The following is a 71,785-nucleotide window of genomic DNA, read 5'->3' as shown; positions in this document are numbered from 1 at the left end:
ATACGCCACGCCCATCACGGGGGAAGAGCTCCGTTCATTTCCACACACCAGCGTAATTTTCCTTGAATTAAACATAGCTAAAATCTGTTGTGTGGTGGGCTGCGCAGACAACAAATGTAAAAAATCGGCAGTTAAGGTTTTTTTGTACTCCTGAGCAAAACAAGGAAGCCATTGAGAATTGGCGAGAAGAAAAATGTGGATCTAGCTGTCAAGAAGTAAGTTGGAGTGTTCATCTTCCGTATATACGATATTTTGGTGCAACACGCAACCATGCACGTGACATAGGAGAACGCCAGGATTGGACAGGAGTTTGTGTTTTCCCCCGTCTTGGGCGTGGTTTCTGAATGATGACGCGTTACGCAGTGTCTCTATCCCCTGCAAACCATCCAACATTCTTGTCTGAATAAATGGTTAAATGGCCCTTGGATCCTCCTTGTGTTTAAATGTGCACACCGGTCAGAGGCTCTATGATCCATACATTTCCATAACCCATAACATACTTTGAGACAGTCAATTATTCTATTCAACATAGGGCCCTATCGTCATACAGGTGATATCGTTTGCGCAGCAGTTTGATAGAAACAATAACAATAAATTAGATAAAGTAAGATAGATATAACATCCGTCATCCATTATATGGGTTATATTGGACTCCCAAATATAATTTCATGTTCTTGAGTTTCATGTTCTCAAGGTAATATTGAAATGCATTTATCTATTATTTAAAAAAAAAAATATATATATATATATATATATATATATATATAAGAGGAGTTGGGGGGGAAAAATCATACTAGGTTCACAAGGACACCTATGCAAAAGTTTTCTGTGTTTGTTTTATTTCATCTTCTGTTGAAGATGGTCTGAAGAGTAGAACCTCTGATTTTGTAAATAGTATAAATAGAAACAACTTTGACACTGTGACTAACAGGAACGGGAGGGAGCTATTACAACTCTGCAGAAGCCTCAGTCTGTACATTGTCAACAGTTGGGTAAGAGGGGACTTTTTGGGAAAATGCACTTCAGCTCTTGGCAACAGCACTGTAGATTATATGATCACAGACATGGATCCCTTCTCTTTCAGTGTATTCACAGTCAAGCCCCAAACCCCCTTATCAGACCACAACCAAATCACCCTCTTAGAGAGAAATATTGTCCATTTTGCAATTCCAGGCAAGAAACCTAACAGTGTGTAGGCTGTTTCAGCAACAGACAGATGCAAAGGTAAAGTTAAGTAGGTAAGCAAAGGTAAAGTTAGGTAAGGTAAAGTTAAACGCACCTTGTCCTCCAGTCCGATGTCCCTTGCTAATGGTATGGATCCCAGAGAGATACAGAGAGCGCAAGACAGGAGAGAGCACCACACACAGAGCGAGAGACACAGACCTCGGCCGTGCTTGGGATGTCTGATGACACAGAAAAAGTTGTGGATTCTCTCTGATGACACACTCACCAAAGTTTCCTCTCAGAAAAAAGTTTTTTTTTCCCTCTCTCTCTCTCTCTCTCTCGCTAAGTGTTGTCCGACAATGCCTCCTAGGATATGCCAAGAGCCTAGGACTCTATTAAAAGGCTACACAGGTTCGTTCACCAGGGTTGAGCAGAATTAAAATACTAAAACCAAGGAAGAAAAAGTGACAATGTTTATTAATAGAACTGTGCCCCAAACCCAGCCCAAAATCCATCCACGTCCTTGTGTCAAGTCAAGTCAAGTCAAGTCAAATTTTATTTATATAGCACCTTTCATACACAAGGCAATTCAAGGTGCTTTACAAAAAATAATCGAAAAAACAAGCAGCAAAGCAATGCACATATAAAAAACACATAAAAAACACAGCCGACAGTTTTAGTTAAAATATATACTCAAATTAACAAACATGAAACATTATTTCTGTTTTAAATAAGTTACAAGGCACTCTTCAGTATTATTATTACATGTACAGTCCATTTGTTGGAAATGTACAGGAATCTTTTTTTTTAATTACAGGCCGCGAGAGGCAGTAGTTTAGTAGCAGTTAAAAGCAAGAGTAAACATAAAGGTCTTTAGCTTGGATTTAAAAATAGGCAGAGTAGGGGCAGATCTAATGTGTTCAGGGAGTTTGTTCCAGTTATGAGAGGCATAGTGGGAGAACGCGGCTTCACCATGTTTTGATTTGGTCCTCGGGACAATTAGTAGACCAGTGCCTGAAGATCTCAGGGATCTGGATGGTTCATAGTGTAGAAGCATTTCAGAGATGTAGTGTGGACCTGACCCGTTGAGAGATTTGTAAACTATTAGCAGAATTTTAAAGTCTATTCTAAGATTTACTGGCAGCCACCGTGTCCACCGGTCTGAGGTAGTCCCGTTTGCCACTCGGTCCACCGCTTTCCTTAGGGGGACCAGAACACAAGAGTCAACCACCAATGCCCAGAGCACTCAGGCCCGGAGTCAAAAGTCAAAACTGCCAGGGCCCGTAGGCCTACAACTTGAAAGTAATGTCTTCACTACGCCACAGCACACTGTCACTGCACTCAGGAACCCGTAGGTATTAAGCTTTCATGCAATTCACTGCACTCGGTTTAGGTTAGGGAGTATACTAGGGCACATAGCACTAAGGGACACACAGTGGCCTGAGTGGTTGGCAGGTAATCAAAAATAGGACTAAAACTAGATGGTAAAAAGTAGCTGGACTAATAGAATAAAAATGGGCTTAATAGTAGAAGGGATTAATGTCTGGGGCAATTAATTAAAAGCCAAGTTAAAAGCAGACAATGGCAGCCCCCATAAAAACAAACGGAGCAAGGGGTGAGCGGGTACTTAACTGAAAGAGGGGTGAGTCGTGACGTCACCCCTCTGCCGCGGTTGAATAGCTCTGTGGTGTTGGCCTCGGCTGGAATCAGCCCCACACTGCTGGGCCGTCAGCGTCCGCCTCGCCTCGTCTGGTGGGACACGGAAACAAGCACCAGTCCTCTGTACAAAAAGCACCAGTCCCCCCTCACACTCGCCTGGCCCCGCAGCCGACCTCGTTATGTGCCCGCCGCAATGCTGGAAGTACTCACGCTTTTCCTGGGCGATAACGGCGTCCCGTTATCCACCCAGGCTGGAGTTGCAGAGCAGAACGGACACAGGCAGCTGCACTTCAGGTTTAGGTGCCGACTGGCCCAGTCTCGGGGTGTGCTGTGCTGGCTGGCTCCTTGCTGTCTCCGGATGGTTGTCTGTTGGCCTCACGTTGGGTCCGTTCGCTCTTCCTCTCGTCTGGAGGAGGAACGGCATCTGTAAGAGCCTGGGGAGCCCCACCCCACCTGCGGCTCCCAGTTCCAGGTGGAGCGGCTTCCGGGCCTCCCCCCTCTCTTTCTCCCCTGTGACTCCGCCATGCCGCGCCCATAAGTACGCGCAGGAGAGAGGGGTAGGGGAGAGTGGGGGGAGTTGTGCCAGTTTTTACTTGAGGTGTCTTTAAAGTGAGGGCATGACAGTAATACCTCCAACTAGAATATGTAAATATATTTCAGGATGTTGTGCACCACTGGGAACACTCCCTTTGGATCTTAAATAAACCGTTTAAAAAATATGGCTTTTCAAAAAAAAAAAAAAAATAGTCTCTTGGCACAACTTGCCCCCGATGCGGGGTAAGTTGTGCCTTTGGAGAGAATACATTGGGGTAAATTGTGCCATTGATTACTTAAGTAAAACAGAACATTTTCATCTCCTATTTAACATTTATTTAAATAAATGCCAGACTTTCCTCCTTCCTAGACAAAAGTACTCTAAAAATTCTGGCGGGTGCTTTGATACAATGTCACTTTGATTACGAACCCTAACCCTAACCCTAACCCTAACCCTAAAACCTAACCCTAACCCTAACCCTAACACAAAACAAACTGGTACAGCTGTTACACTCTCTCCATCCCAGAACCCACCTCCTGCCTGGCCACTTTTCCAGCCTCAGGTGGCTTAGAGTGGAGGAAAGAGTGAATCATATTAAGCTGTGCCTGGTCCATAAGATCTTGCATAACATGGTCCCTAAATATCTCCAAAATTATTTCATCAAGGTAAGCAATGTTCATAACTACTCCACCAGAGGGAGCTCCCACAACGTTGTCCCCATTAAATTTAAGAGCTGTATGAGCAAAAACTCTTTCAAATACTCAGCCGGGCTGTTGTGGAACAGCCTTCCGGACAGCCTGAAGCTGATTGACACCTTGGGCAGTTTTAAATCTTCTCTCAAAAACTGGTTCATGACTGGTTCTGGTACGTCAATGTAAATATTTTGAGTATTGTTAATTTATAGCCAGTTTAAAGTTATTTTATTTATTTTAGACAGATTGGTTTTTAGCCTTTTTAATGTGTTCTTTATTTTCGGGATTGGGTCTTGTTACAAATGTCTTTTATATTGTTTTTGGTAAAACTGTTTTTAACATCTTAAATGGGTTTTTTTTTTAATAGTCTATATGTTTGAAGTAGTTTTATGTTTCTTTGTTGTTATGCCTGTTTTTATGTTGGTCTGAGTTGCCTGTCCGAGACCAAGGACCACAATGGAAACAAGTCCTCGGACTTTATTGTGTTTTTATCGTTGATGGTGATGTATGAGTGGCATTTATATTTCCGTGTATGATGTACTCTACTTGTTTCATTCATCGAATAAATCAATAAAAAAAAAAAAAAAAATTTAAGATAACATTAAAGTCCCTGGAAACCAGAAATATTTTATTATTATTTAGCATTTTGAGTTCATCACATCACAGGAGCCTATGTTAATAAGCCACCAGCCAAATTTGAACGATGATGAACGTCGCAAAGTATATAAATTTAGGTTTGACAGTCTGGCAAAAGTAATGAGAATCGATTATTTTTTAGAGTGTATTTTCTCCCGCGGACTGTGTGGGCGTGTCCCGTCTACAGCAGGGAAATTTCTGTCTCTCGGAGAGCGCGAGAGAGAGGGGGGGAGGGAAACGGAGAAAGAGAGAAAGAGAGATCGACACACACACACACACACACACACACCGTGTGTGTGTGTGTGTGTGTGTGTGTTCGTTGCTCGGAGAGGGAGAGACTCTTGCTGCAACTGCACAGCGTGTGTGTGTGTATGTGTGAGTAACCTCGCGTCACCAGGCTGTGTCTCTCTCTGTGCTCTCTCTCACACGAGAGGAGAGAGAGAGAGAGAGAGGAGAGAGAGGAGAGGAGAGAGAGAGGAGAGAGAGAGAGAGAGAGAAGCATAGCGCTCGGCACAGAGTGGGAGGCAGACATACTGAGCGAGCGCTGTCACTGGGGGCAAAGAACGGACAAAAGGAGGGTGGGTGCGGATTGCGCACGTGTACAAAGGTTATATAGAGCTTATGACGTCATAAGCTCCTGCATTTTAGCACCTCGCGCACTGCTCTCTTCAATGAGGAAGTATCTTGTAGAATCTTGTAGAAAAGTGTCGATTTTAAGGCTTTGGGTTGAAAGTAATGTATAATAATTTCGGAGGCACAAAATTACTAACATAAGACCCTAAATAACATAGTTAGAACGTTTTGTGGATTTTGGTTTCCAGGGACTTTAAAGTCCAGTGTACTATAACAGGGTTAAACAAGGCTAAACCGTAGCAGCAGTTGATCTTAAGTAGACCTACTAACATTTTCAGAAAAAAAAATTAAAATGAACAAAATCAACTAAAAATCACAGAGCCAGGCTACACTTGCCAATACTGCAATATTCTTCAACAAGGTCTATTTAAACATTTAAGAACAAAATGAAATTAAAATTCACTAAATCAACTGCAACTGCACTGGCACAACTTAACCCAGGCCTTTTGGCACAAATCACCCCATCCCCACCATTTTAACAAACTTGTATCATATAGCTGGTTTGTAGCTAACATCATGCTAACAGTATAGCCTCATATTGTAGCTTACTAAATCACTAACACATGTGTGAAATGTTTTCAAGCTTGTCTATAATTGTTCAGACACAACAATCAATAAACATTGATCATAGAAAATTTACTTTGAGAGGCAAAAAACAGTTTTTTGAACTTAAATGTGCTTATCTCTTGTGCCATCTGCCTCCCTTCTTTGCAGAGTGAGTAAAATGGATGCCTTTTCAAAAATGTGTGGTCACATGACCAATTTCTTCTATGGTTTTCTAGATACAAGGGGTGGCACAACTTCCCCCCTGGCACAACTCACCCCACTCTCCCCTACTCAGCGGCCATGCCAGCCGAAGCCGCTCACACCTGCATCTCACCCAAGCCGCAGGCAGGGCTAAACCCTGCTCCTCCTCTGGCTGGACCCCTGCTGTCAGCCAGCCATCTCCATTCTCCTCTGGTCCAAAGAACTTTTATGGAAAGAACTGAAAGCTCCATATTGCCCCATTGCAACATCAGCGCCCAGCACCCTCCGCCATTTTTTATTTTTGGAAGCGTGACAGCGCCAAAAGAACCTCGCACAGGCTCGCAGTGGTCAGCTGCGGTAGCGCGGGCCCCTATAATCAGCCTCTCTAAACAGTAACTCAACGGGAGAACACTCTAAATTTCGTGGATTCACATCTTTTCTGGGCGTACTGCAAATCTTGACTGAAGTGGTGTAGTGCAGGGATGTAAAACAACAACCATATTGTGGAAACTAAGCAAAATGTTTCGTTTTCTTTGTTTAGTTTTTTCAAGATAAATAGCTAATGCGGCTGTCGTCCACTCCGTCAGAAGTGTGTTGCCGTGGTTTTAACCTCGGGTCCTTTGCATTTACTATTTATCTTGAAAAAACTAAAAGAAAAAAAAGAAAAATTTTGCTTAGTTTCCACAATATGGTTGTTGTTTTACATCCCTGCACTACACCACTTCAATCAAGATTTACAGTACGCCCAGAAAAGATGTGAATCCACGAAATTTAGAGTGTTCTCCCGTTGAGTTACTGTTTAGAGAGGCCGATTATAGGGGCCCGCGCTACCGCAGCTGACCACTGCGAGGCGCATTCTGTTTCCAAAAATGGCCGGAGTTTCGTCTCTTTCCTTCCATGCTCTTTGTCTGGTCTCTCCCATTGTCTTCTTCTTCTATCCGATTTCCGGCAGTGTAAACGCTTCTAGGCGTATTACTGCCCTCCGCAGGTCAAGTACGATTTCTTCCTCTTCTTCTTCTTCTTCTTCTTCCCAAAATGCTCCCATTCATAAATATTGAATCGGACGTAATTGTCTGAGTTTGCGCAAATGCGTCCCTCAGTATTTTATCGATATCTGTTCCCGATACGTCCACCACATCCAGGAACCTCTTTGCAGCATCCACCACCATTTCAGTCCTCTCAGTCTTCCCAGTTATACTAGCAGCACAGTTCAACACCATAGCAATAAAGGCCAGGAATCTCTCCCATTGTCTGTGGCTCCTTCTCCTTATATTAAAGTAGGAAAACTGTGCGCACATCCAAAACCACATTGGGCATCAGGTGCAGGACAAATAGGTGAAATCAAAAAATAAAGGAATTGTCCGCACACTGATTAGCGGCTCCCGTTTTTATTTGCGCTCAAGGTTGGCAAGCTTTCGACCCTATTGGGTCTTCTCCTTATATACCAGCACCTGTGCTGCCTGCACAGGTGAGGGTACTTGCTGTGATTAGGCCACAGCTGTGGCCTTCAGGGACAGTCAGACAGCAGTTCCCAGTACAACTGAACAGATAAAATAAATATAAAACTGGCCCCATCACACAAACAATCAGACTGCAATCTGTAGACGGTCTCTTCAAAGCCAGCCATCTGTACCAAGCCCCAAGGACCATGTCCATGGGTGGACCACAGACGATGAGGGGCAGCTTGAAATCCAGTAGATGCACAGTTCCTCTGGAACTGGATGCCGTTTTGCAGTTGCTCTCCTGCAAATGTGCGAGGTTGTGCAAACCACCAGAGTCAAATAACTTTTATGGAAAGAAATGACAGCTCCATATTGCCCCATTGCAACATCAGCGGCCAGCAGCCTCCGCCATTTTTTATTTTTGGAAGCGTGACAGCGCCAAAAGAACCTCGCACAGGCTCGCAGTGGTCAGCTGCGGTAGCGCGGGCCCCTATAATCAGCCTCTCTAAACAGTAACTCAACGGGAGAACACTCTAAATTTCGTGGATTCACATCTTTTCTGGGCGTACTGCAAATCTTGATTGAAGTGGTGTAGTGCAGGGATGTAAAACAACAACCATATTGTGGAAACTAAGCAAAATTTTTCGTTTTCTTTGTTTAGTTTTTTCAAGATAAATAGCTAATGCGGCTGTCGTCCACTCCGTCAGAAGTGCGTTGCCATGGTTTTAACCTCGGGTGCTTTGCATTTACTATTTATCTTGAAAAAACTAAAAGAAAAAAACGAAAAATTTTGCTTAGTTTCCACAATATGGTTGTTGTTTTACATCCCTGCACTACACCACTTCAATCAAGATTTACAGTACGCCCAGAAAAGATGTGAATCCACGAAATTTAGAGTGTTCTCCCGTTGAGTTACTGTTTAGAGAGGCTGATTATAGGGGCCCGCGCTACCGCAGCTGACCACTGCGAGGCGCATTCTGTTTCCAAAAATGGCCGGAGTGTCGTCTCTTTCCTTCCATGCTCTTTGCCAGAGTGCACAGGTCTCTCATGGTGTCTCAGGACGGGTAGTTTGTCCTAATATTGTCCTGAAAGACTGGAAACATTTTGAATGTAGCTGTTCATATAATGTAACACAAATAAAACTATTTTTGACAGAAACGTGACAATTTACTCTGTTTTGACTGAGAAATGTGCCAATTTAGTAGACAAGTATAGTATATCTAGTATAGTATAGTATAGTATAGTATAGTATAGTATAGTATAGTATATGGTATAGTATAGTGTAATGAATCGTCAATTCGCCCAAGGAACCGGAGACTTGGAGTTGGTACAAGGCTTTTTATTCACAGGCTCATTCAGCTCCTAGCAGCTAGCTTCTCTGCTAGCTCTACACACGACAACCGCTCTAGCTCCCTCGCATAGCTAGACTGACTTCCGCCCCGGCCGCTGGTCACATATACCCCCTTCCCCCTAGGAACACACCCACACATATCAGTTCCTAGCTACACACGGAAACACCACAATACCTGCAATTACCTGGATCGCTACATTTCCCCCACCCAACTTTAATGTCGCTCCCACGCGACACCCACAACCCACACATCCCCCTGTACCAAAACACACCAACCCCCTAACATTTTTTGCATTCCCCCAATATTCTCTTATTATTTCACCACTTCTTAATTTTCGTTCCACCACCACCATTTGCATTTCTTTTCATTCCTTCCCTCTTTTCCCATTCCTTTAAATTCAACCCACATTTCAGTTCTCTTTTTACACACATTTCAACCCACCAATAACCCTAACATTTACATCATTTCCTTTCTTCTTTTTTACCTCCCATTCTCCCTCTGTGCCCCACAGTCCTCGCACGCACCGCAGTATCTCCGCACATCCTCCTTGTGTTTGCCCCAGTAGAAATGTCTACGGATGCGGCTGAGTGTCTCTTCAGGCCCAAAATGACTGGATCCAGGGCCCACGTGCCCTTCACTAACGGGATTCTGGGCCAAAATATTTGACTGGTACTCTAAGGCCTACAAAATAACCCTTCAGCCGGAGGCAGAACTCGCCATCTTCGGCTGCTCGGAGTCTTCTCTGAACTTCCCTACAGCTGTGCAACAGTCTCTGACACAAGGGACAACCGTTGCCAAGAAACTAATTTTCAGTATTTTTCAGTATTTCCCTGTTTGGCATAGGGATGAAGTTTATGCAGTTTACACAGAAATGTATCTCTATGCCAAACATGAAGCCTTACCCCCCAAGATCAATGCCTAACATCAGGTAATTCCAGGGATTTTAGCAAACTAGAACGGATATATGCCTCCGCCAACAAGTGAGCAGTCGACATGCATGTCTGCTCAAACTTTGATGTTTGAGCCAAATGTGAAGAAATTTCGTCAAGGCGTTGCTGAGATATCACATCAACGAGCATGAAAGAGCGGTCGTGATGTGACAGTAAGCTTGAACTTTGACCACCAAAATCTATTCAGTTCATCCTTGAGTCCAAGTCGACGTTTGAGCCAAATTGGAAGAAATTACGTCAAGGCGTTCCTGAGATGTCGCGTTAAAGAGCTTGGAAATGGGGTTCGTGAGGTCACAGTGACCTTGAACTTTGACGACCAAAATCTAATCAGTTCATCCTTGCATCCAAGACAACGTTCGAGCCAAATTGGAAGAAATTCTCTGAAGCTGTTCCTGAGATATCGCATTAAAGAACTTGGGAATGGTGTTTGTGAGGTCACAGTGTATAAAAAGAATAGAAACCGCACACTCTGGCTCCGATGCAATGAATTTAATAAACGGACAACGTTTCGGCCTGGTGGCCTTTGTCAAGTCATGACTTGACAAAGGCCACAAAGGCTTTCGCCGGCGGAGGCATAAAAATAACTGGAAGTCCAAAAATGACACTTTTTCTCTTCTTCCAGAGAACAACAACTTTATTGGTTATATCGAAATATCCAATAAGCGGCTATACATGGAAACCAGAAAGTCGTATGAAGAAAGACAAGCAAAGGTATAACAAAGTGTGCAAATTGTATAAAGGCACTTGTACAAGTTGATTATAAAAATGGGAGAATGGAAAGTCCCTGTGCAACAACGGTGTGTAAGACAAGAAAAGCAAGTTTAATATCAAAAGAATATGAATATAATCTATGTTGAGGAAAAAGACCAAAAATGACAGAAACTCCCCACAGAGATCATTAAAGTCGATTTTGACCTTCTTGATATCTTGTCGCTCTAATAATTCTTTAAAAAAAAATGATGTGAGGTGAAAATGGAGTTAAAGCTTCTTCAACAGAACAATCCTATGTCTCTGCAAAAGCCATAAAATCAACATTGTCTTCTGTGTACCCTGAGGCAAAGAGCACTACCAACAACAACATATCACCAATTCCATTTCTAATTTACAAAATAGAGTTATAATCCAATCTAAAAAGAACCAACGGCCTACCAACACGAGGGTCGCAGGTTCGCTCCCTCATGTTCCGGCTTGGTCGGGCGTCCATACAGGCACGATTGGCTATGTCTGCGGGTGGGAAGCAGGATTAGGGGTATCTGTCCTCAGCGTCCTGGTCGCTGCACTAGCGCCTCCTCTGGTCGTCGGGGCGCCTGTTTGGGGCGGAAAGGGAACTGGTGGGAATAGCGTGATCCTTTAACGTGCTACTGTACATCCTGCCGGTGCAGCTCCCCGCTCTCAGGTGAAAAGAAGCGGCTGGCAACTGTGCATGTGTACTTTACTTTATTTGAGAGGGACAGCATAGCCTATATGAACGAACAAAAGCTCAGGATGAAGTGTAAATATATCAGAGTTAGCAAGAATGCAAATTTTCATCTGGAGTCCCCGACATGCAACAATAAAACAAATACCACAGTAAAACCAATACGCTGACATGTGCAAGTAAAATAAGGAACCACAGCAAATACAAAACAAATACAATACAGTATAAAAGTGCAAAAGTAGGAAAAAATCTGAGCTCAGCGTCTGTTTTAAGACAGACTAAAATAAGACCAACTAAAATAACAGTTTTAAGACAGACTAAAATAACAGGGGCATTTAAATAAATGAACTAAAATAAATTAGTAAGTGCTAAAAATGTGTCGGAGGAAGCATGGTGCTACGTTACCCTGCTAGCCGGGCGCTTCTCGCTCATACTGAGCTTTAGCCCCAGGGACCCACTTAACATTTCCCATGAGACTAGCTTTTCCGCTCTCGTGGTGGGAAGTGTGGGGGGGCAGTACGGACAGTGACGCACTGTGTTTACACTACTGCCCCCCACACTTCCTGAATGGTATTGCATCAAGGACTTTTTGATATAAAAGACGTAAAAGTGGATTTTATGCAACAAGTTGGAAGCTATCTAGAAGAGGATGTTGCACATCGGATAGGGTCTTCTTCACTTCAAGTTTCTGGCTCAGGTAAATAATCTTTTAAGACCTAGCTGGTCTGATGGGAAATGCTAAGTGGGTCCCCGGGCGCTAATGCTCAGTATGAGCGAGAAGCGCCCGGCTAGCAGGGTAAGGTGCTACGGCTCTCCCCAGATCGGCAGAGGGTGGAGCAGGGGGGAATTGGCCAAGTACAATTGGGGAGAAAATGGGGGGTGGGGGGGACGGAGCAGATTTGAAAAAGCTAGAACTGTCTGCTCTTTGAGTGCAAATAAACAGGAGGCTCTTAGCTGCGCTGAGGTGTTCTAGCTGCAGTCTCGCCCCGGCGTCACGAGGGGGCATTGCCCCCTCACCCAGACTATCCCGCCCCCTCAGTCAGGACATGGCCATTTACTCTTTTTAGTTTATTTGTTTTCCCAGGATGGCGAAGGTCACCGCAGGATGCCCAAGCATGTCACACCCTACCCTGCCTGTGATTAGTTGTGTGTAGGCATGATGCAGAGCCTTTTGTAAAGCAGGCACTTGGTGGCTGTTTGTCTAATAACTTATAATAAATCTAATAAATCTCAAAGAGGAGAGGCTCTTTGGAAGAGCGTTATATTGGCATAGCAGGCACAATGAATTGCTTGATGACTGCGTCTAATCATGGTAAAACTGCTGATGTGGTGCCTAGATAAGGCAACTGGTCTGCTCATGTTTTTCTAGCTGGGAATAGTGCGTTACGTTGTCGCCCCCTCTTGGAATTTCAACGCCCCCTCTCCTTTAGACAGGACTGTCTAGCTGAAGTTACAGTCAGGCAGGAACACGGACAGGTGATATAGAGAAAATTTAAGTTATTTAAGTTGATTATGAAATAAAATCAATAGCTATAAAGCAGATACAGTTATTAGTTATTAAGTATAATTGCATACACATAGATCAATGCTGCTGCGTAACACAGACAGGCACATCATTCAGATAACATTTGCTGACACAATACAGTTGTGGCATTGGTCCTCTGCAAATGTGCCCCCCTCTGCTCCTAATCATTTTTTTTTAAATATTTGTTTTAAATTGAAACTGTGATCCCACAGTTTGGGAACAAATGGAGCAGTTGCCGGACCCCTTCAAAGGGGTCCACTTTTTCACAGCCTAATGTTGGCAGGTGTGTGTGTGTGTGTGTGTGTGTGTGTGTGTGTGTGTGTGTGTGTGTCCATTTTGAACCAGCTAGCCTTATATTGTTATTTATCCTTTCTGCTGTTATCGCATTGTTAAATCAGCATTTTATTTTTGAGCCGAGCGCAGCTGTGGTTTTCACATTTCCTCTTTCAAAGAGGAAAGAGCGCCCCCCCAGCTACAGCGGCTCTCCCCCCCCACCTACAGCGGCCACCCCACCTCACCTAGAGCGGCCCCCCCACCTACAGCGCCGCCCCCCCCCCACCTACAGCGCCCCCCCCCCCCCCCCAACTACAGCGGCCCCCCCTACAGTAGTAGTAGTCGGCATGCCAATTGGAGTAGGAATGGGAATTGGAGTAGGAATGGGGATGCAACAGTATCTTGTTTTCTTGCATGTCTTGGATGTGGTGTCACCTACAGCGGCCCCCCCACCTACAGCGGCCTCCCCACCTACCCCCACCTACAGCGGCCTCCCCACCTACAGCGACCCCCCACCTACAGTGGCCTCCCCACCTACAGCGGCCCCCCCACCTACAGTGGCCCCCCCACCTACAGCGGCCCCCCCACCTAGTGCCGTTGCTTCCAACACAAAAGGGTCCGTCTGACATCCATCTTCGCTGGTGGCTTCCTGCATGTGACAGTGACACTGGCACTTCTTGTCACATTGGCTCGCCATCTCTCTTGTGGTACTAGGGACTCACCCCTCTCTGTCCTGGCAAACGAAAATAAAACATGGCTGTTTACCAATTTACAGTAATACTGTATAGCCCAATAATTCTACACATTTGATCTTGCATTTACAGACTGACATGGTCATGGGTGACATTTGAAATTTGATTTGTTTATTTAGACGGGACAGTGCAAAATTAATGGACACAAAGAACATAATCAGAGTGTAAAAATTGCCGGATTTAGCACGAGACTCGAGCACGAGGCTCGAACACGTTGCACATGGCACGAGGCTAATTTCCATCCGTAGTCCCCAGTGATGTAGACAACAGGACAACAGGATATACAATGACCAAGGGTAACTGGTTTGCAACAAACACAGGAGAGCTGTTAATGACCACACACACACACTCTCTCCCAAGCTTACCAAGTACGCAATGACGTCGTAGCCCTGTTCCTTGAGCCACACCAGGATACAGGAGGTGTCCAGTCCCCCACTGTAGGCCAGAACCACTGTGCCTTTGGACATGATGAGAGGCGCTCAGTCTGTCAGTCCAGGTATGGCCGCTGTGCTGTGGAGAAGAGAGCAGGAGCCAGCAGTCAGTCATCATAATCACAGTCAGTCACTACCCTGAGGAGGACGAACCACTTCTGACATGAAAACAAGATCGAGAGCCCTGCGGTTGGGGAGTAGTCACACTAACCGTCTTTATCAAACAAATTATATTTGTCACGGAAACTGTGGGGAAATCTATGCCCACGTTGTAAGCCATAAACGGTTGTATTGTTCATTTTAAAAGTAGCGTGAGTGTCAGATGCTGTTGTGGCTGTGATTCCAGACTAGAGGATGTTGCTGGCATTGCGAGAGCAGGATGATGACATCTTGATACCACGTGTCATACAGAGCAATCTACTGCTTTACTCTTGCTTATTTACCTCCACTAGGGATGTTCATTTTGAAAATTTAAAAATCGATAATCGATGAGAATTAACGATCAATTATCGATTATCGATTTTATTAATACTTAGAAAATTTTCAATATATTTTTTTTTTTTTTTTACAAAATGAATGCCTATGGCAGAAAATACGAAAGACGACGTGTTCTCCTCAATGAACTCTTTATTTCAATGTGTCTCCTCTCCAACACTCCTCTTAAACAAGGCTGTTAATGACATTTGGTGTTTACTTTGCAGACTGCAAGTTTGCATGTTTAACTGTTAAACAAAAAATATGTGCGTGCTCAACGCAGCTGAGCCACACCTCTCTTACTGTAGTCTTAATTCAAATTATATAACCGCATCTTTTAGACACTTGACTTACACACATACATACAGTAGCCTACATTCACTTCTTACTGTACTGTAGTCTTAATTCAAATTATATAACCGCATCTCTTTTAGACACTTGACACACATGCATACAGTAGCCTACATTAACTTAACTTAAATAAACAATCAAAATGTACAATCCAAAACGAGAGAGAATGAGAGAGAGAGAGAGAGAGAACCAGAACGAGAGAGAGATGATGCTATAGTGTTACTTACTTCACATGCCTATTATTTAACTTGGAGCCTCATCAGGGCCGTAGCTAGCTATGAGGACGGGGAGGTCCGGACCTCCCCTAATATTTCAGAGAGAATTTTTTTTTTTTTTTTTTTTTTTTTTTATAAAACAATCTGCATGGAAAAGCATGAAAAACACGGGATCGCTTTTATTTTGAAACGAAAGGCAGGTCAGGCAGGAAGTCATCTGATGCCGCGTCCGCGGTAACTTGATTCCGAGAGAGCAGCAGCATGGTGGTGAGTGATGACTGTCTGTCTGCCTGGCGAGATAATTGAAGGTGAGCGACCTGCGAGACAGTGAGCGAGTGAACGACAGACAGTGAGTGACACTGACAGATTTATTAGCAACAACCAAGAAAGTAAGTGTCTAGTCTGTCTCTTAAGTAATGTTACCTGTGTGACACGTTGGGATGCTACTGGCTAATCATGCATGATGCCAATTGCCAAGCTCCCGAAGTCAGGTATGCAGGTGGCTATATGCATGGTTTCAGTTTCATGACCCAATAAGTAACAAAAAGAGGTGGTGTAAAGTTAAAAACAACATAATATATTTTATTTTATTTTTCAATCGTTCCTATCAGGAATAAATAAATGTCCCTCTGTATGTTTTTTTTATTATCGATGATGACTTTGTGTGTTGTGTACGGCTTGGGTTGTGTACCTGTGTTTGTAGGTGTCATTTTGATATGAATTTGGCTAAAACAGTTTGTGTTTGTTAGTTACAATTATGTTGACAGGAGAGCTGAGCAGGTGGTGACATGAAAGAGAATATACTGAATAATGACATCACAACAGTATAATCCTAATGTTGATTTAAAATTATATATTACTCTAAATATGGCTTAAAAAGGGGAAAAAAAATTGAGTTGAGCAGGTGGTGACATGAAAGAGAATATACTGAATAATGACATCACAACAGTATAATCCTAATGTTGATTTAAAATGATATATTACTCTAAATATGGCTTAAAAAGGGGAAAAAAAATTGAGTTGAGCAGGTGGTGACATGAAAGAGAATATACTGAATAATGACATCACAACAGTATAATCCTAATGTTGATTTAAAATGATATATTACTCTAAATATGGCTTAAAAAGGGGAAAAAAAATTGAGTTGAGCAGGTGGTGACATGAAAGAGAATATACTGAATAATGACATCACAACAGTATAATCCTAATGTTGATTTAAAATGATATATTACTCTAAATATGGCTTAAAAAGGGGAAAAAAAATTGAGTTGAGCAGGTGGTGACATGAAAGAGAATATACTGAATAATGACATCACAACAGTATAATCCTAATGTTGATTTAAAATGATATATTACTCTAAATATGGCTTAAAAAGGGGAGAAAAAAAATCAATTTTTTTTCGGCGGCGCCCCCTTGCTGGACCTCCCCTATTTCGGAACTCTGGCTACGGCCCTGAGCCTCATAACACAAATGAGTGACTCATGAAGGCGTGGTGACTAGTGTCCCATGAAACAACAAAGTGAAGTTTAACTCCAGCAGCGTCCATCGGCCTACTGATTCTTGTTTAGGAAGATAAGCATGTTAACATGCTGTGGGGTGAGACGCGAACGCAGCTTATTGACGGTCAGTCCAGCAGCAGAGAAGACGCGCTCTGAAGGGACCGAAGTTGCAGGAATGCACAGGTATCGTCCCGCTAACTTCGCCAGCCTGGGGAACCTGCCTTCATTCACTTTCCACCACTCTGCAGCGCTGCACTCCAGGGACAGGGGAGTCTCCCTCATGAAGTGGGTAACTTCGTCTTGCATCCCAGCGTCGTTGCGACAAGTGGAGTATTCCTTCCCAAGCAGCATGGCCATAGCAGAGGCTGGCGTGGCTGGGCCGACCGCCTCCTCTGTGTCGGACTCGGAGTCATCAGACAACGCCACCGCATCATCTCCCCCAGCCTGTGGGAGAGCCGCCTCGCCCGCATCCAGTGCCTCTCCAAGTTGAACCAGCCTCGCATTTGCAGCCACTCTCTGTTTTGGTGTCAGAAAGCTCAGGTGTTTGTGCCGGGCATCTAGCATCGATGCAATCACGGGGGCAGATGACACCACATCATCAGTCTGAAGCTGTACAAAAAATAAAGTGAAAAAGAAAAATCAATAATCAGAAGAAATGCTGCATATATATATATATATATATATATATATATATATATATATATATATATATATATATATATATATATATATATATATATATATTATATAATGTAAATATAATTACTTCTTATTCTTAATTATGGATGGACAACATCACGTCACCTAAATGGTTTCTCTCAGACTCTTACCTTCATGCGCTTGATGAGGGAGTTCCGCACTTTTGTCTTGAATTCGACGACTCTGGGCACGTCTCCTTCTTCCTCCCCGAGATGATTGTTGATGAGCCCGAAGGTCACTGGATATGTGTTTGAAACCGATACTTCCTTCTCTGAAGACATGAGAGTTGTGGCACACTTCAGTGCTGCTAACACAGGCTGTGTGTCTTCCATCAGCTGCCAGTACTCTTCTTTCAGCTCCAGCACCCTGGCATCTTGCAGCTTGGTCACCGTCCGATCCGACAAGACAGCGACAACCGCCCACCGCTCGATCACCAGCCGGTTGAACATGGCGCAGACGGAGTTCCACCTGGTTTTACATGATTGAACAAGCTTGTGATGCTCCTTTTTATTCGGGTTCATCTGTTGCTGTTTGGCCAGCAGCGCGTTGCTTGCCACAGCGCTGTGATTGAAGTGGCTAACGAGTTTGCCAGCAGCAGAGATGACACGGTGCAGGTATATCGCAAATCCATCGTTAATGGCCAACTGCAGCGTATGCGCAAAGCACGGAACAGATAGCCAGTTGACTCTGGTGGGGTCGTTGGCAGCGGTGATATTGGCGGCGTTGTCGTGGACGCATGCTTGAACCTTGCCTTCAATTCCCCACTCCTCCACAGCTTGGTTCAGCTTTTCAGCAATGTGGTCGGCTGTATGGCGGCCTGGCAGGCTTTCAGTGAGCAGGACCGCTGACTTCATTTTCCAGCCGTCATCAAAGTAGTGACATGTGATGGTGATGTAGCTTTGCGTGGTCAAGGCGGTCCAGCAGTCAGTGGTTAGCGCAACACACTGGGCTGTGGCTAGCTGGACAAACAGCTCTTGCTTTCGCTTTAGAAAGCGCTTTTCAATCCGCCTGGTAATGGTGCTTCGCGAGGGAAGCTCATACGCTGGCTCAATCACGTTCATCAGGTGTTGAAAACCGTTGCCCTCAACGATATTTATGGGCAGCAAATCTGTCTCGATGAGGTTGCATACGGCCTGGGTGATTTTTTCTGTACGCCGGCCATCACATCTCCTCCCCGCTAACGCCGCAGCGATGGTGGGCTGAGACGACAACGAGGCGGCGGCATCATCTTCCTGGTTAACCAGCCTCGGATGTACGCTGTTCAAGTGGTGAATCATTGGCGTCGTAGCCGTGTTGTACTTATAAACTACATCACAGTTCTTGCAATATACGAGGTCGTCTTTTAACTCGAAATGGTCCCACACAAAACTTCGCTTTGCACGCTTCATTTCCTCTGTCTGCTGTGTTCGTTTCACTTCAGTTCTTCTCGCTCAATTAGACCACACCCATACCCCCACCCACAGAGGTGTTCTGTTCATTGTTCTCTGTCTGTCCAATTGCGCCCTCTCCTGGTTGCAAACACTAGTGAACATCAAATTTGATAGTTATAGCAGTTTGATTTGACCAATTTTTTTTTTTTAATCGATCCAAATGCCACAGGATCGATTCCAATCCTTAACGATCGATTATCGATTTTCGATAATTGATGAACATCCCTAACCTCCACCATAACACACTGCGAGCTAGAACACGTTTTATAGGGGAAACTATTAAGGACGAACCATTTCTTTATGATGTGAAAATAAGTGCCCTGGTATAACCCTGGTCGGGGAGTAGTAGTACCGATCCTCTTTAAAATAACGACATTTGACATGGAAACTGTGCGGAAATAATATGCCCATGTTATAAGCGAGAATCGGCTATAAAGCAGGGGGACTGCTGTGATGGTGGTCCTTGCTGGTCCTCCAGATGAGGATGTGCGTACGCAGCGTGCGTGGCAGGCAGCAAACCGGCTAGAGAGGGCTGATGACATCCTGATCTGAAATGTCATCCAGACCAGAGTCTGTTCCTTTAACGTTTAACGTGCTCAGTTTACCCGCAACACAACACACACCGCGAGGGGAACACGTTTGCTTTTACACAGGAAACAAATGTTGTGGAACAGCTGAGAAGTGAACAGTTCCCACCTGTTCAGCAAAGATCCTGGCTAAAAATTGACATCATTGACAGCAGCATGCTCGATCAGATCAACGGCTTTTTAGCCAATGGTAATTGAATACAATGTTCGTTGAAACATGAAAACACAAAAGGCAATATAGTACTTACGTAACCGTTAATTTGTTTGTAGAGAGATTGGGAAACGTCGTAGCCTATGTTGGCGTTGTAGAGGTCGTCAAGCCAGCGAAGCAGCAGCGTGAATGGGATTCACTCCAAGGCACCGACTACACGCTGGACGCATGCGATTCCGCGCGCACCAGACCTGCCCACCGAGATAATGATATGCATGACGCTTGTGGGCGTAATGCATATCATTATCTCGGATCTTCTGCCTTCTTATGTCCCAGCAAGCATTTTTAGGTTGAAAAGACGTTTAAAAAACGTTTAGGGTAAACGTTGAAAAAACGTGCAAGAAAGGTTCAAGAGTGAAAGTTTTTTCACCGACTATTTGCAGACGTTGATTAAACATTCAAGTTTAGACCATATTTCACCAAGATCTTAAATTAAAAATTCAACACCACTTATGGGATTCGAACTACGTTCTCCCAGTTCAAACCGAGCTCTCCATGGTATGAGCTATACTTTTTCTTGTATTACATGGGGGGCCGGGCACATATATACTCTATCTTGCACACAACTTGTAGACTCCACGATTGTAGGCTCAACAATCGGGAGGACAGGTTATTTTATGTGATGTGTACAAGACTATAATATTATGTAACAGACTAAAATTATGTTGCAGACCAGTGCAGACTTGCTTTGGTCTAGTCAGTCACAGCTAGCTAGCGACTAAGTAGGCTACTTTGCATCATGCATGCGGCTGCTGCATTTCATAGTATTGCGCTAAACTATTAACCATATGTGTCCTGGAAGCTTTTTGCTGGCACCACATAGCCTATATAGTCCCATATTTATGATATTTCATGTGACATAAAATGCGTTGAAATGTAGTTTTCGTGTAATAATAATAATAATGCATTTCATTTAAAAGTGCCTTTCAGGTCACTCAAGGACACTTTACAGGGTTAAAATCAGATGCAGAACAACAGATACAAGCAAACAGTATAAAATATAAGAGAGTGCAAGGGAAATAAGATAAAACAAAAACAAAGAAACTAAACAGTAAACAAAGAAAACACCATGGAAATTACAGGGAGTATGCTAATTTGAAAAGGTGAGTTTTGAGGCTGGATTTGAACAGGGGGAGGGTGTCAATATTGCGGATGTCAGGAGGGAGTGAAGTTCCAGAGTTTGGGAGCAGAGCGGCTGAAAGCTCTGCTCCCCATGGTGGTGAGCCGGGCAGAAGGGACAGTGAGGTGGATGGAGGAGGAGGATCTGAGGGAGCGGGTAGAGGTGGCAGTGTGCAGGTCAGACAGATAAGGAGGGGCGAGGTTGTGGATGGCTTTGAATGTGTGCAGGAGGATTTTAAAGTCTATTTAACAGGGAGCCAATGGAGTTGCTGTAGGACGGGTAATGTGATGGAAGGAGGGGGTTTTGGAGACGATGCGGGCGGCTGAGTTCTGGACCAGTTGGAGCTTATGGAGGGATTTCTGAGGGAGACCAAAGAGGAGGGAGTTACAGTAATCAATGCGGGAAGTGACAAGGCTGTGCACGAGAATAGCGGTGGTGTGGGGGGTGAGGGAAGGGCGGAGACGATTGATGTTGCGTAGGTGGAAATAAGCAGACCGGGTGATATTATTGATGTGAGATTTGAAGGAAAGTGAGCTGTCGAGGATGACAGCCAGACTCTTGACCTGAGGGGAGGGGGAAACTATGGAGTCTGCCAGGTCCCCAAAGTTGCATGACTGACTCTTCAGTTTCAAGTCTGTCACAAACTCTTCTACTGACTCTGTCTCAGTCTGGTTCTTGCTGTTGAGCCATTTGTTGAACACATATCTTTCATATTGTAGCATTGCGGTGTGGCTAACTAAGCTAGCAGATAGACAGAGACGGACAAGTTACACTTTTACCTCACGTGAGTGTTATTTATTTCCTGCCGCAGCTCACAGAGTAACCCGGGAGTTGGAGGTGCTCCGATAACTTGTATAAACAGCCGGTTTCGGTAGCCTACCTAATACTACTGGTAGCGTGTCTCTCAGACGGTGCAGTAACGTGAGTCTCTTCTTTCAGACTCTCCCGGAACAACAACAACAGAACGGTGTTACACCTAAAAGCTTCCCCCTGGTCCCACCCCGTTGACCCACCGGCATATACCCCTACGGAGCACCCCCCTCCACTAGCACACACCCACTCCCCCATCCCACGTCCTCCAGCGTTACACTGCCCCCCCCCCCCTTTTAATACTCCTCACCCCCGAGGCCCTCCACTTCATAATCCGCATAACGCTGGGGTGCCCTTCGCAGTCTCCTGGGCCTAGCCCCTCCCACAGTTCCATTCCCCCCATTGTTCTCGCTCAACCCCCCTCCCCGCCGAGGCGTACTTGGACTGTCCATCCGTGGCGGCTCAGGGGGCGCTTGCAGACCCCCCGGGGACTGTTGAGGCACCAGTTGACCCCCCTCCCCCGGTGACTGCGGCGGCGTCCTGTTTGGCCTCCCATCAGCAGCCTGGCCCGTCCCTCGGTACGGCGCCAGACGATCGCGGTGCAGCACCACCACCCGCCCCTGCGGAGCCATCTTCGTCCTGTAGGTCACCTCCCCCATCCGTTCCAACACACAGCACGGCCCGACCCAGTGGCTCTGCAACTTGGGTGATTTCCCCTTCGTCCTCTTCGGCCCATATACCCACACTAAGTCCCCTGCCCGGAAATGCGTTCCCTTAGTGTGCAGGTCATATCCTCTCTTCTGCCGCACTCCAGCCATCTCCGATTGCTTCCTAGCAAACTTGTGCGCCACTTCCAATCTCCCCTTCAGCTGAGACGCATACTCCACGCCTGCGGGCACCTGAGGCGCGTCCGGCGGCTGTCCATATGCCAACGCTGGCGGCGTTCTGAGTTCTCTCCCCAGCATCAGCAGGGCGGGGGTACATCCTGTAGTCTCCTGGGTTGCCGAGCGACATGCCAGTAGGACCAGCGGCAGCTGTAAGTCCTAGTCTTTCTGATCTTTAGACACCACCAGGGCCAGCTGTACCCCCAGGGTGCGATTGAACCTCTCCACCAACCCGTCGCTCTGAGGGTGGAGTGGTGTCGTACGGGTCTTGTGTATGGACAACTGTCTGCACATCTCCGCAAACAGTTTCGCCTCAAAATTCCTCCCTTGATCCGAGTGTAGCTCAGTGGGGACCCCGAACCGGCTGAACATCCCTTCAATCAGCACTTCACATACCGTAGCCGCCTCTTGATCCGGAACGGCGTAGGCTTCCGGCCATTTTGTGAAATAGTCCATCGCGACTACCACAAACCGGCTACCCCACGGGGTGCGTGGAAACGGCCCCAGCACGTCTACAGCCACTCTGTCCATGGGCGCCCCCACCTGGTACTGCTGTAATGGAGCTCTGCTTCGTCCCGTGGGACCTTTGCGGGCCACACAGGGGTCACATTTCTGGCAGTATGCCTGCACATCCCTCCTGCAAGTGCTCCAATAGAATGTCTCTCTGACCTTATTGAGTGTCTTGTTCTCCCCGAAGTGTCCCACCCCCGGACGGCCGTGACTGAACTGCAGCCCTTCTTCCTGCCGGCCCTTAGGCACCACCACCTGCCATTTCTCCCGGCCCGAACTCGGCTCCTTCCACCGCCTGCAGAGCACACCATCCTTCAGCGCCAACCCCTCCCATTGTGACCACAGCCCCCATAATGAAGGACCTGCGGCTGCAATGTCGGGCCATTCTGGTCTCCGATTCTCCGCCAACCACCCCAGCACCACCCTCAGTTCCGGATCAGCGTCCTGTTCCCCGGCCCAGTGTATCGGGTCGTCAAGCCGCAGAGCCATACAGAGCTCTGCTCTCCCCTCCCTTGCATCCGCACGGTTGCAGTGAGAGCAGTCGGTCCCGCACAGCCGTCTCGAGAGCCCATCCGCGTTGGTATGGACGGTTCCTCTTCTGTGCTCAATAGAGAAGTTGTACTCCTGCCGCTTCTCTATCCACCTCGCCACTTGTCCCTCCGGCTCCTTGAAGGACATGAGCCACTTGAGCGATGCGTGGTCTGTCCGAACCGTGAAGTGAATCCCACACAAGTAGTACTTGAAATGTTTCACTGCGTCCACCACTGCCAGCAGCTCTCTCCGGGTCACACAGTAGTTCCGCTCTGCCTTATTGAATGCCCTGCTGTAATAAGCGATCACTCGTTCTCCCTCAGGGGTGACCTGGGCGAGCACCGCTCCCAGGGCATCTCTGCTCGCATCTGTATCCAACAGATACTCTCCATCAGGATCCGGAGTCGTCAGCACTGGGGATCGACACAGAGCGGCCTTGAGTGCGTCGAATGCCTGCTGCTGCTCGGGGCCCCACGTGAAGCGTACATGATCTTTGGTCAGGAAATTTAGGGGCGCCGCCACCGTCGAGAACCCCGGAATAAATCGTCTGTAGTAGGCCGCCAGACCCACAAACGACTTTACCTCCGATACACTTGTTGGCATTGGCCAGTCCCGAACCGCAGAAGTCTTCTTCTCCACTGTACTCACTCCCTCCCCGCTCAGCTTGTGGCCGAGGAAGATGAGCTCTCTGCGCAGGAACTTGCATTTCCCCGGGTTCAATTTTAACCCTGCCTGCTGTATCTTGGAGAAGGCCAGGCGAAGCGCCCCCAGAGCGGTGTGGAAGTCCGGTCCGTGTATCAGGACATCATCAAGGTAGATCTCTCTGTTCTGTGCGGGCACCTCAGCCAAAACTCTGTCCATAAGTCTTTCAAAGGTCGCTGGCGCGTTGCACAGCCCGAAAGGCATCACTGTGAATTGCCATAATCCCGAGCCTGTGGTGAAAGCTGTCTTGGGCCGGGCTGCCGCTGACAGTGGCACCTGCCAGTATCCGCTCTTTAGGTCCAACGACGAGAACCAAGCGGAGCCCCTGATTCCATCCAGTGCATCGTCGACTCGGGGTGGGGGGTAGGAGTCTTTGACGGTCACGTCATTCACTGGCCGGAAATCCACACAGAAAGGCAAATCATCCACATCTTTCTTTGGCACCATGACTACCGGTGAGACCCATGCGCTGTTTGAGGGCTCAATCACTCCAGCCACCCGCATTTCCTCTAAACACTTTTGTGCTGCTGCCTGCCTTTTCAGCGGGATACGTCGCGGCCGCTGTCTGATGGGGTGAGCCTTGCCCGTGTCTATGTCGTGCTCAATCAATTGCGTCCGGCCCAAGTCTGTGGGGGAGGTGGAGAAAACGGACCGATACTCCCAGAGCACATCGTGCAACTGCCGCTGCTCCATCTCCGAGAGTCCCTCTCTGTTCTGTTCCCACACTGTCTTTACGGCTTCCTCCCGGGGGTCGGGAGTGGGGGAAACCACCGCTCTGCACACGGCCACTGTCTCAGCCGCAGGAACTCCAATCGGTCGGCGACTCCGCTGGGGTAGGGCCTCCCATGAGGGCTCTGCAGGGGTCTCCTCTTCTGGAGGGGACATATTGAGCCCCCCCTCATGTGTTTGGTCCCTCATCAGAGCATCGTGCTGCAACGGCCTTTCCTTTATATCCGCTACGTGCTCTGTCTGTGCTTCCCCCGGACACGCCCCCATTGAGGCTGACTCTCTTAAATCCCCGTTATCCCCCGTTTCTGTGTCCCGGGCCCCCCCCCACAACATAGGCAGTGGTGTGCCGCCTTTAAATGTCACTGTCCCCCGTGGCCAATCTACCACCCCCCCATTAACCTTCATGAAATCAAACCCCAGAATGCACTGCTCACGGATATCGGCCACCCACATGCGACATGGAAAACTCTGTTCCCCTACCTGCACCACCACTGCATGCTGACCCAGTGTGTGAGCCCTGTCCCCCGTCGCTGTGAGGAAGGGGCGGACATTAGGACTCACTTGCAGCTCCTCCCCTACAAGATCTGTGCGAATGAATGTCCCCGAGGACCCGGAGTCCACTAAGGCCATAACATGCCTCCCGTTGATTGAAGCCTTCACCCTTGCTACTTCAGGCCCTTGAGGGGCCCCTGTGCACTCTTCAGCCAGACAGTTGTTAAGGCCCGGCGATGGCAGAGAATGTGTCAGGTCCGGGGCGGAGTAACCTCTTCCTACTCCGCCCCCCTCTCGTTTCCCGGCAGGTGCTCCCGCTGGGGTCTGGAGTCCATGGCTAAGGGGCAGTTGTATTGGATGTGCCCCTTCTCACCACATCGCCAACAGACGCGGTCCTGTGCCTCTGTCCAGCCACGCTGCGATTCTCCGTCCGTTCTGGGGGTTTGAGGGAACTGTGCCTGTGCAGAGGGTCTAGCTGGGGGAAACAGCGATTCTCCGTCCGTCCTGAGGGCTTGAGGGAACCGTGCCTGTGCAGGGGGTCTAGCTGGGAAAAACTGTGATTCTCCGTCTGTCCTGAGGCTTTTAGGGAACCGTGCCTGTGCAGGGGGTCTAGGTGGGGGAAACTGCTGGGGTCTCCTAACCCGTCCTTCAGTGAGTACCTGCTCCACTTCCTGTGCGTGCTCCAATGCGCTATCCCACGAGGGAGGGTTGCTGAGGCGAACCTGCTCCCGCAGTCTGTCAGGGGTCAGTCCACTGATAAAAGCCTCTTTGGCTAGGATGAATCGGTGTTCCTCGCTGAACTCTGGGAATGCCTTATGGGCCAGGTGGCGTAGATCAGCTGCATACACGCCCAGCCTCTCTCCATCCCCGCGTCTCCTCTCGTTGAATTGTTGGCGGGCAGCAGATTTGGATGTAGGCTCCCCAAACTGTCGCTCTATTGCCTTCGCTATTGCCTGGGGGTTGGCCAACTCCGTCTCAGAGAGATCCAACAGGACCCGTCTCCCCTCCCCCTCCAGGGCTGCAGCCAACTGAACCGCGCTCTCAGCCTCGCTCCACCGGTTAGCCCTGGCTATGAGCCGGAATTGTGTCCAGTATGTCTCCCACCCAGGACCACCATCATAACGACCCACTCTCACTGTGTCCCCCCCCCCGATAGGGCGCTGCGGCGGTGGTCGGAATCATCCCGGCCAGAGCCCCCGCCAGCGCACTGGTGAATGCACTAGTCAACATCGTAGTGTTGTCTGTCTGCCCGTTGTGGGAACAGGCAGGCTGGTTAGGCGGAGGGACGGTGTAGCTCACATTGACAGTCTCAGGGCCCCCAGCTCGGCTAACAACTGGGCTATAAAACACAGGCTGTACGGGTGTGCTGTGAATATTAAAGCCGCCAGGCCTCCCCCCCGCACCATATCTCACCCCCCCCGAATGTCCAAACATACCCCCCTCATGTCCATTCTCTGCGTCCCCGTTATCATCCGCTCGAGAAGCTCCTCTCCGCTCCCCTACCTCCACACTCCACCCCTCTGCACGTAGCTCCTCCGTCCATTCCTCCTCTTCACCCCGCTCCAGGCCAGCCGGCCGTGATGCATCCAGCAGCTTCACTCTGGGTTCTGGTTGAACAGATGACGGTACTCCATATCCCGCCATGCTTTCTTCTCTCCTCTTCTATCTTGTATCTCCTCTTCTTCTCTTTGCTTATATTTATTATCTTCGTTTTTTTTTTTTTATTATTATTATTTTCTATTTCCTTCCTCCTCTTTCACCCTCTCTCAGCCACTGGTTGCGTGGTCAGGGAAGAGAAAAAAAATCACACCTCGTTCTTTCTCCTCCAATTTACTGATACTTTCTTCTTCTTCCTCTTTTTGGGGCCGGTGCAGAATGCAGCAGGGCCCTTACATTCGACTCTGTCGCTGCATTTGCGCACCCATCCTAGCCGAGTAAATGTCTTTCCAGTCCGGTAGGTGGCGGTAATGCACCTCTGGCTAATAAACACCGATCCTGGCCGAGTAAATGTCTTTCCAGTCCGGTAGGTGGCGGTAATGCACCTCTGGCTAATAAACACATAGTTGCCTTGAACCAATGGTGACTGGTGAAAAGTGAAAAAAGCTCTCTCTGACTCTGTCTGCTTCATGTGTGGCCGTGCCGACTCCCGACACACAGGAGGACAGACACAGCGAAAATGGCAGCGGCTTCTACGGATGGGCATTTTAAGCAATTTAAATAGTCTATTATGAACGAGTGCTCGAGCACTCGCGCGGGCTGTGTGATTACTATGGTAATGTGTGTCTGAGCAGGGGTAATCTGCTGTGTATGGGGCTGTTCACACATAACGTTTGCATTTTTGCATGGAAAAAGCGCTACCTGGAGCATTTTTTTGTCAGGAGAGGGACTGACTGTGATGATATTAGGTGACGCTAAGCTAACATCATTCTAAAGCCTACCTTTAGACAGTATCTCCGGTTGGAGTAGCGCTTTGGAGCAGACAAGTTGTGAAACAAGCGAAGGCATTTCATTTCCAATACATGTCCATTGTTGCTGAATAGTGATCACCATGATGCGATTGTCTCCCAAAAAGTGATTCTTTCTCCACATTTCTTGTGACTAACGTTATGGGAAACGACAGTGTAGTCAGTAAACTAGTGCAACGTTTTGAATGAGTTTTATCGGGCGTGCACTATGAAGAAGCGTGCTTCTCATTCGGGAGAATATCTCCAGGCAGCTTTTTTCGGGAAGAGCTGCAAAACTTCCGGTTAAATTTTTCAAAATAATGTTACTTAAACAAAAGTAAATAGCTTATTGATGCACGTTGGAGGAGAAAAGGTATTTCAATGAATGAAGCAGCAAACCTTGTATCAAAATACTCGTTGTGATGTTATATGGCGTGAAACTGTGGCTGTAACGCATTACTCAAAATAAATAAGGTTACAATAAGCGTTTTATTTTGAAAGCAACAAAGCGGATGACGTACTAGTACATTCTGGCTGACTTGACGCCCGGCCGTGCAGTTGCTGCTGAAGTAAAAGGTGCTTCAACGCGACCAAAGCGAAAGGCTCAAACACATCGAACCTGGCTAAACATCTTGCCGACAGGCAGCCCGACCTGTTCAAAGAGTTTAAACACCGACAGGTTAGCGAACGTGAACGATAAACATACATGCCCTCAAATAAGTCAAACGAGTATTGTGTGACAAGCTAACTTGTTTCACTGAAAAAGTTCGCTTGTCACAATAGCCTACTCGTTTACAGTGAAACACGAGGCAATGTGCTCGAGCACAGATCTCTGCCAAGGAAGGAGCAAGTCATGACATGTAACGTTTAGGGGAGGGGACATCAGATGACTGCATACCATGTACAATATTTAATAACACTATGGGCCATAGTGTTATATTTGAATTTTGGGCCATAGTCTATGGCCCTCAATTCCAGTGTTATTAAAGCTTTTACATGGTAAGCAGTCATCTGATCTCACCTATCCTAATATTTACAATAATCCCAATTATTAATGATATACGAATTCATTGTAAAAAATACACCTAGCCTACACGTATGGGGGGGGGGGGAGGCTGGGAATACACCACATAATAAGCCTACATTTCAATAGCCTACATTTATGTGTGAAAATAATATATATTACTAGATTAACCATAAATCTGGCACTTCATGTTAACACTTTGAGTGCCACGGCCCTTGGGCAAAAGGTGCTGTACTGTGCCACATAGGCCGCAATGCATTTTAAAACAGTCATATAATTTCTTTAATAATTACTATGTAAACACTGAACACGCACAAATAACGATGAGACTCTCTTCTATCACCTGCAAAAAAAAGTTTATTGATCCCATTTTCCGTTCTTTAGTTATGAGCCGGAGAAGATAGCTTGATTTGACCAAAAACAGCCATTTTTTTCTAGAAACCTGAGATATTCAGCCTTTTGTGAAAGGAAGCATTTCAAGCACATCATTAACTCATTGCTAATATTTTCTGATGTAATGACACCTCAAAAATAATTTCCTTCAATAAAAGAGTGAAAACAAAGGAATTTTGTTTGGCCAAATAATATTTTTTAGCTGCAACCAGCAGCGCTGGCCCCTGCGTGCGCAGACCCTACACCTTCTTGCTGGTCTTGATTTACTGCTGGTGGGCATCAGATAGCCTATTCTAGCTTGTTTGCTCTCTGTGCATCGAGCCTGCTGCAGCTGCCTGGGTCTGTTGTATGCTGTAGTGCCTTGCGTGCCCCACGTCAAATTTCTCTTGACGCCATATGGCGTCGCTGGCACTCAATGTGTTAATGAAGCTTAAACCCAGGATTATTAACCCACATAGGCTACACTACAGCACAGGCACACTACACAAATGACTCAATACAGCTTGGCAGAGTTATATGCACTTTACTGAGCACACCGGCCCTATGCCAGGTTTCGACCTGGCCTTGTTTTTTGTTTTTTTTCTTAACACATTCACTGCCAGCCTTTTTTTTTTTTACTGTAGGTAGGTTCTGCCAGAGGGTTTTTTTGAGGATTCTGGCTCATCTTTCAAGACCCGAGGATTCTTTTCTGCTAAGATTTTGTGAACACACAATATCTCAAAAGAACTAATAGAATGTGTGCTTTCTCTGTCTAAAAGAGTTAGTTTGTAGAGTTAGTAGTTATGTAAGCATTAGCAGTTGAATACAGCATGGTTTCAGCGTCAGAAAAATTATTTTGAGATAAACGGCTTTTTGTGAAATTCGATAGAACAGTCACTTTAACCATTCATTTTTGGCATCAGTAAGACGTCAGACATCTAAACAATAGTTTTGAACAGTAATTTCCTCCATAACAGCAGGAAACCCCCCTCTGCTTCCAACTCCTCCCTCCGTGGGCGTTCTTCTTGGCTGCAGCGGGCATGTCACAAGCTTGTCACCAGTCTCACTGCTTTGCTGCTGCTGTGTGCCTGTCTGCGCGGCCGCTCTTTGAGGAAGTCTGGATGGACTCGCTCGCTTCTTGGAGTTTTGGTTGAGAGCTTTGATGAAGCTTTTGCGATTCTGGTCATATTTATGCTGCGTGTTTCAAAGTGTGTTCCACCCGTAATCTATTATGCCAGCAATCAGCGCGAAAACGAAAGCGTTTTCGCCAATCCATTTTCATGAGAATGGCTTAGAGGAAACTGCTTTTTGCTTGCCTTCCTCTAGTCTGGGAGAGCACTGTCGCCACTTAGTGGGTCCGTGGAATGGGTTGTACACGTTCGCTGACTCCAATATTTTTTATAGGAGACGTGGGGAGTGTTGATCCACGTCCCACCGTCAAAAAAAAAAAAAAAAAAATTAAGCCGAGATAACTCGTCCTTGGCAGTGAACCGTCGGATTCTGTAAGCCGAGATAACTCGTCAATGGCAGTGAACGTGTTAAATGTTCGTTTTTCTTTAACACTCCCTCGTCTTTATCTGCTTTCTGTTAGCCACAGGCGACGTGTGTAAAAAAAATCCACACCTCTGACACCAATGTAGCATTGCGGTGTGGCTAACTAAGCTAGCAGATAGACAGAGACGGACAAGTTACACTTTTACCTCACGTGTTATTTATTTCCTGCCGCAGCTCACAGAGTAACCCGGGAGTTGGAGGTGCTCCGATAACTTGTATAAACAGCCGGTTTCGGTAGCCTACCTAATACTACTGGTAGCGTGTCTCTCAGACGGTGCAGTAACGTGAGTCTCTTCTTTCAGACTCTCCCGGAACAACAACAACAGAACGGTGTTACACCTAAAAGCTTCCCCATGGTCCCACCCCGTTGACCCACCGGCATATACCCCTACGGAGCACCCCCCTCCACTAGCACACACCCACTCCCCCATCCCACGTCCTCCAGCGTTACACTATGTTTCATTTCGTTTTGGCGTACAGAAACGTTCAAACTTTCTTATTACCAGGTCGTAGTCCTTCTGATCACCCTCGGACAACTGAAAGCTATTGAAGAGGTCTATGGCTTCGGTTCCTGCGACCGTCAGAAGCACCGCGATCTTCTGCGGGTCCTCATTTTCTGTCGCCCCTATTGCAGTTAGATAGAGTTAGATAGAGCAGTTAGATAGAGCGTGGTTTTGTGTGGTCTAGATGCTCCAAATCAGCTGAAAACTGCAATCATAGCATTTTCACAAATCAGCTATATGTTTCACAAATCAGACACTGTGCCATAATGAGAGTCTAATGTCCCCTTTATAATCTAGGCCAGGTTTGAAAAGAATACGTGTAATGGTATGTGAGTTGGATGTGGTTTTGTGTGGTCTAGATGCTCCAAATCAGCTGAAAACTGCAATCATAGCATTTTCACAAATCAGCGATATGTTTCACAAATCAGACACTGTGCCATAATGAGAGTCTAATGTCCCCTTTATAATCTAGGCCAGGTTTGAAAAGAATACGTATAATGGTCTATGAGTGGGACGTGGTTTTGTGTGGTCTAGATGCTCCAAATCAGCTGAAAACTGCAATCATAGCATTTTCACAAATCAGCGATATATTTCACAAATCAGACACTGTGCCATAATGAGAGTCTAATGTCCCCTTTATAATCTAGGCCAGGTTTGAAAAGAATACGTGTAATGGTCTGTGAGTTGGACGTGGTTTTGTGTGGTCTAGATGCTCCAATTCAGCTGAAAACTGCAATCATAGCCTTTTCACAAATCAGCGATATGTTTCACAAATCAGCCACTGTGCCATAATGAGAGTCTAATGTCCCCTTTGTCATCTAGGCCAGGTTTGAAAAGAATACCTGTAATGGTCTGTGAGTTGGACGTGGTTTTGTGTGGTCTAGATGCTCCAAATCAGCTGAAAACTGCAATCATAGCATTTTCACAAATCAGTGATATGTTTCACAAATCAGACACTGTGCCATAATGAGAGTCTAATGTCCCCTTTGTCATCTAGGCCAGGTTTGAAAAGAATACGTGTAATGGTCTGTGAGTTGGACGTGGTTTTGTGTGGTCTAGATCAGGGGTCACCAACCTTTTTGAGGTCGAGGGCTACCTGAAGGGTAGAGTGTCATGTGGGGGGCTACCTGTTGAAATTTGCTCGATTTACCTTTAAATAATGAGTATTATGCATTTAATCGCCTACAGGAGACACAGCTATGTTCACTAATTACTGTTAATCATTCCTCACAAAAATTATTAATAATGTTTTACTAAGTGATCATAGGAAAACACAGATATACATTTTAAAGTGCAATTTTAATGATTTCTGTTTATCTGAACAACCATTTCACCATTTCAAAGTGCAATAATATCACATTGTAACATCTGTCTGTAATTGTGACAGGTACCTGAAACATATAACCTTCCACCACCCTGCTCTTATAATGAAGTCACAGTGCAGTACATTACAAACTAGACAAGGAGTAAACATCTTTGGTTTCAACAGACTTCTGAGTGTTGGTTACCAGATCAACAGTTACAATTTATTTTGGTACAGCAACATGTTTTTGTAACTTTTTAATGGCAACATCTCATTTTTATTCTGGTAACATTTTCCTGTGCAATTACTCTGTTTATTCTGGCATTATTTTTCAGTGTAATCACAGTATTCTCAGCTTATTCTGGTATTATTTTTCAGTGTAATCACAGTATTCTCAGTTTATTCTGCTATTATTTTTCAGTGTAATCACAGTATTCTCAGTTTATTCTGCTATTATTTTTCAGTGTAACCACAGTATTCGCAGCTTATTCTGCTATTATTTTTCATTTTCCAGTTAATTACTGTTTTCACTTTTAGTGGGAAACCTGGGATTGCATACTGTTCACAAGTGCACTGTAATCAGGTGTATAACTTGATACTGCAACTCTGATTGAGTGTTCTAGATTAGCATCAATAAGGCGTGTTCTGTACTTATTCTTTATGAAGTTCATATCAGAAAAGGCTGATTCACACAGATAGGTTGAACCAAAAAGACATGGAACTTTCATAGCTGCTGTGCACACACCTTTATACTTTTCTGGGTCCACAGGGCACCAAAAGTTTGGTGTGCCCCAGTGGGCTTTGAGGGTGATGTCATTTTGCAAAGTGATAATTTCCATCTCTAATTCACCAGCATCCAAGTTGAATGCCTCACTTAGTTGCTCGGCAGTGTGTGTCATGTCCACTTGCATGAAAGGATTTGAAATGAATGACACACATGGCTCCAGTTTATCAAAGTCACAGAACCTGTTTTCAAACTCTTGTCCAAGTCTGTTTATGAGTTGGCAGTACTTTTCTGCAGCCCTGCCCAAGAGCCGTGATGCATGAAGCATCATCATTCAGCACTGCCTGCACAGATGGAAAGTGCAGCAATTTCTTCCGTTGTAAATGCACAGAGAAAATGTTCATCTTGGCTTTAAAAGCATTTACAGAACTGATCATGTCAGAGACAGTCTTACCTTTGCCTTGCAGTTCACAATTCAAACTGTTCAGCTCTGAAGTGATGTCAGTGAGAAACGCAAGGTCGAGTATCCACTCAGTGTCCTGCAGCAGTGAGGTGTACTGTCCTCCCCTCTGGTTTCCATAAACTCCTTGATTTCACCCAACAGTGATAAAAACCGCTTCAGAACTTTCCCTCTGCTGAGCCATCGGATTTCAGTGTGCAGTAACAGGTCACCATATTCAGCTGACAGCTCCTCCAACAGAACCTTGAATGACCTGTGTTGTTTAGCTTTGGCACGGATGCTGTTTATGATTTTTATGACAGGACTCATCACGTGATCAAAGCCCATCACCTTTGCACATATCGCCTGCTGGTGAATGATACAGTGGTAATGCAGAAACGTTGGGAAATCTGGATCACCTTTACATTTAGCCACGAAGCCTGTGTGACGGCCTGTCATGGCGGGGGCTCCGTCTGTTGTCACAGACACCATCTTTTCTAGCGGTACATTTTTCTCCACAAAATACCCCTTCACCGCCTCGTAGATATCAACACCCCTTGTTGTCGTCTTCAGGGGCAGTAACGTCAGCAGTTCCTCTTTGATTTGGAGCATCTAGACTCTAGATGCTCCAAATCAGCTGAAAACTGCAATCATAGCATTTTCACAAATCAGCGATATGTTTCACAAATCAGACACTGTGCCATAATGATAGTCTAATGTCCCCTTTATAATCTAGGCCAGATTTGAAAACAATAAGTGTAATGGTCTGTGAGTTGGACGTGGTTTTATGTTGCCCCTTCCGAAAGGGGCAAGGTTTTATGCAGTCTAGATGGGCAAAAGCTGTGAAATCAACTCTTTTTTTCCAGCTGTTTACACCAATAGGAGAACCTTTTTGATGTCAATAAGAATTGCATGCAACATTAAAAACGAACAAAATGCAGGATTCATTCTATAATGTATTCTCATTACATATCCCCCCTATATACTGTACCTATGTTTTCCAGTTCATGAACTCGCTTGAAAATGGTCGAACCACGCCATCTAGAGGCGTTATTCCACTTTTTAAGGTGGACTGGAAAATTCCAATCGGGAGCTGCGAATCGGATGCCAACTTCAGCGTCGTCGTGAAACGTTGCTTGAAACGTCTCCATTGTTCTTCTACGTTCCCAGTCAACTTGAGCTCGGCGGGAGGCTTTAGTAATTCCATCTTCCGCTTCTGCCGAGCTAGCCACAATCTGTTAGCTGGGCTAGCTTGTCCACACCGGTGCTATGGTGGCTAACGTTAGCTTCACGTGCCGACGCTAGTAATTTACTAGTAATTACTCACGGTAACCACGGTAACTGTCTGCCGCTCTCCCGTCATGCATTTCAACATCACATCACATGACATCAACATCTATATGACACATTCATGACTCAACCATACATAAAACTCGTAAGACTATTGGTTTCACTTCAGCAGGGTGCATTGAGTTAACTTATAATATGAAGCCACTTCATTCATCATCATATTCCCCAGAAGAAAGAAGAGATCACAACACTTTTCAGATTTCACCCTGTGGGAACTTGGAATTACTGACGGTAATTTGTTTATTATGAAAATGTGTATGATTGTTTCTGAGACTGTATTACTGTTTTACTGTATTTTGCCTTTAATGGGTGCTTTTATTATTTTGAATATTATGAATATATGTATGATTGTTTAGGTTTTATGATTGAATTATCATTGTTTATGTTTTTGCATATTTTACTGTATTTTGCTTTTAATAACATAATAAATTATTAAATAAATAGATCTAGCCTATACAATTTCCAGGTCATGGACAAGTTATGGAAAAGTCATGGAAATTTGTTGAAAGTGCTTGAATTTAGGGTAGCTACATTCCGCTGTCTGCATATGTCTCCCGTCTTTGTGCTGATGAAATAAAAGAGTTACTTGGCTCTTTAACTTAAAAATAAGTATCTCTATTGCTCAACTTACACAATAGAGTATATATTTTTGCTGTGCTGTGTTAGAGAAGGCAAGAGACCACATAGTCTGACATCACTAACAGCACTGTTGAGAAGTATTCACACATTCAAGCCCTCTCTTTTGAATTGTCTGTGAGCTTCTGCTAGTAAATTCTTATTGGTGCTGGAGTATAATCTGCTTTCCCATGCTACTCCTTTTGGCCTCTGCAATCATTTTGTCTACTGCTTTTCCAAATCCTTCTAGCAACCTCTTGTCCACATCAGCTTTATCGATGTGCTCCATTTCAGAGAAAATCTAAAAGATGATTATTTCCATAAATTACAAATTTGTCTGGAGAGTAACTTATTCGAAGTGAAACTCCATGCAGGTTTTGAAACTATCTGTTTTATAAGTGATTATTGACTTCATCCTTCTGCCATTACAGGGCTCGTAGTAGGCCTACATCCAGAGAAGCAGACGGCATGCAGAATATTGAACGCGCCATCTGGGAGCATGGCTGTGTGGTGCAACAGCTGGCGATCAGTGCCGAGGAGCAACAGGAAGTCATGCAGAGGTTAGGTGGAGATTAGTCTGACTGGGTGGAAGCAGCATGGTGCTGCCTTCCAGACACCTGGGACGTGGGTGTTTCCCAGTGGAAAAGTCCCACCCCCCACCTTCAAAGCATTCCAGAGCACAAAGGCAAAATGCAACCAAGAAACATGGCGGACCACGACAAACTTTTTTTTGTTTGGCAAATAGCAAGACAGCTTAACAACGAGCAGAGCACCCTCCTTACATATTTAAATGAAAATGAGGAGCAGCAATGACACATAATGTAACAGACTCTATTATACTATTTTATTTAGGCACTTAATACCTTGGACTACATACTCCATGTTGCGGCCATTGTTGTGTGATGTCATACAACTGGTTCCCAGCCTAGTGGGGGTAGATTTTTTTCTCCCAGTTTTCAAGTGGGAGCTCCCACTTTGAGTGCCGTTCCAGCGCACTTTTCCTAATAGGAGGCCAGAAAATCTGAAGGTCCCAGTTGTCTGGAAGGCAGAGCTCTCTCATTGGTGCCGACCATTTCAGTCAGTGCCGGATGGAAATCCCATTCCGCTCCCTGCAAGCTCTGCATTTTAGCTCCTACCCGCGCTGACGGCAGCTGTTTCCATATTTGGATTTCCTTTCCAAGCCCCTGTGTCGAATCTCATGTGTATGCGTCTGCTGCTGTACGAATCTGCCGAGATCAAATGCCTGCGCCGCTGGCTTTGAAACAATAACAACAGCAGCGCTACTGCTAGCTCATTGCAACATGCTGAAAACGATTGATGTGGATTATGCAATGAAGCAGCCTGCATAGTACGTTCAGTGGATGGCTGTAAACAGCCTTTTCCCCCTCTAGTCCACAATAGAAAGTGTCCCCAGCCAGACTCTCCCTCTCCCAGCCCCTTTGCTGGGAGAGTCTGGCAAGTGAGACTAGGGGCACTTTACACGAGGACGGTTTCCTATGGAAACGGGGAATTATTTTATCGTTTGTGCCTCCCGTTAAGACGGCGACGGCAAATTCGCGCTTAGGAAACGACACATTTTGAAACCACCCTCTAGAGTGGAATTGTTGGTGACGCTTCCCGCTGAGCGCTCCATGTAATCGGTTAGAAACTATAGTCTTCCCAGAAACTCTGACGTGCCTGCACACGCAACACACGCTTGGCAACATTGCTACACTGCGGCCGACTTCAGTTACATGTTCATAGCGTTACTGCTGCTGTGAGGAGCCGATGGCTGTACCCGGTCGGCATTTAACGTTAGGCAAGCACATCGACAGTGTTTTCTCACTGCAGCCTACACAGTAGACAGTGTCAGCACAGCCAGCGCTCCCGATCCTCGCTGCTCGTTAAAGATTTCCAAATAGGCTTATTCTGATAAACTGGTCACATCTATGTAACGTTCTCACCCGAAGAATATTACAACTTTAAAACAGTTTGGAGGTTAGGTTTAGGGTTAGTGAAAAACGGGGAATATAGAACCCGGGGAACATAGACATGATCCCCTATCCAATGCCTCTTTTTTCGGACTCGTGAGGTATCGGACTAGTGCCATGGCACCCTCTCAATCTCCACCTAACCTCTGTATATGACTTCCTTTTGTCAATCTCCACCTAGGTGGAGATTGACAACAGGAAGTCATAAACCTAACCTCCCCCAGACCCTAACCTCTCCCACCCCCACGCCTAAACCTAACCTCCCCCAGACCCTAACCCAAATCGGTCTCGTGAGGTGTCGGACTAGGGGGCAGTCCCCATTGAGAGAGGGTCTGAGGGCTTGTTTTAAGAGCTAATGTGTGGGGTCATGGGGTGGGACCATAAAAGATACATTTATTTTAAAGATTTGAGAGATTTATTTGAAAGAAAATTTATGATGTAATAGATACATTTGTGCCATTTCATTGAACTGCTTTGTGGCCCCTGCAGGATCTGTGTCATTGTGCAGGACATCCAGCTGACAATGCAGGCATACCGCAGACAGAACCTCCAGGCCTGCAGACAGAACCTCCAGGCCGTCTCTTCCAACCGTAGGCTCATGATCATCGTCATACTCATCCTCTACCTGAGGTAGAACAATGCACAACTATGTTTTTTCATAACTTTAATATGTCTATTTTTCTACTGCAAAATTTGCTTATTTGGTTGATGTTTGGATCCTCCCCAAACTGAAAATGGTGAAAATGTAGGCTTCTCCAAAATGCACAGCAGCTGCCTTATCACACGTCTCTCTGGAAATATATCAAATGTCACCTTTTGGACTGGATGTTCACAGACAGTTATTGCATACAATACAACAAAGATTTCATCAATTCATTTGAAATGTACATACAACACACATGAAATATTCATAAATCATTCAATATATCACCCCCCCCCCCCCATCCATAGGCGCCGATTTATGTTTCTGCCAGTGTGTTGGCATGCTTGCACATGCCAACACAAGCCACAAGCCCAACCCCCCTAGTGCCTCTATAGAGACACTGCGTAACGCGTCATCATTCAGAAGCCACGCCCAAGACGGGGGAAAACAGAAAGCCCCCCTCCAATCCTGGCGTTCTCCTATGTCACGTGCATGGTTGCGTGTTGCACAGAAAGATCGTATATACGGAAGATGAACACTCCAACTTACTTCTTGACAGCTAGATCCACATTTTTCTTCTCGCCAATTCTCAATAGCTTCCTTGTTTTGCTCGGGAGTGCAAACAAACTTTAACTGGCGATTTTTTACATTTGTTGTCTGCGCAGCCCACCACACAGCAGCTTTGAGCTATGTTTAATTCAAGGAAAATGACGCTGGTGTGTGGAAATGAACGGAGGCTTTCCCCGTGATGGGCGTGGCCTATTCCATGCAGTGTCTCTATAGTGCGTGATCGGCAGTTCAAAACAACAGGTCGACTTCAAAACGCGAGCATCAGACGCTTTCAATGCGTTTGCCAACTGCGCTGACATCTTGACAGGACCCCGCCACAGGCACATGCAGTAGGCATATAAATTCTCTCTCTCTCGCTCCCCCCATTTCCGTGTGGATGCTCGACTCTTTCCATGGGTGCTCGGGCGCCGGGGCACCCACGGTTTCGGTGCCTATGCCCCCATCCCCCCCTCCTGTCAACATCATGATGTTTGACTGTGGAACCAATGTATTTGGTTGACATGATCGCACAACCTTAGTAAATTATATGTATGTATGTAATTTTTAAAGTAAGGAGACTTACTTTTAACACGTTCACTGCCAATGGCGAGTTGACTCGTCAAAAAAATTCCAACGGTTCACTGCCAATGACGAGTTGAGACGTCAAAAAAAAAAAAAATTTTTTTTTTGACGGTGCTACGTGGATCAATGCCCCCCACGTCTCCTATAAAATTATTGGAGCTACCGAACGTGTACAACCCATTCCACCGACCCACTAAGTGGCGACAGTGCTCTCCTGACTAGAGGAAGGCAAGCAAAAAGCAGTGTGATCAAGCCATTCTCATGAAAATGGATTGGCGAAAACGCTTTCGTTTTCGCGCTGATTGCTGGCGGTGCGGGATTGCAAATTTGCATAATAGATTACGGGTGGAACACACTTTGAAACACGCAGCATAAATATGACCAGAATCGCAAAAGCTTCATCAAAGCTCTCAACCAAAACTCCAAGTAACGAGCGAGTCCATCCAGACTTCCTCAAAGAGCGGCCGCGCAGACAGGCACAGCAGCAGCAAAGCAATGAGCCTGGTGACGCGAGGTTTACAGCAGCAGCAGCAACGAGCTTGTGACACGGCCGCTGCAGCCAAGAAGACACACACGGAGGGAGGAGTTGGAAGCAGAGGGGGGTTTCCTGCTGTTATGGAGGAAATTACTGTTCAAAACTATTGTTTAGATGTCTGACGTCTTACTGATGCCAAAAATGAATGGTTAAAGTGACTGTTCTATCGAATTTCACAAAAAGCCGTTTATCTCAGAATAATTTTTCTGACGCTGAAACCATGCTGTATTCAACTGCTAATGCTTACATAACTACTAACTCTACAAACTAACTCTTTTAGACAGAGAAAGCACACATTCTATTAGTTCTTTTGAGATATTGTGTGTTCACAAAATCTTAGCAGAAAAGAATCCTCGGGTCTTGAAAGATGAGCCAGAATCCTAAAAAAAACCCTCTGGCAGAACCTATCTACAGTAAAAAAAAAAACGGCTGGCAGTGAATGTGTTAAAATGTAAGAAATGTCATTCATACAGTATGTTCCAAAGCCTGGAAGCCGGCAGGCAGAGCATTGAGCGTGCCATCAAGGACCAGAGCTCGGTGCTCCAGCAGCAGCTCAGAGACAGCGAGCAACGCAATGCCATGCGGAGGTGAGGTGGAGAGAGGGTCTGGGGCTTGTTTCAGGAGCTAATGTGCGGGGTGGAAGAGAAAAGGGGGGGGGGGGTCATTATATTGAATTGATGAGATGTAATAAATTGGTGCCTTTTCATCGAACATACTGTCTGCTGTATGCCCCCTGCAGGATCCTCCAGACTGTCTCTACCAAACGCAGGCTAATGATCAACATGATATTCTTCATCATGGGCTTGGTGGTCGCTGTCATGCTCACGGTGAAGACTAAGATGACTGAGTGAGAGGAGAGGAGAGGAGTGACTTAGGCCATGTTCACATTACAGGCAAATACGATTTGCTGCTAACATACATGGGCAACATACGCCCGCGGGCCGTATGCGGCCCGCGGGCGCCCCCTGTGTGGCCCGCGATGGAATTTAAAAAATAAATAAATAAATAAATAAATTACAGTGCACTTGAACGCAACATGCAATATACCCAGGCGCGGACTGCATAATTGGCCACGTCGGGCAAATGCCCGGTGGCCTGGCCTGGCCTGGCCTGCAAAAAAAAAAAAAAAAAAAAAATTGTGCCCGCAGTCAGGCCACTCACTGAACAGCAGGCCAGGCGCTGCCTACTGGTTTACTAGTGGTTTTATTACTTTATTCAGGGTTAAAGTGGGTGCATCTCATTGTAAAATTGGACTTGGCCCAAATTGGGCTTCAACCGGCCCAAATTGGGCTTCAAACGGCCCAAATCGGGCTTCAAACGGCCCAAATCTGGCTTTAAATGACCCAAATTGGGCTTCAAACGGCCCAAATGTGGCTCCAAACGGCCCAAATTGGGCTTCAAACGGCCCAAATTGAGCTTCAAACGGCCCAAATTTTTCGCCGCCGCCCTTCAGACGCCGGGACACGCGTCGGCCCATATCGGCCTGGCCTGCTTGGTATCTAATGCCCGGCCTGAATTATGATCCCAGTCCGCCCCTGAATATACCCGCTGAATAAGTGTCCAAATGTTCATGTCATTCTGGGCAATACTCTTCTGTTATAGCATTTCAGTCTGAAATATGGAATATCTTTCAATAATATTTATGACTAAAAGGCTAAAAGTAATCTCATGTGTAAGAAATGACTGTTCTACATTGAAGTAGAAATTTAAATAATTAACTTGTTGGTTTTGGATTTATTTAGCTTCAAGAGTGCATTTTTGTTCTTGTGTGACCCTCAACACAGGCTTTGAGAATCCCGGGCCACTTACTGATACTTATGCTTAAATTAACCCACTCATATTCTGGTTTATTTCAAGAAAAACATTTCGGCTAGTGGAAATTCTAATTGGCTGGTAACTTTAAAATCTAGCAGCCATATTGGCAGGTGGTGAAAAAAGTTAATTTCAAGCCCTGTAGGTAGAGCAGGTGGTGACATAGGAGTGAGTGAGGAAAAGGAATTGGTGGTTAAGACTGAATAATGACATCACAATTGTTAATTTAAAATGAGTTATTCCTCAAAACCTGGCTTCAAATGCCCCAAATTGTTCGTGCTGGCGCTGTTCAGCCCTCAGCAAAATCTGGTAGCGAGTATGGATGTTCATTTTGAAAATTTTCCAAAATCGATAATCGGTGAGAATTAACGATCAATTATCGATTATCGATTTTATTAATACTTAGAAAATTTTCAATATTTTCAATTTTTTTTTTTTTTTTTTTAACAAAATAAATGCCTATGGCAGAAAATACGAAAGACAACGTGTTCTCCTCAATGAACTCTTTATTTCAATGTGTCTCCTCTCCAACACTGCTGTCCCCGGCGCATGCCGGTGTGAATTTCTCATGTTTAAAACAGTTTTGTTGGCACAAAGGCCCGTGCCCAGCCAGAAAACTAGAGACTATATGAAGCTCCACCTCACGTTAGTCGGCTGTGCAATGGAGTGGGGCGAGGAGGAACGAATTCCACCCAAACCTAGTCAAAAATTTTTTTTTTTTTTTTTTTTTTTAATAATTAAAAAATCGATCCAAATGCCACAGGATCGATTCCAATCCTTAACGATCGATTATCGATTTTCGATAATTGATGAACATCCCTAGTAGCGAGGACATTTTTTTGTGGCCCTCTCTATCATCAAAGTTGCCCATCCATGGGTTACGGCATGACAATATTTGTTCGGCCCCCGGCAACAATCTGGGTTTCTCATGTGGCCCCCCATGAAAAATAGTTGCCCACCCCTGCTAAAGTCATTAACCCTGTAAGACCCGCTGTTGCAGAATTACAACATAAACATAGTCATTGGGTCCTATTGTTCAGTCTAATAATGCTATTGGATAGGACATTTGTATATAAGTCCCGCCCACAAGGTCATGATGTATCACAACTTCCAGAACTTGGCTGAGAATTAACCACCCTTTGTTTCATTGGACTTTGTTTATCAATTCTAAGTAAATAAAATGCCTTAAAAAAAATATTTGTGATCAGTAAAATGACTAGGACATGTACATATGTTGTTATTGTGAAATACATTCCCCAAATATTTATATTATAAATATTATATTAATATTAGTATTTCCATAAAACCTTACAAAAACATAGTTTTTTTGCAAACACTTCATTATCATCTCCAAAGGCCTCCTACAACACCATCTGAAAGGTTTAAAAACAATTATTTTACGTTTTACTATGTCTGGGTTTTTCATCATTAGCCTATCTTGATTGGTTTCCCAAATCTGATTTGGCCTCCTAGTCTGAACATGGGCTTAGAGGACCCTAAAGTCCAAGATTTATTTCCATTGTGGTGCACTTAATCTTGTACAGTAACTACATCGGTACCCCATTCTCAAATTTAGTTTCTTATGGTTATAATTTTCTGAAGTGAATAAAAGCCAATTGAAAGAGCTTGTGGTAACATGTCTGTGTCCCTCTATGCTTGAATTATTTAATGTTGGATTATCAAAAATTGAATTAGGCCTAATGTTTTTAGCGTGTGACGTCATCGGAGTCCCACTGCTCAGACTGGCTCAGACTTGATCTGCAGCCTCCTCGGTAATGCAATTAAGTAAAGATGTCTGAAATAACGTTACTTCGCCGCTCGACTAGCACCGGGGATGGGGGGGGGGGCATGAATTTACTAACACTAGTTTTATCGACAGCAAACATACCTTATTGTATGGTGCCTGTTTTGACGTTTTCTGCTGCCAAGCTAGACAACTTTGGAGGAGGTGGTGGTCTTCAGTGCATGAGAACTGCTCTACCTTTCTCTAAAGTGAATATGCAGGGCAGGTACTACACAATCCTAGCCTGACTCCGCCAGATGGGGGCGGCATTGTTCCACAAATTCACATTCATTGGTTGTGAAACAAAATGTGAACGAACTTACATCCATCTGGCAGCGTCAGGTTAACACAATCCAGTCACCAAACTAAAACAAAGCAGAGTAACATTCATGAATCTGTTTCCTGCCCGCATGCCTCAACACAATTTTGAGGCGCAAATCAACCTGTAGCAGCATCAAGGAAAAGGCTGGAAGTCTTGGAGGATCAAGCAGCATCACGAGTTCTGGCCATTTTAAGGTCTGAAACACTGCTGTAGCGCCCCCTATAGGGATTCTTTTTTGTATTTTGGTGTGTCTATTCTAATTCCAGACCTCTAACATTATTTTCCATGTGGGAACAAAATCCTATAGCGGCTTGAGTCCACAATTGAGAGGGTAGGCTACTACAAGTGGCTAAATGAGAGCTAAGCATAGACCTAATATAAACACAGTCAGGGGTCGTATTTTAGGATTAAGAAGCTTTATTTTGTAGCCCATGTGTCTTTTTCATAGGCTATATGTGGATGGTTATTAATTAAAAAATATATACATTTTGTGTGTAGTCTAAAACATGTCTATGCATAGACAACATTATCCTGGGCTAAATGAGAGCTAAGCATAGACATGTTAAAATCTTGTTCTTATTCATTTTAATAATGCATTTACTGCTTGGTCTAAAATAGGTCTATACATTTAGCCCGCTATATGAGAGCTAAATCATAGACGTCCCGTTGAAATCACGTCTATTGCTCACTGGTTAGTTACTAAGTAGGCATTACCATAATCCAACTACATTTTGCGCCAACTAGTAATTTAACTTGTTGAGTGAAGTAACTAGTAACTGTAACCAATTACTTATCTCCAGTAATTTACAATCCTCAGTATATCATCAACATCATGAACTGAACTTGTACCACAATAGTCCATTAGAGGTCTGTCTTCCCTCACAAGTCTCTTACCGTACACCAAACCACCATTAGTGTAGTCTCAGTCTGTCTCCAACACCTGTCAAACAAAATAAACAAATTATTTTCCCCGGTTTATTGACCCACTTTCTTGGTTGGTACTTACTTACAATTTGATTATTTGATTATCCAGTCTCCTTGCAATATAAGAGCTAAAAATCTTGACAGTGACCTTTTTTTTTTGCATTTTTATTTCTTCGCCATGAACTTCCAAAATCAAAATAACAAATGATCAAAAATACAATATAAACTTCTGAAAATCAATACACTGGAACATTTTTTTCGTTATTTTCTTACACAAGGCAAAAACAAAGACAAAGTCCAGGTGGCTAGTGACTCTGCTTTAGTCCTCTTTGCTTTTCTAGATCGCAGAATATGGCGTTTCACAAACGTCGAGTCTCCCCCCTATATTGTCCCCCGATCATCATACACAGTTCACTAGTTAGGCGTTTGTTTGCCAAAGACGTACAGTAACAAAGTGCCCAATAACAAGTCCTGGAGCTAACAACTGTGTTGCAATTTTCAACCAAGCATGACTTTAACCCACCACTTAGCATATAATGTACACGCACCCCCCCCCCCAGATTCGACTCCCCATGTACAAATAGCCGTCAGCCAGCTCAGACTGAGTGTGAGTAAAGACGTATAAAGGCTAAGGGTGACAGAGAGAGAGAGGGGAGATGGAAACCTAGAGAGTGGAAAAAGTGTTGCTGTCGAATCAGTGCCCAAGGTCTCAGGGTTGATATGGTGACCAAGTCTCAGATGCTTCCAATTATCCGATAAGCGCAGAACAAAACAGATAGGCATCCATGGGGCACCCAAACTGATGCGGTCTCTCCACTTTTGCCAGTTCTATTTCACGAAATATGCGAGTTATCTATGACAGGTCATCATGGTATAACATCCATAAAATACAATGCCACATTCATTCCTTTCCGCACATAGAACAAATATAAGTTTTTTTTCTTCTAAAAACACCTCCCTTCATCCATGAGTTAGTTATCTTGCACTTTGACACAAATTATTCAATAAGGTTTTGTTTTTTTTACTATTGCTGCTGAAAAGGGGGATGTAAAATGGAAGGTTTAGAAAAAAATCCAGTATCACAATCTTTAAAAAAAACAAATAAACAGCTGGGAGGTAAACAGAAACAACAGTGAGTGTCCAATGATGGGTGAGGTGGTTGGCAGAAAAACTAAAAAAGACCACGTGCACTCCGGAGATGGGACTTGGAAGGGAGGGAAGGTCTTTTTTGTGTCCTTGTCGGCGGCGGGCGGGGGGAGAAGGTAGTGGTGCTGTGAAATCCTCTCACCTTACCCCCGTTCCCTACCACTCCTTCTTCTTCTCATCCATGGACACTCCCCCGGGCCCCAGCGCCACCACCAGCAGCAGGCCGCCGATGACCGAGGTGGTCTGGAAGAAGTCGTACTTGAGGAAGTCGTGCATGGGCTTGTAGGCGGGGATGGCCCAGAAGGCGTTGAAGTAGACGTTGATGGCCAGCAGCCACATCACCAGGGTCAACGCCGCCAGCTTGGTCTTGAAGCCGATGGCCACCAGGACAATGAGGGCCGTCCCCACCATGTTCTGCAGGATCTGAGGAAGGAACGCGGAAGGTTTAGGGGGGGCGAGCGAGCGACCACGCCTAAAGCTTTGTCACCTCCTAGAATCTAAGAGTTCATCTAAGTTAGTTAAGTTAAGTTATCCTTTATTTATCCCCTTGGGGAAATTCATCCTCTGCATTTGACCCATCCTCTACTAGGAACCTTCCTAGAGCTAGGAGCAGTGGGCAGCCACTGTGCAGCGCCCGGGGACCAACTCCAGTTCTTTTGCCAATACCTTGGTCAGGAGCACTGACAGGAGTATTAACCCTAACATACATGTCTTTCTTGATGGTGGGAGGAAACCGGAGCACCCGGAGAAAACCCACACGGACACGGGGAGAACATGCAAACTCCACACAGAAAGGACCTGGGCCGGACCGGGGTTCGAACCCGGGACCTTCTTGCTGTGAGGCAACAGTGTTAACCACTGAGCCACCGTGCCGTCCGGCATCTAGGACCTAGATGAACTACTGTGGCTGGCTCTTACGAGAGTGATGGACAAATTGTATTCTCATCGTCATCACGATATGAACATGCGCAATAAACGCATCGCAAAGACTGCCTGAAATGCAATGAATCACAAAAAGTCATATTTCCATGCGCCATGTATTCACACGGTCACTCAGCATGCAATCGTTTTGTCTTGTTTTGAGCTCCGCCCCTCCGCCAAAGCCCAAACACACTGTGTGTAGTTTCAGCTCGAGTCTGTAACATAGAGGCCATTTACACCTGGCATTAACATGCGTTTTCTGCCATCAGATTGCAATCCGATTGTATTTTATCACTTGAAAGTACAGGTGTAAACACCCCCAAAACGCATTGAAGAAGGATTGCAATCTGATCGGCCAAACCACCTCCGGAGGTGGTCAGGGACGCATTATGACAACATTTAACACAAGTGTAAATGCAATGCGTCCTCTCAAAACGCATTCAGCAACTACCATACGGCGCGCACACACGCAATTCCACGGCAGCACCGCACCGGTGTGTGCCCTCATCTCGCCGCTGTGCCAAATGCGCACACACACAGGCAGCCTGTCACAATGGACCGGCTAAAAATTCTTTATCTCCCCCCCGCTCCGCTTTTGCACAACAATCGTAGCGTTGCTTCAAAGTTTTGCTGTGGAGGTTTTGACACGGCTGTAACCACCTGTGTTGCATTCAGGTAACATCCTAAATTACACTGTTATACAATTGAGAGCATAATTTCTCTTTTATATCAACACTTCTCCTTTGGAAAAGGAGCGGAAAATGAGGGAGAAAGGGTTCGAACCCTTTCCCCCTCATTTTCCTTTCATATAAAAGAGAAATTATGCTCTCAATTGTATAACAGGGTAATTTAGGATGTTACCTGAACGCAACACAGGTGGTTACAGCCAATGACATGCACGGAAAACGTATGCGTGTGTGTGTCTCGGACCCAGTGTCATTGTCAATAAACAGATAAAGAAATAGATAGACGCAGTGCTGCGTGATCGGCCATCGTTTTGTCCAGGTGAAGGGGACGTTCACTGTGCATTTGAGCTTAACAATAACCTCTATTTCCCTGAAACATGCATGCACACGTTCAGGGGGCGCGCGCGTGATGACGTTCGAGCTGGAGAGCAATCGGATTGCAATCTGTTCACCCAAAACGCATGTTAGTGCCAGGTGTAAATGGAATCAGGCTGAAGTGATAAAATACAATCTGATTGCAATCTGATGGCAGAAAACGCATGTTAACGCCAGGTGTAAATGGCCTCTATGAGGCCATTTACACCTGGCATTAACATGCGTTTTCTGCCATCAGATTGCAATCAGATTGTATTTTATCACTTCAGCCTGATTCCATTTACACCTGGCGTTAACATGCGTTTTCTGCAATCTGATTGCAGAAATGGGTGTCCTCTCAATCTGCATAAAGTTGCTGTATCCAGATTGAGAGGACACGTTGCATTTACACTTGTGTTCAATGTGTACACAATGCATCCCTGACCACCTCCGGAGGTGGTTTGGCCGATCAGATTGCAATCTTTCGTTTTGGGGGTGTTTACACCTGGCATTTCAAGTGATAAAACACAATCTGATTGCAATCTGATCACAGAAAACACATGTTAGCGCCAGGTGTAAATGGCCTCAGAGAGCCATGCTTGAGTCTGTAACAGAGAGCCATGCTTGTGGGCGTAGGTTCCTCAATGTTTGGGGTCTATGTTAGCATTATTAAAGTAGAAAGACATAGGAACTGTATAGCTAATATGCATACATCAATATTTTCTGTTTATTTATCCAGGACCACCAAAACACACAGCGAGGTAGTACGCTAAATTGTCCATTAAGTGTCCTCATCAAACTATAGGAGATAATGCAATTTTTGCTACAAAACACTTATGCTGTGTGAATTATTCTGCACAAGTCGTTTGGAGAGATCGGATGGATATTTTATGCTTTTTTTGAGCTGTAAAAAAAATGGCCATGGCCTTCAATAGTTTGGGAGAAGGGCTGACATGGAACTATGGGGGGTAACTTTATTAATTATTAATAATAATTTATGTATCACTTTTCAAAAATAAAGTCGGAGGGCGGTGCGGTTGGCTGACACTCACGGAGAAGAAGTTGGAGTCAAAGTGCAGCAGAGTCATGAACATGAGCACTAGCAGTACTCGGCCTCCCAGCTGCATGTACTGCTTCGGCGAGCTCTCGCCCATAGAGGGCACCCCAGCGAACATGCTCTTCCCTTCCGAGCGAGACTCTGCCAGCAGCAGGAGGAGACCGCCGCCCAGGGCCAGGTTCCTGGGAGAGGAGAGAGGGAGAGCAGAGGACAAAGAGAGATAAGTTGCTTCTTCTCGTCTTGTTTTTTCACCCCTTTTTAGGAATTTAATTTGTATCCTGATTATATCACATGTTGGGGTGGTGATCGACTGAAATTGTTATTGCAGAGAGAAACTTTCTATATACACCAAATGCAGGCCACAGTATATCCAGGACTGAATGAAGAGAATGATTTCAGTCCTTTTTTGTAGTATTTTGTAGTTGTTCTGATGCTGGTATGTTGCTTGTATTACTGCAGATGGATATTATGTTTTCTGTCCCATTTTTCGTTTCTTTCCCATATTTCTCATGTTTGGTTTTCTGCTATACATATTGTAGAGCCATCTAGTGGCTGATTTTTGTATCTTTACCTGTGAGTTCACTGGCTTTCTGCTCAGGTGTTTGCAATCATCTCATGCTAAATAGGGGAAACCTTGTGCTGGTGGCCATACCCTGAAGAAGGCTGTTTGCGCCGCTACGCGTGGGTCATGCCCCAGCTCTTTTAACATGCACTAGCTATGTTTTTAAACTTTTCTAAATGATATAGCCATCTAAAGTAAATAAAGGCTTTTTTACTTTATGCCAGAAGAGTGGACCTTTTTTTTTTTTATATCACATGTTACTTGGGACACTTGGGACATTTGATTGGATCACTCAAGCTTTAGGTTTCCCATGGAGGGAGGGATCAATGCACCAATCAGGTTGTCTGTGGCCGATTCAGCCAGACTTTCTGCCAACAGCAGCACATAAGGGGGAAAATGCACACCAAGCATAAAAGCTATCATTCAAACACAGCACTGTGTTTAACAGATTGTTATTATGGCTGCGTGATACAGCACGCCTATCATAAATAAAGCTGAGGTGTTATGCAAAAACATGGTAATGACACGCTTGTGTGCGCTTGATGACTGAGGCGCTTTACTCACTGGTAGCATGTGAAAAGTTCTTCATTGCTGCCAACATAGACTCTTGCCTTCTGTCCGATATATTAACCCATTGATACCGGATGCAGCATTTGCGTGTATATCCCTTTGACACCGAAGAGGACGGGCGTGTCCCCTTTACCTTTCATGCCGGCGTAGTAACGTGTATATCGTTGTTTCAAGACATGTGACCGATGAAATGCATCATGATTTGCTGAAACAGACGTGGCGGAGGTGAAATGCATTGGGGGTTTTGTAGTTTTTTCTTTTTCCCTCGACATGTGCAAAGTTTTCCAAAGCTGAACTGCACGGCAAATCAAGGAAGCGCCGGCATTTCCAGCCAGACTTCCCAAACAACTCTTAGTTATTAGAGGATGAAATTAATGCTGCTGACGTAATTTCAGGTTTATTTATCTCATGTTCCAATCTGCAATAGCCTCAAGGTTTTACTGCACGTTGGAAATTCTGCACGTTCTTCTGCTGCACGGTGGCAATTCTGCATGGCCGCGTCTCAGACAGTAAGCTAAGTTAATGCTAAGTGATGACCTGAACGGAGTATGACTTACTTTGAGGACGAAGACATCAATGAATAAGAAGATTCCACACCCAGATTATGATGTGACTGTTGACACGCTAGCCAAGGCTCATTGGGTGAGTGTCATTTTGGCGCATTTGCCGTATTTCACGACGACTGCAAAACGGAGATCGCTAAACGTTACTCTTGATGCAGTAATTGTCAAGGGTTCAACAGAACCGATTTTTCCTCAGCCTCTATAGTAGCTATCAACATGAAATAAAAAGCATTTGAGAGCTTAAACCCGTGGCTTTTTATTTGGAAGGGTTACATTTGCCATAATCTTATTAACATTTCTTAAAATGCATTAGAATCTTTTTATTTTTGGGGTTAAAGATAAAAAAATGTTTTAATGAACATTAGAGCAAATATAATACAAAAAGCCAAAGGGTTCAGCTCTCAAATGCTATTTATTTTATGTTTCTATGTGCTATAGAGCCTGAGATATGAAGGCTTTAGTGAACTCCGACCGCTCTGTCAAGTTGAGCAGAAAACGTCAGGTTTACAGGGGGTGTTTACAAACGTGCAGTAGGTTTAGAGTGCCCCTCTAGAGAACGCGCTTAGGTATCAATGGGTTAAAGTGGTTCTAACCTGTGATGATATATGATCCTAGGCTGTGAAATTCAAAATAATGTCAATAAGTGAACTGAAGCCATGCCCACGCTACTGACGCAAACTGGATCATACTTTTCACGTCACACGTTTCGTCACATGTTTGAGTGCTTTCCTGTTCTGGCAATTGTTACTTTTTTCATCAGGCAGCTGAAACGGTGATCGGCCGATCACTGATGACCCGCAGAATTCGGAAAATTTATGGGACGATTATGATCGGCGGCCTATCGATCGGTGCACCCCCAACAATACATAACATTCTAATAACAGTAGATGCATTTGACTCTTTCCAAATTCATCGCATTTTTGAAGAACTAGGCATCTCGCTATCGCCCGCCCTGCAGCTCGCATACGCAGCTCGCTGCTGCACGGCCTCGCCTGCAGCTCAGATGCTGCGTGGCACTCGCCGATTGTGATGTCACTGATGATATCATAGACATTGTGACATCATCACTGATGATGTCATAGACCTTTTGTGACATAATCGTCTATGACATCAGTGATGTCACTCGAGCAATTGTGGTTTTTGGTTACAGTCCATTAATTGTGACATCACTGATGATATCAGAATGTCTGACATCATCACGTCTATGACGTCATCAGTGATGTCACAATGTCTATGACATCATCAGTGACATCACGATGATGTCATAGTGACATCACAATTGAACGAGTGTAACCAAAAACGTGACCCAAATGGCAGAACCCACTTTACTCCCTTAAAGGATTATTCAGCATTGACCTGAATCACTTTCAGTGAAACCTACCTCATCAAAAACTTGAGGTCCCATAAAATGCTGTATGCAACGGTCTGGTGAAGAAGAAAAAACAACATAATCCATATCAGTCACAATAAGGTACAAGAAGTAAGGTGTTGCATATTTACATGGAAAGAATACAATACATGTTGTTGTTGTTGTTGTTCTCACCTGTAGTGCTATGATGGCAAATAATCCAAAGCAGGCATACTGTACAAAATTTCTACTGAGGATGAGGACACAACCACCTGTTGGGACACGCACACACAAAGACACACAAGGGAAAGGAAAGATAATCAAGATAATGAACCTGCTAATCAGACTGTCTGCGGCGCAGTGGGAAAGTTATTACCATTACTGCTCTAACAGCTACCACTCTCTTTTATTTTATATTGTTCATTTTCCTCCATTTTGTGGATATACACATAAAGCTAAGCAATACTTCACCATGTTGAGTTCATCACAATTAAATTCTAGTGTTGTTGTGGTCTCCATTTTTTCTACTGTCTAACACATTCTACAGAGTATTCCTTTACAACTGCGCTTTCTTTCACCGACGCAGGGCAGTGGATTGTCTTAACCCAAACTGAGGGAATAGTTCATCTGTTGAGTTGTTGAATAACTCGAGTTGGGGAAAAAGAAGAAAAACAAAGAAAAAAGAAAAGAAAGAAAAAAATGCAGTTTTGTTTGCAAAAGCTTAGCGGTCATTTTATTAGGTATAAACCTAGCAGCTATCAGGTATGAGGATCCCCTTTTTGCCCTGAATGCTCAGCCTGAATTCTGATTTGTTTTTGCAGCACATTCATGCTACGAACATCCCATTGCACAGGTGCTCTATTGTGGTTAACTTTTTAACATCAAGGACCCCTAAACTGACACAAATTAGACCACGGACCCCCATTTGATAAGATTTTGTCCCAGGGTCCCCCATTTTATTTTTTATTCTTTTTATTATACGATTACAGATACAGGCTTCATGAACAACATTCAGAGAGCCTATCATTGAAGGCTGTTCCACGTTGCTATGGCAGAGTGGAGAAAGCTCCTGTCCAGGCATTTGGTGTTTGCCCTGGGCACTCAGTGACAGGACATGGCTGGGTGTAGATAAGATTGTTGGTTTTAGATGTTACAGAAAGTGTATGAAACCCATGCGCAAAATAGTCAAGACATTCTGTCATTGTGTTACTTATGGATGGAATTATAGTGAAAATATATTATCCCCCTTTTTTGCTGGGGACCCCCTGGAACCCCCTCAATGGTCCACTCTCCTGCTGGAAAAGGGTATTATCCATTTGATTTAAGGTAGACTGTGGCTAATAATGAAGGGATGCAGCTTGTCGGCAATGTTTGGTTCCTGGTATGTTGAACCAATCAAATGATGCTTTGGTGATCACGTGACCACTGCAGCTTCATCTCCTCGTTCTTATCTGACAGGAGGAGGAACCCGACTTGTCCTTCTGCGGCTGGAGCCCACCAGCTTGAAGGTCCAAAGGGTTCCGAGATGCCCTTCTGTACACCGCTGTTTCACTAAGATTATCTGTGTATGTGTGCGGGCTTGCCTGTTGTTAGTTAGCACTCTCCTATGATCTATCTTATCAATAAGGTGATTTTGACCCCAGGAGTTTTTTTTATTATTATTATTATTATTATTATCATTGCATCATTCTGGGTCAACTGTCGTGAAGAAACATCCCAGCAGGGTGCTTCTAAAATGGAACTGTTGTATTATGACACCAATGATCACATCACAGTCAAAGTAGTGGCTTTAAATCATGCATGACGCCCATTTCAATGTTATGTAAATGAGAGTAAATGAACCTCTCTGTCTTCATGCTTGAGTTGCAGCTAAAGTGTGTCACTGTCTTGAGGAGGGAGGTGCAGCTATTAAAGTGGCCACTGGGTGTAAAGCCGTGTGATGGGAATAAGTATAGCTTGACAGAAAGCGGCCTGAAAATCATAGCTTCTAATGTTAAAGATAGTGGGGTTGTGCGCTCTGTGGAAAATAGTGCAGTCTTGAGGACAAGTGTTCCAAGGAGCCGTATTCTATTTGGCTAATCATTATAAAAAAGTTAAAAAATGTGTCTCACATCTCTTATCTTTGTAACCAGGCAAAGTGACCGCCTACTTCCTGCTTCAGCACTGTACCAGATTTTTTCATCCGCCATTTATTTTCCCATACACATTTCGTAAAATGCTTATAAAAAATAGTTGTACTGGTTCAAACCAAACGGTACAGATATATTTAGAAACGGGAGAGATCGCATAACATTTTACTGGGACCAAAAAATGCGGGTTTAAAGAAAATATTTTTTCTATGTTGTTTTTTTAAGTTTTGGTCAGAGAGAAATGTTCTATGGTCTCTCCCGATTATAGCGTTAGCTGAACCGCTTGGTTGGACGAAGTAAAACTATTTTATAAGCATTCTATGAAATGTCTATGGGAAAATAAATGGCGGATGAAAATCTCTGGTACAGTGCTGAAGCAGGAAGTGACGTTCCACTTTGCCTCTCTATTCAATAACTCCAAAATCTGAGCTGACAACAAGGCCTGGTACAATCTCACGGCCGGTCCTTGAGCCGAGTGGCCCGGTCGCCGACTCACCCAGCTGCCCTACGAGGTTGAGGAGCACAAAGCAGGTGGCCAGAAAGTAGCCACAGCTCCAGGTGGCCTCGATGTAGTCTCTCTGCTCGTTCCACTGGAACCACATGCGGATGCCGTCCTCCAGGAAGGTGCTGATGAGACAGAGGCGCGCCAGGTGGGGAAGGTACTGCTTGGTGACCCGCAGGAACTGGACAACAAGAAGGAGAGAAGCAAGAGTGAGTGAGGATGCAAAAAGAAAGAGGAGAGAGATGAGAGTGAGACACACCGACAAGCGGGCGTCGGAACAACCAGCTTGTCAGAACCGTTGAGAAAACTGCCGCATCACAACATCCTGTGAGTGAATCTGTAACATCTGCCCACAGGGACTACGGATGGAAAATAGCCTCTTGGCTAACTCTGACTGGCACATTTACAACAGTGTTTATGAATGTGGACTGTCCCTGTTAAGTAAACTCACAAATGAAATAAACGAGGAAAAGACTTGAGATGAATACAGGGGTCAACAAGCAAGAATACATACGTCGATTTCAACAAAAGCTGTGTCCACGGCCCATTCAAAAAATACACATTTTGGCCAGCTCCGAGTCACACAAATCTCAATGTCTAAACTGGGAGAAAATAGGTCATGTGTGTGCATGTGTTCCTCCCCCGTGTAGACTACTGTGATGCAGAAATGCTCTCATCTAAAGCCAACAACTACAATGCATAGAAGCAATTTCAGTGAAAATGACAATGTGACTTATTTCAATATAATAGAAAGAGGACAGGAATCTGTTGTGGCCCCAAGAGGCCCTCTGTATTAATGGCCTGCATTTATATAGCGCTTTTATCCAAAGCGCTTTACAGTCAGTAGGTACATTCACCCATTCACACGCCGATGGTGGCAAGCTGCCACGCAGGGTGCTGGCACACCATCGGGAGCAATTTGGGGTTCAGTATCTTGCCCAAGGACACTTCGACATGCAGACTGGAGGAGGCGGGAATCGAGCCACCGACCTCTTTCATCCAAAGCGATTAGTGATGACCTGCTCTACCTCCTGAGCTACAGCCGCCCCCGTATTATTTTCGACCTTAATCATGCCGACTTTCTCAGAAACAAAAAAAGTCCTATATTCTTCTCCATGAAACGTGATGCATGACGAGATTACATACTACATTGTGACACCGTAGAGATTATGAGATACTACAGTGTGACACAGTAGAGATTATGAGATACTACAGTGTGACACACAGTGTAGGAGCAGCGACCTGCCCTCTCCGTCCCGCCCACTCAGCAGTCCACATCAGCACTGTCAAATCCCGGCAGCCTATCAGAGCACACCAAGTCCAACACTGACTGCTGTGTGGGAGATGAATGGAGGAGTCGGGAGCCAATCAAGAGTAAGTAAGCCTCAGCTGCTGCAACAGCCTAGAAATAGAGCATTCCGACTCTGGAGAGTGTTGTAACGTGTGTGTGTGTGTGTGCTCACAACCCACTTGTGAGGGATTCGCTATTAAAATGGGCTATCAGAGTCTCATAAACCATGCACAGTCGGTCAAACGTAGCTATGTTTCAGTTTCCATTTGAATGTAGTTTTACAATAGACATGACACTTGTAGTTAATGTATCCCCCCCCCCTGTGAAAGACAACTGCGATGACATGCACACAGACATGGCACCATGACTTGATGGCTGACCTGACAATATTCTTCCATGGGGGCTGCTAAAAGCAAATCTGGGATTGCAAAAAACACATGCCACAAAACGCATAACAAATTTGGAGCAAAACCAGCTCTACTGAGATAAGCTACAGTAACTTTCTAAAGACATCGTTATTCGAGCGCCACTTTGGTAGAGGACTTCCTCCATTTCTGCTCGTCAACCTGGGTCACAGACCAGAAATCTGAGATAGATGTGGCTCTCCTCACTCAGCTCACCTTGTAGACCAGGTGCCCAGGCGCATTGCACTGCATTCACATCAGTAGAGCAACATACTCGGAATACCAGACAGCTCGAACCCAAACACAAACGGCCTATGTAATATGTTACAGAGGCTGTCTCAGTAGGTGAAGTAACGGTTCCTGTGCAGATGTCTTGAGAGGTGGAAGTTCCCCAAAGCCACATGCAGAGATGCAAAAGTCATGGAGAGTGAAAAAGGTGACATACCAGGGCAGACATGAAATCACTCAGAAATCCCCTTATTCTGGGACGAGGTAGTTTGTAGCTTGCATCCCTGCACATGTAAGGTGGCCGACTTCAAGCAAACTATAACTTACAGTAAATGGCATCAAAGTTGTACATATTCACCACCCCTAAGCCATCAGCAATGTTGAGCAACTAGGGTGCCACTTGACAATACGACTTATGTTATGTGTTATGAGTGCATATGAGTAATGTTGGCTAATACGTTAAGCCAGCTCAATGATTTTCACAATTGTTAGCATTGTCTGGCTTGACAGACACCAACACGCCATAGATAAATAAATCGGATGGCTGACAATCTTTAACAGCTGGCATGATCTGCATAGTAAACAGCGAGGTAACGTTACGCGCTAGCTATCGTAATACATGTTTGCTAAGGCAGCTAAAACTAGTCAATGCTAGACGTCAACTTCACTTTGCGAGGCTGCTGGAAGAACTAGTAATAATGCTATCCAGCTGAGGACACGAGTGCAGAGTGACATGCAAATTCAACACCAGTGGCCACCAGTGTTGCTTTGAGGCCAACTTTGTGAATCTGCCGGCAAGCTGCCATTAACTTGTAAACAACAGTATTTTGTATTCCATCAAACGTATATAGCCATTCAAGAGAGCACCTGTCTGTTAACGTTACTACATTGCCAGCCAAACTACTTAGCAGCTACAGTTAGCCAACAACACGCTAGTGACGGCTAGCTTACAATCGGGCATGCTAACATGAAGTTACCTGGTCTGCCACGTCCTCGGCTGTGCTCATGAGATCCTCCTGCCCCATCTTTGTTTTTTAGTAGTGGAAGGCTCGGCGCGATCCCAATGTTTGATGTGTTAAGATATTCTTCTTCAGCCGAGTACAAACTGTTCCTCCCCCGTTATTTACTTCAAGAATTCACGATTGCCTCAACGGAGAAGGCCGCCTCCGCCCCACAATGCCTCGCGATTTAACGAGAGAGCCCCCCTAGATGGTACTGCAACCGCTGCATGCCACGTATGCTGTGTGATCCAGGGGCTCGAGGCGACATGACATCCAGCTAGCTTTTGTTTATTTGTTTTATTTGTTTACTAACTCTGCCCGTGTCAACACAAAGTCAGCCTGTGGCACTGACTAACAAACTGTCACCAAGTTTTTTTTTTTTTTTTTAGCACACTTTTGAAGAGAAAGCCACGCACATGGAAAAACGGGCGACACACCCACCTGAAATACTGTAAAAAGCTTCTATTTTTGAGTGGAAAACAAAATTGATAACCAGGTATTACAGGAACTTAAAACATTTTAAAAGTCACAAACTGTCACAGGTTGTGTGACCCCGGCCAATGAAGTGCAGACTGAAGAATAATGAACTGAGTGAACTTTATTGAGTTTTTAACCAATTAAAAAATAAAGAAGAAAATGACAAGGTATGGCAATTTTGGTTACACAGGTGGGGCTATACTCCTGAATTTGGCATTTAAAATATACTAATAGTAGGCATTTTGCACGCTACGCGGGCTCAATTCCTGGGCTCAATAGCCTTCAGCCCTGCAGCTCGACCGCTGTGCGGGCTCACTTGTTCCTTCGCCCGCCATGCAGCTCACCCACTGTGCGGGCTCACTTGCTCTTATGACATCACTGATGTCACAAACTGATGATGTCACAACTTCACATCACTGATGACATCACAATTGCTCTTATGATGTCTGATGATGTCACAATGCCTATGACATCATCAGTGATGTCGCAATGCACAATTGCTCAAGTAACATCACTGGGACAAAATTGAAAGAACATTGCCCACATCCTCCCTTTTATAATAGGTAGAAGATAGATAGATACTTTGCACACTCTAATTTCACTAGCCAAAATTAACCAGATGACTGGGCCTGGAAAAAAGTAATTCAATCTGATTGACTGCAGCTGTAGTTTTGATATTATGTTAAACTCGTTAAACATAGTTTTGCAGCAATTTTTGGCCAGCGCAAGTGGGCCCTATATCTGGCTTTGTCCAGTCCAATTTGCGTGCCGATGCTCGTGAACGCTTTATCGCGCTGGCCTCACTAGGTTCCGACCTAGCCTTGATGTTTTATTACTAAAAATTGGACTAAAACCTTGTGCCATGTAATTGATTTCTTATACTCAAGAAGACCAAATACTTGGCACATACTGGCCCATGTTACCTTATACAAAATTACAGTGCAATAGATGGTTTTAACTTGACAACATAAACATTCTAAATTGCCCCTAGCTTACTTCCTGTTGCAATATCTGCTAATACAATAGCTGACAGGAAACTGTTCCCTAGCAACACAATTCCGTGAAAACCGTCTATAGACTACTAGAGGATATTTATGTCTACAAGACATGAGACTACCTTCAAAGATCGAGACACTTAACCAACTTTAGCACAACGCTAAGATAACTTCTGCCTGCTGCAGTTGACAGCCGAACATTACAACGGCTCGTGTTTAACTGTTATTCCTGTGGAGCTCGGGCGTGGGGTGCTGACCACAAAGGGCAGGTCAGTCACAGTGGCTTTCACGGAGTCAGTGTAGTTGGTTTTGGCCATCCACACCTGTCGGCGGAGGGCCACAGAGGCGGACATGATCCTTCCAGACAGTTCTGCCTGGTGCGAGGACAACTGCAAGGTGAACTGTCCGATGAGCTTCAGCTCATTGAGGACTTCCACAAACCGCTGGCCAGGGCGATCTTCTGTGATCTCCACAAGCAGGCTTCTCTGGTAGTCCGACAGGTAGCGCAGGTAGTTGGCCGTCTTGGCCAGCATACCGGCCGTCAGGTACATCTTCTCCACCACCGTCTCAGCGAAATGCCACTGCTCAGCACCAGCCTGGCTCTCCTTGGTCTCCGGGGGCTTCACTGCCTGGAAGATGGCCGACATCAAGCACTTGACTTGGGGCATGTGGTCGTAAACGCGAGACTGGCACTCGTGAAGCCTGTACATCTTGGGGAAGACTTCCCTGTAGGCCTTGGAGCTGGCCGGGTTCTGCCAGCTGCTCCGGACCAGGTCTTCAAACTCCGGCAGCATGGTGGGGAGCGGCGGGCTGCACGGGCTCGCTGATGCGCTGGGGAAATCAACGCCGAGGCACCTGGCCGCTCGGGCAACGAGGCTCTGCAGCTCCTTAGCCGCAAGCAAATCCTCATTAGAGATGGAGGTCTCAACTGACTGAGAATAAGCCTCTCCTTCCTCGTTGTCGAGAGGCCTCGAGGCAGATGAGATGGAGAATGTCTCCTCCTCTTTGACGACGGTTCTGTGGATGGACTCCGTCACAAGCTGCTCACCTGTCACGCCGGGCACGTCGCTCTGCGTCGCTTGAGACAAAGTTGCCTGGAAGACAGAGGGAGGGGGATGGGTGGGGACCGAGAAAGCTGCCTCTGTACCTCTGCGCTCCAGAGCCTCGATGCGTTTTTCTAGAAGGACCCACTGTAGCTGCTGGGCCTCGAAATTCTGCTGGACAAGCGCCACCAGCTCACCGTGCCTCCTTTCCGCCCTGCTGCCTCGTCGGGATTCTCTCCGAGGTCTTCTCCCCGTGTCGGAGGCACACGAGTCATCGGAGCTCAAGCACTGAGAGGACGAAGAAGACGAGGAAGAACGTCTCCGCCGTCTGTGCCGTTTGGTACGCTTGGTGCAGCGGGAGTGGTAAGATGAAAAATTGTGTCGTTTGGAACCCGTTTTCAGTACATGAGAACCTGGCTGACTCATGGAGGGGTTGGAGTCTGCAGGCCGCTGGATAGCCAGCTGAGACAGGAAGGATCCTTGAGCTATGCCACCGGCGCCGCTGGTCGCTGTTTGAGACATGTGCGGTGAGAGGATGGTGAACATCACCGGCATGGCGGATGAATGGGCGGGTGTGGACATAAGGAGATGGGGCGGGGCCACGGCGGGGACCGGGAGCTTCATTGGCTGTGGGTCGCCCGCAGAAGATGACGTGGCCTCAGGCTTGGGCTGAAGCTCAGACTGGACCACCTCCGTGTGCTTCTTCTCCTGGCTTTCACGATGCATCACCTCCTGGACTTTGGTCAGCCGGTTGATACAGGTGCTCCAGTCCATCTTGGCGCAGTGGGGGCATTTGCCATACTCCAGCACCGCCTCCTTGGCGTGGTGGATGCCCAGGCAGTGGAGGCACATGTCATGGCTGTCTTTGATGGGAATCTTGTGCTTGCGACAGGTGCACCAAATGAATCTTGGGGAAGAAGTTGCCATTGCTCACGGAAGCTTGTCAACAGTCCAGACCAGAAGAGTTGTTGGCTAATATTTAGTGAAACTCCTGGAGAGAGAGACAAATATATATACTCATTATAGATGCCATTGTGTATGACAGAACGCAGTATTTTCCAGATATCAACACAACATGCATCGAGGGTCGATATTTGACTTCTAGCAGGAAGGATGCTGAGCGTTTCCTTATTTACATGCACATTCTGCATTACCTCGCTTTAACCTAACTAGTAGCTGAGCTATTGGTATTAAACGTCTAATGTAACTCCCGTTCTATGCATATGCATGCACACAACAAGCAACACGAATGCCTCATCGTCATGGGAAGGGCAGAGGAAGACATGAAAGAACAAACTGCATGTCTTTGTAGCCCCCCGATGTTGTTGATGCGAAACGAGGACAACGTCAACACGAGACAGCAAGACGCACGGTGCATTTTAGCAGCAAGTGAATTACCTGTAGACAAAACAGCTTGAACTGCACGAACAATTGCCGAGTTTTCACGGTGTCAACGTTTTACGAGACGAAAACAGCCATGTTTGCAAGCTGCAAAACACACACACACCTTCTTGCCCATCGCACAATTTTCCTCCCACCCTCATTTGCGCCAAGTCCCACCCTTAGGCTAAGATGATTGGTTAGGTTTAGGCATGAGGAGTGATGATTGGTTGCGTTTAGGCATGAGGGTTAGGGCGATTGGTTAGGGTTAGGGTAAAATATCAGGCTAAACCAATCAGAGGCAAAGTAGGGCGGGACTTGGCGCAAAAGGGGTGGCCCCTGGCCCTCACTACGTCATCGCTGTGCGACAGCCCGAGCGTGATGTTTTTTCTTGTTTCTATGATCATTCACATTGACCTGTATCAATCATCACATCAGGCATCACAGCTTCCCCACGATTCTGGTGATTAGACCCTTAAGTTGTAGACATCAAGTCCCAGTACTCCAGCCATATGACAGAGATATGGATTTACATTGTCAGTTTGTGAAATTTCCACAACTTTCTAAACGTATGAAACCCTTTGAAAACCATTAGATGCACAATAGCTGGACATCAAGGTCAAAGCATGGCTGTTTTTTTCTTGTTAAGTTGGCATTTGGGAAATGGGTTATCCAAAGAAGTAAAATGACATACATACTACTCTGTAGCTGCCTAGTATAGCAAGGGTCTACCACATTTTTCAGCCCAAGGACCCCATAGTTGATAGAGAAACAAAGCAGGGACCGGGCTACGATTAAAAAAAAGTGTTGCATTTTAAGTGTGACCTATTTTCTAACATGTAATCCAGCGCACACCAGGAGTTGACACTATTAATAGTGTAAAAACTGCTTTAATGTGGTTAACTCTTTTAGCCTCAGCAAGTGGGACACCGGTCAGAGTGAAGAGGACCAGAGGAACATTTCAAGGGTGTTTATCAACATATTTCAAATCCCTTGATGTTGATGGCAGATGGATCAACACGCAGATGATACAGATGTCCAAGGCAGATGATTTGTGTTCAATAATGCATCTGAAAAGAGGACAAACAAGGGAATAAAACGCCAGCAGCCTTCTCTGCACCAGTCCAGGGCACACACTGAGTGTGGAGGCTGATTAGAGCCTCTTAAGTGCAGGTGTGTGGTGATCAGTCCAGAATTAGGGGCAGGTGTGCTTAGGTGAGGGGAAATGGCTGGAGGTGAAGGAGTGATGGGTTATGGGAATTGGAGTCAGAGAGTCACTTTTGTACAAATAAGATTACATAAAAAAATGCATGAAGGAGCATGGAGCAAACGATTCAGATTTGCTTTAACCATTTTTGTCAAAAGTAGCTTATTATTGTCTATTAATGCTTGGAGTTTACTTTTTGTGCGTGTCTAAAATACATTTGTAAAATTTTCACAAACTACTTTCAGATAAACTGAACACCCTGCCTCTGCGTACCCCGTTGAAGACCACTGGATATAGCCTACAGATAACATACCACTCTGTAGCCTTTGTAGTCTGTCCTACAGTTGGACTTGGAAACCTCACATCATTGTTTTCAAACTGTAATGTCATACTTATGCTGATGGCGCTTCTTTACAGATGATTGGCAGACCGTTAACACAATGTTTTTACATCCAAATAAGCTTTATTTTCTGCCAGTGCTCTCAGGTCCACATGAGAATATCCACACAAAATCAAGAAAGAAGAAAGGCAGACTGCAACAGACCCATTGAAGCAGAGCAAAGCTTTCTCATTTATGAATGTAGAAAACGTGAACTCACATTTCACATTTTCACATGACCGGCTGGTTTACCAGGCTAGTAGAAAACCGTCAAATGGTCACAATACAAAACTGTCCTGGGACACAGATTATTACCACTCTGAACTGGAAGTCAGTGCTATTCCCGTTACACTTGAAGCGAAAAACGACCAATTAGAAAAGATAAACAAGTGAGGCATTCCATTTTTAGTTTCCATTTGGTACTTTTCCACTTTTCTTACGACCTCTTGATTTCCAGTTGTTATTTTTAAATTTCTTCTGAACACTGCCACCCTGCACCTGAAAGACAGATAAGACTTTATTGATCCCCTTGGGGAAATTCAGGTGTCACAGCAGCAACTGACAGACAATGCCATGCATATAGTAGTTAATGTAATTAAATAGGTACTAAAATACAATACAGATAATATACACATTATAAAATACATATACAGTATCATCTGTCAGTGTTGCAGTAAACAAGATTGAAAAGACCAGTAGAAATAGCTTTACATCATGCATAACAATTTTGTGTTTTGCGACTGTATTGCCAGTGTTGACAAACTGGATTCCACACGATAAGATGTAGCAAAGAAGCTAACAGACCTTCCTGCGTTTCTGCAGCACCTGCTTGTCTACTTCCATTTCCTCGTCCTCATCTGTTTGAAAGTCGTCTTCCTTTCTCGTTTCATTTTCCGTACTCTCTTCTGCCGGCTTTTTCACTTCTGCCGGCTTTTTCACAGAGAAAACAGATGCTGCGAGAGAAGAAACAAAAAACATGCCAATGCATTACTCTTTATGTGAAATCATAACCCTTAAAGGTTTGTGTAAGTAAACTTTATCTGTATTCGCTCACTAACGGCCGGGCCACACATCTTGCGTCTACTGTGCGTCTGCGTCGCGTTACCTGTTGATTTGAGTTTGGCGCCCATGTTAACAGGTTACAGCAGCCACACCACCGGCATGAGACACGCATCTCACGCACGTGTCTTGTGAGGCGTGAGCCACGTGTCATCTAGAGAATAGGAGCGACGCCTATTTTTTCTGCTTACCGCGCGCGTGTCTCTACAAAAATAGACATTAAAATGATCTTTTGCTGTTCATAATCATATCATACAAGCACTATTAACTACATTTTCAAAGCAGACATAAGAAAATATAACAACACTTCCATTTTTGTTTCTCTGGGCGAATTTGCAGCATATCTTTTTTCGACTCTGGTTCGATTTTTGCGAGTTTTCGCCTGCGACTTGAATTGATAACCACTTATTTCCATAGGCTATAGGCTATTTATTTATTTTACAGGGGCAGCCACAGCCAATCAAGGCTCTTTTTGATTTGAGACGGGAGGATGAGCTCACAGCAGTTCTCCTGCCCTCTGAAAACCACATACAGTACATAGGCTACAACGTGGCTTCGTTCCTCCCCTCCCCACACACACACACACACACACAAATCAATACTGCCTCGATTATGAAGTGAGCCCAAGCGATCTTCAGTTAAAATCATCATTGTATTGTTATAGCAAATTTAATAAAAGGTAAACTCTATAGGAAGAGAGTTGGCAGACAGACAGCAGTGCAGCAGCTGCAACGCAGCAGCAACGCTGCCTGTGTGGATGCTGCGCGCGTTCCAGCCGCAGCCCCCACGCGACGCACACACACGCACTAAGTAGACGCGAAATGTCTGGCTCGGGCGTAAGTGATCCAGACTTGTGCTGCAGAGTCAGCTTTCCACTCTGACTAAATACCAGACTGTCAGCTCTCTAATTGGCCCAAAGACCGGACTGTCACTCTCTAATTGGCCCAAAGACCGGACTGTCACTCTCTAATTGGCCCAAACCCTCTGATTGAAGTTGTGCTAATCAGTGAAATCACCTCGTAATTGGTTGGAATGGAAACCTGCATGCTCTCAATTGTCAATGTGCGGTCCAGGCATGGGGCACCAGGGGTCCTTCCAATTGGACAAGGAGGATATCCACAGTGTGTGAGTGTGTGTGTGTATATGTGTGTGTGTGATACTGACGAGGATACAGGTCGCTCATGCTGTCGTCTGAGTCGCTGTCCTCATCATCATCATCATCATCATCATTGGATGGTTCCCACATTTTTCTCCCACGCTGCGAGCCGCTCCCCGACTTCACATCGCCTCCTCTAGCTTTGGGCCTTTTTTGTTTGAGTCTGGCCGGAACAAATTCAACCCCCTGTTGCACGCACTCTTCATCTGGGGGACAGGAGGAAATCAGACATGTCAGTGCTGAAATGACACTGCGCTCCATCCATGTTTGACACTGGTTCATTAAAAAAAAAAAAAAATCATAATAATAATAAAACTTCTATTTTATTGAGTTGGAACTCTCTTTTGGATCACAAAGTAACTTAGCACATGCACAGCATAGAGCATGAATAGTCACTCTTTGATAAAGCTCCTTTCTATTCGTTTTTCAGTTCCCAACTAAGTCAAGACTTTTGAAGAAAATACAATTCAAAACCAAATCCCAGAAAAAGTCTGTAATATAATTTTGGTCCGTGCCTGGAGAGGATAATGATAAATTCTGTTATATAAAATAGCACATAAATAAATCGCTAATATAATTATGATGTTAGATTTGTCTGTTCTATAAGATCTATCTTGTTAAATGGAGTAGGATCTCCCTAAAGTGGGTAAAAGTAATCAGTATGAGATGCTAGAAGTGAATAATATTCCCTATAATTGAGTGCCATGCGTGTGGAAATGTAACGCAGTTACATTTGGAAAGGGCCTTTTTGAAGCGTTTCCCGCTGACATGTCTCAGGACGTGGTGCGGCTGCCGGTTGAGGTGTCTGAGGGTCAGCTTACAGAAGAGCTGATTGCTAGGAAACAGACAATAACAGGAGAAAAACCCTTATCACCAAGCATAAAGCTAGTTTAAGACTAGACTCACTCAGCCTATTAGACTGGTTCTTAGACTGGACTAGGCCAATTAAGAGGGTCTGCAACTAAAAGGAGAACTTCACTGAAAAACAATGCTCATTTAGACATAAACAACCAGTCTAGTATGTAAACAATCCCCATTAGAGAACTAATGTTACAGCAATCAAGAAGTAACGTGAGTAGATACACACATCAGTAATCAGTTACAAAGTTTGACATTTAATTGTAATAACAATCTAACCTTAATAATCATATAATTTACTACCACTTGTTTTTTGAAGAATGAAACACGTTGTGTTTACTGACACAAAACAGTGACAAGACACAGACAGCTTAATTTGTGAGCAGTCTTCTTACGGTTGTTTCGTGCTCGGCACGACGTGTGGCTCATACTGGCTGTAGCTGAAGTCTGAAGCAGAACTCAGTTTCTGGTATTTCTTCGCTTTGGTGAAGCTCTGCAGCTCTGCCAGGCTGCAGGGAAACTCGTGGCCATTTAGTATGCATCTGATCTGAAAAACGACGAAACAATTTGGTGAGACGAGGAAGCTTATGTGGTGTTTATCGTCTTGGAGAATAACATGTAGCGTGAACTGGTTTGGTCAGCACAGGCGACTGCATCTAGCCGCACGTACACTAACAAGCAGCAATGAGCTAAATTAGCTCACACGGCTAGCTTCATGTCTAGCTACATGTGTACAAAACAATATAACGTTAATTTGCTCGCTAACCTTCTTGTCATCTGTAAGCTGAAGTGATGGGTGGTTGAGAAGAAACGCTTTGAGGTCTGCGGGTAAATCTTCCATTGCTGAGAAAAACTTCCAAGCAGCACCGAATGATGATGATCTCTTCACTATTTTGGTTGTCAGGAAAATGTCTACACGTGGGTAGACTGCGCATGCGCATGTACTGTGTATTGGTATTTCATGATGTCCTGGCGCCATCCATCGATCAAAGTAAGAACACCAGCTTGGTCAAAGGTCAAACAAATAAAACTGTGATATTTCATCAGTTTGAGCAAACATAATTAAAGTTGTGTGTCTTCTTTTCTTTTGCACGTTGCATTTTTGCACGTGACTGGGCAGACGCTACCAGCGGGTCCTGAATCAGCTGACAGCATCTGACAGCTGAGCTCGGGGAAACAGAGGACAGAAAACGTACGATCTTTCACTCTGCCCGTATTTCCAGGTATCAGATGTAATCGATTTACGACGGAAAATAGACGATGAAAAACATTTTAGAGGGTCTGATGAGCGTCCAAGAAATAACCATGGAAATAACACGCATCAGTGTTTCTTCTTAAGGAAGCACATTGGAAACTCCCATGATTCACCGCGTCAGTAAACAAGATCTGTCACCCGCGGCTCTAAAGGGTTTAACGACGTTACATAAAGCCGCTTAAAAATAAATTAGACATTAATCGGTACAATTTATTAAACTATAGCTGGATTTTGATTTGCACTGCCAGTGCTACAGGGCTGAGTAGCGGGGGAACTACTTGCATTCACATCATAGTGCCCAGGGAGGCTAGCTGGCAAGCTAGCTAGCGTCAGCTAACTAGCGTCAACTTGAGTCAAACACAAAATTATAACAGACGTAACGTAAAAAATGTCCGGACCAAATGGAGACCCGAGCATCTCAATGGACGGTGGTATTATCGACGACGAAGATGAATTCAGCGAAGAAGGTAAGGTAACGTTAGCTGACTATCTAGCGTTAGCGTTTTCATTCACTAGCCATTTTGAGTCTCGAGCAAGGTTAACTAAACTAAATAAAAAAAAAAAACTAAAACTTAGGCGTGGGGGGAAACAATGCATTTTAGTTAACGTTAACTGAAATAAGAACAAAAACTTTAGTCACTTTGGTCAAATTTGTCAACACAAGCATGAGGAGGCATATGCATGGCGCATAATTTATAACGTGATCTCTACATGATTATGAGTCAATTGCCACAAAGTGTGTATTGTAATGCCTGGACTTATTAAATCTTGCCCCTGGCAAATCCCCCCCACCCCTATTCAATTATTAATAGTAATAACGATGATGATTATTAAACTAATAAAAACTAAAGCTAAACTTTTAATTTTTAAACAATAAAAACTAACTGAAAGAAGCAAACCCACTCTGGAAACCCTGGCTCGAAGGAGCATAGTCATTGCAACAAGTCAGATAGAGGTGTAACTAGAGACTCACACAGGGATGCAAACTCACCAGAGTGAAAAAGGTGACAGATACCAAGGCAGACACAAAAGCACTCAAAATCATTCAATTAAGTACCCTATTTTGGGATCAAAAAGGTGACTGGCACCTAAAGGTGACTAGTTTGCATCCCTGCTCACAGCTTTGTTACACTCTTATCTCAAACTCATCCTCAGCTCCTTCTCTTTCTTCTGCCCTGACAGAATATGCTGCCATCAACAACCAGCTCGACCAGATCAACTCTTTTCTGGACAACCTGGAGGAGCGCAATGACTCCCTGAACGGCAAGCTGCACGAGCTGTTGGAGTCCAACCGGCAGGCCCGGCTGGAGTTCAGGGCCCAGCTGCAAGGTTCTGACCCCACGGAGGGGCCTGATGGCGGTCCCACGGACGGAGACCCCTCCCCGCCCGCCATTGGAGACTTGGACGTGGACTCCGAGGACCAGAAGTGAAGGGCCAGCTGGGCGGATAGACCAGAGAAACACATATAGACCATAGAACAGTTATTTCAATCCTGAGTTTCTACCTGATGGGCCGATGGCACTCTTGCTCTACACCATCCCTGCCTATCTGAACTATTCTGTAACTCTGCACCCATACGAACAGATACTTCTAAACTCAGTCTGATTGTTTTCTCTTCCTTTTTTCTACACTGATGCTCGGTTTTCCTGAGGGGCGGGGGTTCCTGATCACATTTTCCATAGAGCACACAGCAGTTTGACTCAATTACCAGCTTCTTAAATCTATGTGAGAGGCCTGTTTTAAAAGCTGGTGCTCTCCATCCACCTTGTCCATTTTGCTCAGGGCGAAGTGGTTCATTTAGCTCTCCAGGCTGTGCATCATCTCATCTATCAGTGTCTCCTCATAGTGCGAGGGCATCTGAAATAATAGAGAATCCATTTAGTGTTGTCACTGATCTTTCTAGCTGTGTTTCATTAGTCTATGGTTTCATCACAGAAAATAATATGCAACTTTTCCATACTGTATGTCTGCCAGTTCTGTTTGAAGACAGTTGTATTATAGATATTGTTTGATGTGCGCTACGAGAGTGCAAATTTGTCTTTTTGTTCATTCATGGTCCTGCTATTCTTCGACACGTTGGTGTGAAGCAGTCTAAAAATACTGTGTATATCTACGGTGCTGGAAAATACAGCCAAATACCAAAAAGTTACAATATTAAGTAGAGCCACTGCAACTGTCAATGTATGGGAATTGTCAGACATTTTAATATAAATTAAAATGACCCCAACAGAAAACAAACATCCAAAAATACACGAAACTTCCAGCAGTTAGAAAACATCGCTTTGTTGTTCTTGTTTTGTCAGTTGCAGAATAAAAATACAATAAGAAACGTACAGCTTTGTTTGAAATTATCCTTTAGATGTCCATTTCTCACCCGTTACTTTGTTTCAGAGCCAGACGGGAAGACCACTACCTCGCCGCAGCTCTCCTCACTACGCTGTGCACAATTTAGGCTACAACTGGCAACATTTCCCCCTCCTTATTCCTTCAAACAGAACACACCGTGACACTGATCAAGTGACAGCGGTCACTAAGACAAGGGATCGCTACATACTGTAGGTTATCAGTCTACCATGGTTTTAAATATCTATCGTTGGGACAAAATGCTGGTTTTACTGGTCATGAAGAAAGAACAAAATTGCATCCTCATCTATGCCTGGTGGCAACTGCTGAATTGCATTACTATAATCTGTTACTATGGGTTCAAGTATTGTATATATTATTGGTGCTTGTAATCAGAGCTGCGGGTTAAAAGGATCCTACTATAGGTTCGCTACATTAAATGCCAACAGACACTTTATCATGAGCTTTTACATGCAATTGATATTGGGACCATTCAACTCAAAAACTGATTCCACCTGTCCAGTGTATAGGAACAAATACAACTTAAATAATAATAATAAAAAAAATCAATGCAACAATAAAATGAAGGGAAAAAAAGCACAAAATACTACAAACGCATACAGTACAATCTGTCTGTGTTCAAGTGTAGCCAAACTTGACAACTGGCCATGGGAAACACTTACAACTGAGCAAAACCCATTTACGCCCGTTTGATACGCTCCATGCCAAAGATATCTATTTATCTTTAAGAAGGTTCAATCTGGAGGACAGATTTGTGGCGGCCTTTTTTTTCTTTTGTTGTTGAAGATGCAATCTGTAACTTTCAATGGGGGGGGGGGGGAATATCTTTTCATTTAAGCTTAGGTTCTCATAAAATGCAGATTAGCCATTTTTTTATAGTTCTGATTTGAGTGGTTTTGTTTTGCTCCTTGAAATTCAAATGAACGTTACAGATTGCACCGAGAGTCAACTCAGGACACCAAGCAGCTTGCCTTACAATTGCAAACATGCTACTTGACTAATCCGATTAACAAGCTTTCCAGTTTTGATAAAAGCAAAGCAATACTTGGAAATAACAGCACAACCTTTTGGAAATGCACGAGCAGCTTAGTTTAATTCCCGGGGGCACAGCTTGTATAGTTTGAATTCAGACCCTAGTGGTTCTTAGCAGAAGCAATTATCTTGTTGATGAAGTTGCCTGCTGCAATACGGCCACAACATGATTTAAGTACTCTCATAAAGAATACGTGTGTTATCTCATGATGGTGTGCAGGTGCGTTTACAGCCCATTTTGCAGTCAATTCCAACACCACCATGTTTCTTCCATGGCTTTTCTTTGCTTCATAATACAAACAATCTTTCCGATTGCCTTGGGATTCAGGCTGAACAAATAGGCCAGCAAGGAGGTGTGCGGTAGTACAGTTACAAATGAAAAGGTAGCAGCTGCTGACTACAGTTTTGCCCAAAGCACATCTTGAACCTCAAATTTCTAGAGGGGAAACAAAAAAAAAAGATGATAAAATGTCATGGACAACTTCAACAAAGTTAGGATCCGATTCAAGACTCAGCATTGCTCAACACTCAAGCAGAAGTACCATTTGACTTCTCAAGGTTTTTTGTGTGTGTCACCTGTCCAAACACTTTATTTGGAGCGGTTACATTCTACACCTCATCTCACTACAAGCTTGTGCTACATGGTGAGCAATAGCAACATGGAAAATGACTCGACTATTCCATCATCAACAGAGTCTTCTACACTTGTAAGGTTAAATTATGTTAGCATCATTCATTTAGCAAGCTAAGTGAACTAGCAGAAAGTGACCGCGAGTTCCTCATCATCTCAGGGTGGGAAATTAACTTTTTGGTCAGCCAGCGGAGTGGATTACCAACATCTACCAGCCACCCTTGTTTTTCAACCAGCCACATTAGGGGGAGATGGACAGTGTCAATTTTAGGGGCTAAGAAGAATA

At 44.9% G+C, this 71,785-nt stretch overlaps 5 protein-coding genes across 5 annotated transcripts in view; 1 reads left to right on the top strand and 4 right to left on the bottom strand.

Moving 5' to 3' along the window:
* Positions 1-16,799: 16,799 nt before the first annotated feature.
* Positions 16,800-18,724, bottom strand: LOC310795351 (E3 SUMO-protein ligase ZBED1-like; the record flags this gene model as incomplete). The annotated part of the gene is made up of 2 exons (XM_083657390.1): positions 16,800-17,357; positions 17,579-18,724. 2 exons carry the CDS (start codon positions 18,722-18,724, stop codon positions 16,800-16,802), a joined length of 1,704 nt encoding a protein of 567 aa, XP_083513516.1.
* Positions 18,725-45,056: 26,332 nt separating this feature from the next.
* Positions 45,057-57,850, bottom strand: surf4 (surfeit 4). Its single transcript, XM_083657920.1, has 6 exons — positions 57,640-57,850; positions 54,734-54,920; positions 52,304-52,380; positions 52,142-52,185; positions 49,061-49,247; positions 45,057-46,470 (listed from the first exon to the last, which is right to left on the bottom strand). The coding sequence occupies exons 1-6, from the start codon at positions 57,685-57,687 to the stop codon at positions 46,204-46,206; spliced, it is 810 nt and encodes a 269-aa protein (XP_083514046.1). The 5' UTR covers positions 57,688-57,850; the 3' UTR covers positions 45,057-46,203.
* Positions 57,851-63,221: 5,371 nt separating this feature from the next.
* Positions 63,222-67,146, bottom strand: surf2 (surfeit 2). Its single transcript, XM_083657488.1, has 6 exons — positions 66,984-67,146; positions 66,613-66,764; positions 66,091-66,194; positions 65,368-65,565; positions 63,949-64,097; positions 63,222-63,642 (listed from the first exon to the last, which is right to left on the bottom strand). The coding sequence occupies exons 1-6, from the start codon at positions 67,056-67,058 to the stop codon at positions 63,550-63,552; spliced, it is 771 nt and encodes a 256-aa protein (XP_083513614.1). The 5' UTR covers positions 67,059-67,146; the 3' UTR covers positions 63,222-63,549.
* A 255-nt stretch (positions 67,147-67,401) lies between these two features.
* bbln (bublin coiled coil protein) lies at positions 67,402-70,458 on the top strand. The gene is made up of 2 exons (XM_083657797.1): positions 67,402-67,939; positions 68,655-70,458. Exons 1-2 carry the CDS (start codon positions 67,861-67,863, stop codon positions 68,900-68,902), a joined length of 327 nt encoding a protein of 108 aa, XP_083513923.1. The 5' UTR covers positions 67,402-67,860; the 3' UTR covers positions 68,903-70,458.
* The window catches only part of ciz1a (cdkn1a interacting zinc finger protein 1a), a 13,859-nt gene continuing 11,726 nt past the window's right edge, over positions 69,653-71,785 (bottom strand). The window contains exon 16 of the mRNA XM_083657796.1: positions 69,653-71,785. This exon is cut by the window's right edge and continues 1,143 nt beyond it. The gene's annotated coding sequence lies outside the window, so the exon portion shown is untranslated.

Source organism: Poromitra crassiceps, assembly GCF_964638095.1.
Source record: "Poromitra crassiceps genome assembly, chromosome: 21".
Taxonomy (NCBI): domain Eukaryota; kingdom Metazoa; phylum Chordata; class Actinopteri; order Beryciformes; family Melamphaidae; genus Poromitra; species Poromitra crassiceps.
The sequence above is the reverse complement of the archived record's forward strand: the minus strand, read 5'-3'. Positions and strand labels throughout refer to the sequence as shown.

Excerpts from the sequence above, each read along its gene's own strand:
- surf4 (XM_083657920.1), bottom strand. The coding sequence starts at position 57,687 with ATGGGGCAGGAGGATCTCATGAGCACAGCCGAGGACGTGGCAGACCAG. Across the intron at positions 54,921-57,639 it reads CCGAGGACGTGGCAGACCAG|TTCCTGCGGGTCACCAAGCA; the intron begins GTAACTTCATGT and ends CTTGTTGTCCAG. Across the intron at positions 46,471-49,060 it reads TTGACTCCAACTTCTTCTCC|ATCCTGCAGAACATGGTGGG; the intron begins GTGAGTGTCAGC and ends TTCCTTCCTCAG.
- surf2 (XM_083657488.1), bottom strand. The coding sequence starts at position 67,058 with ATGGAAGATTTACCCGCAGACCTCAAAGCGTTTCTTCTCAACCACCCA. Across the intron at positions 66,765-66,983 it reads AGCTTACAGATGACAAGAAG|ATCAGATGCATACTAAATGG; the intron begins GTTAGCGAGCAA and ends GTCGTTTTTCAG. Across the intron at positions 66,195-66,612 it reads GTGCCGAGCACGAAACAACC|CAATCAGCTCTTCTGTAAGC; the intron begins GTAAGAAGACTG and ends TCTGTTTCCTAG.
- bbln (XM_083657797.1), top strand. The coding sequence starts at position 67,861 with ATGTCCGGACCAAATGGAGACCCGAGCATCTCAATGGACGGTGGTATT. Across the intron at positions 67,940-68,654 it reads AGATGAATTCAGCGAAGAAG|AATATGCTGCCATCAACAAC; the intron begins GTAAGGTAACGT and ends CTGCCCTGACAG.